The sequence below is a fragment of the Monopterus albus genome, unplaced genomic scaffold, assembly GCF_001952655.1.
Source record: "Monopterus albus unplaced genomic scaffold, M_albus_1.0 scaffold101.1, whole genome shotgun sequence".
NCBI lineage: Eukaryota > Metazoa > Chordata > Actinopteri > Synbranchiformes > Synbranchidae > Monopterus > Monopterus albus.
This window is the reverse complement of record NW_018127981.1, coordinates 176,483-248,571: the sequence shown is the minus strand read 5'-3', so window position 1 is coordinate 248,571 and position 72,089 is coordinate 176,483. Positions and strand designations below refer to the sequence as shown.

The following is a 72,089-nucleotide window of genomic DNA, read 5'->3' as shown; positions in this document are numbered from 1 at the left end:
AGAGCAGTATAAACTCCATTTCTATAGACGTTGGACAATATAACTAGAAAATACTCAGTAGCTAATTCATCTTGAGCCAGTGACGTTACTATTAAGAGCCAAACAGCACAAGAACTACACACTGTTTAGGTTTCCAGCCCAAGTCCCACTTTCTTTCACACTACAAACATGAACACATCCTGTTCTACACTTTAGCTTGTTGAACAGACAAACATTAACGTTATCCCAGTGAAATGCGTTGCTAACATCAGTCTACAGGCTAATTAGCTAACTAATTAGCTCCTCAGCATGTAAACTCGCCTATTATTGTATCTTTGGACTATTTAAATCCCGATTAGGTTCTTACTGTTCAACGCCTGTGTCCATGGAAGCTACAACCAAGTATGTTTATTTTTATCAAACTTTGACTCTGGTTCCTGGCGGGGCTTAGCCAGCTACGGTCAATCTCACTCAGACACGCCCCTCAGAATTAAAAAAGTGGGTAATTTCTCTCCTTTTTTTAAATAAATGGATGACTAAAGGTGATTTCAGTTTGTGGCTTGATTTTTCAGTCATCATGAGAACTATCGATTTGAATGATAGCAGAGTTAAAAACATCAATTCTTAAGTGACACAGTTTAATCTAGTTACATTTCTGCAGTTATGATTTCATAATAGAATAGAATGCCGTTCATTGCACGTAACATACAACGAAACGTGGTGTCTCTCCATAAACGAAAACTATATACCATTCACTCCTCCATTCACACCCACACACACACACCTACATATAAAAACTGCAGGTTAAAGTAAATATATATATAAAAAATTACATTTCAAAAAACGGATTTAAAGTTTCACCTGCATATCTGCTTTTAACGTGTAGCGATGGGCAGTGATTGAAGAAGATCTTTTGTCTAATTAAAAGTAATACCACACTGTAGGTGTACTCTGGTACTGCATTGTAAATTTGAATGGCCTATTATAGAAACTGAATATAATGAATTAATGTGTACATCAGTTTAATGTTACAGCTGCAAAAATGTGGTTAATTTTAATTACTTTATGTATAGCTGGGTCCCATGTGAATTTAGTGGATTTTCTAGGGCGATCAATAAGGTCTTACCTTATCTATTATAATACATAGAAACTTTTTTATTGTATTGTGTATTATTTATTGAAATCTGCAAATATAAAAATAAAATCTACAGTATCTCTGGACTGTAGTGGAAGTATAAACTACTGTAGCAGAAAATGGAAATACTGAAGTACAAGTAACTAAAAGCTGTACACAACTATAGTAGCTTACATGAATATAGACCCGATGGACATGAAGTGGCCATACTGTTTACAGTACTGTTTCATTAGCCAGCTAATTTGATGGATTGACAAATACAGTAGATGAGTGTTTGGCAAGACAGGCAGCATATCATAGGGACAGAGAGCTGGACAAAGACCAGACATATGGAGAAGCAGACAGCATGCCAGATGTGAGCAGTCACTGAATGTTATTCTATTGACCATGTGATTGGTCAATACATTGCTCCGTCTGAAACATTATCTACCGCTATCAGGTTGTTCCAAGTCGTCTACCAAAACAAAAAAGCTCTACAACTTATTTGTTCAATACAGGCATGTAGCAACTGGTTATATAGTCAATACCTGCACAAAGCCTTTCACATATCCAGGACTGGCCTGCCTATCTGTACTACTCTCTTGTGTGTACAGCCCAAAGAAAAAACCTGATTCACGCCTTTTCAGTCCAATCCCTCCTCATGTTCCAAACAGCAACTGCAATATTTCAGTCGAACGTCTACACACAGAGGTGCACAGCTTCACTTGCACTCTCCTTTCTCCTGCATCGCTCTATTTTGTGAGTGTGTGTGTGCTTTCACTCCTGTCAGTCCACTTAAGGGCCTTTGGTTTCAGTGGAGGCCATTGTATTTCCTCCATTGCCTAGCAACCATCACCAAGGCCAGCACTCCATTGTTGCGGAGGCTGAGCACCTGAATTGCCTGCTGCCTGTTTCTACTTTTCAAAATTGTACTGTAATTTCACAAAGTGGTTTTTCAGCATTAGAGGGAGAGGGAGACGGCTGTGCTCCAAATTGGAGGGCTATGAAAATTGGGGGAAGCTTCATTTGATGGTTTCACATCAGGAGCTGCGTGAATTTGCAAATGCCAGACAAACAGCGGAGAAGCAAAGACATTCAGAGTGTATTGTGTGTTCAACTGGTGATGGCAAAATGAAAACAAACACTGAACAATTTACCGTATGTATTGTAGTACATTTGACATATACTGTGTGTGTGTGGGTGTGTTTGCATGTGTGTGTGTGAGAAGGTGATAAAGGTAGGAACTGAAATGAGATAAAGGAGAGAGATAAAGGGATGGAGAGATGCTTTTAAGGATGTCTATCATTTTGCAGTGTATATGTGCTTATGGCTTCATAGTCTGTTGAAATGTACTTTATAGACTGAGTAACTGATATAGAAAGACAAATCCACAGAGACAGGTGGACAAATAGTAAAGAGAGATCAAGAGAGAGGGAGATACAGAAGCAGAAAACAAGGAGAAAATGGGAAAAATTTTGAACAGAGCAACATAGAGAGGGCGGGACTTGAGTGCTGAAAAGGTTGGTGGGCTAGATTTTTCTCAGTGACGTCACTTTTACACAGTTTCCTTGAATAGCACCTGTGTGCATGGGGGCTGTCTGTCTGTCAGTTCTGAGTAAAAACATAACCCATGCCTGCAAAAATATATCTATCAGTGCTCTCCACTGGCCATTGGAGACAGACTGTGTCCTTCTTTCCTCAGAGGTCAACGCCGACTCTGTTGTCTTCAGCGCTAGATGTTAGACATTTGGCCCCCTCAAACAAAAATCATTTTAGCATATCTTCTCTGAGTCTAAGAACATTTTTAAACATCTCTTTTGTGAATTCAAGTGAGTTTAAATTTTTTTGACAAAGGCTCACTTTTCTCTTTGTGTAGTGAAAATTGCTCTTTTTGTGCGGCTGCAATCAACGCCCATGTGGATGACCCCGGGAGCCTAATTCAGAAATGGTGAGTGCCAACAGTTTTACCATCAGGTAAATCTGTGTCTCTAATTATACTGTATATATTTAAATTGTTTTAACTGATAGGTAGCAAGAATATTTGTAACGTCTTTTTCGATATTTAAAAAATTTTTCATGCTTATTACGACACCTTAGCTCTACTAATGCAAAAAGAAAAACACCCATTTTCCTTGTAATACTTGCCACTCTCTGTCAGTGTCACCTGTTTTCTCTTATTGATTCTTACTTGTGTAGCTGCTTCATTCTGCCTCCACATCCCTGGATTTAACATCAAATTGCAGCACAGGCATATGACATCCAGACAAATCTAGTGTCCTTAAGAAAATCGCTTAGTTTCATTGAAAAATACACACAAACAGGCAGTTATGCACCTTAGATCAGAACACACACTATACTGACATACTGTACAGTAGATGAATGCATACACAAATACAAGCAAAAGCTCACACACATATAAGGGGATCAGGTTTCATTGTGTCTGTGCAGCACACACACGCACACAATCACACATGGCTGTGCGTGTAAAGAAGTCCGAAGAGATGATAGCACTGTTGATCCGCGTGCTATCGGGTTTCAGTAAATATTCACATCATTCTCTACATTCAGTAGAAATCAGTTTCACACAATGAAATGTTGCACCAATCCCAAGTGCTGAGCTGAGAATGCAGCATTAATTAGTCCCTTACTAGTCACAGTGGGAAATTCTGGAGAATAGATTCATTTCATTTTCATGTTCTGTTAGAAAAACATGATTAAAAACACTTAAACAGCACGTATAAAGGCAACAAGACACAATTTCTTGCTCTTAATGTGCTGTATAGGAGTTCATGGTATGAGTGTGCAATAATTCAAACACATGATGTGTTTGTATAACACTTACAATTAAAATGCCTTTTCTGATATAATCAAGCATCTGATGTGTCAGTATAATTTGTTCCCTTTGTTCGATGTGTCCATCGCTACAATAAGTGTCTATCACTGTAATTTGTGTCTAGCTAGAGCATTAGCAAAATGGCAAAGTGCCAGGGAAAAATGACTGTACGCCTTCCCTCAAAAGCTGACCTCAGATGTATAGAATGCTATTATTAATGTTAAATTATTGATCATTATTGACATTAAGACCTTAAGCATGGATCCTACAGCCTTCATCACTTGGTGGAATTCAGTAAAGTACATTCCTTCTAGCAGAATTGTTAAATTAATGCAGCTGTTTCCAGCTGGAGGGGTTGGGAGAGCTCAGCGGGAGCTGGCTTATGGACTTCGTGAGGGTAAATACAAAATTATACAATACTTACTACAAAATAATTGATTTTTGCAGCCTCTTATAGCTTCATCCAGTAATTGATTGATAGAAATACATACATTTTATTGTGTTCCTATTATTTAACAGTTTATCTCATAATGTGTATTCCTTGTAGTCTCTAGTGATGTTTCTTTTACTGTAACTAGGGATGCAAATAATTATTTAAAAAAAGATTTAAAAATGAAAAATGGCTACCACAGTTTTCTAAAGCACAAAGCAATTCTTCAGATGTCTTGTTTTGTACAACCCACAGTCCAAAACCCAAAAATATTAAGTTTACTATAAGAAAAGGAGCCTGTTCTCACATTTCAGAGCTTGGAATCATCCATGTTTTGTATTTTTGCTTACAAAATGACTGAAATAATGAATCAGTTATCAAAATAGTTGCAGAATAATTTTCATTTGAACACCTAATTGTTCCAATTCTATTTTTAACAGCAACATTTCACATTATTCTGTTGTGAAACATAAGTAAATGTCTTTTTTTTTTTTACAGAAGTAGGTGTTAAGACACATATGAATATATTAATACTGAGATTTACTGAGATTTGTATAAAGTGTAAAGAATATTCATGTGCTCACAGTACCTTTTCTTCACTATTCACCTAATTAATTTCAGCAGGGATCCTGACTAGTAACCGAATCAAACTGACACAGAACTGATTAACACTGACGTCAGTACATAAAAACACAGTGAATGAACGATAGCTTGTCAGCAGGTGTTTTCAATCTGTTCCAGTGTGCAGGGTTGTCACAGCTTGTAATGAGACTTGGATCACACAGTTTGTCCTGGCAGATAACCCCTTGCTTTAACCACCCCTGCCCCTCGCCTTATTCCATTTCTTGTCTTTCCTCAGAACATCAGGCTCTTACACTGAGCCCTCCACGGGTTTGCACAAAACTACTAGTTGCATGTTTCATTGTAGAGAAACTACAGGTCTTACATGTTTTGGTGGGACAGTACATAAATAGAAGTATAAATACTTATATTTATTAAGACAATGTAGTGGCAACAGGGGGCAAAATATTCAAGTAAATAAAGTTTCCTGTTTTGAAATATGGTGGAGGAAACATAGTGGAGTAATTGCACAGAGACAGTTGCAGTCATTTAAATAACAATCTTCGTAGGGGAACTTGTTCATCTATTCTTTAAGTGTTTTTCATTCAAACACTTTTCCAGATGGTTTCTTGACAAGCTGCCAGCTTATTCATTTAATCTTTTCAAGCACAACAAGAAGGCTGCTCAGGACTAGTCGCTCTACTGTGAAACACAAGCTTCCGCCTTCAACCAAGGGGCTCTGGAGAAAGTTTGGTTTGAAGGAGATCCACAGAGGTTTTGTCAAAAGCTCCTTTAGCCCTCCCTCCTCCTGACATGAGGATTTGGATCATACAGTATATTAGCTCAAGTAGGCCACCTTGAGTATGGCTAGTAGCTTGGCAACAGAAGTGGAGGAGTAGGCAGTGACAGATTAACAATAGAAGGAATAATGGTGTTAATTACTATCCATTTTCTGAGTAGTCTAATATATATTTATTAAATGAGTTAGCTGGTGCATTTGTAGCAGCAGAAAAAATGCTTTATGAGGTTGTACTTAGCAGACATCGGTTATTATCTGCCGGCCTTCACTGTCTGGCCGAGGGCGTCCACAGCAGCTTGGAAGACTAGTGATTTTGTTGTTTTGGGGTTAAACTAACAACAAGTCATTGTCTCCCTCACTGCTTTGAGACACAAGCTTGAACTCTTTACATTTCTTCACTGTGATGTTTTACTGTTGTGCTATTAGGATGAACTGGCTCAAATCAAGAGTTCTCTCCATGGAAAAGCAGTGCAATTTTGGATAGAAATCCTGTGAGATGTTTAAGGCATAGTTTTTTAAAAGAGTGATTATTTTCAAATGTTAATCCTTTCGGCCATGCACCGAAGTGAAAACACTGGCTCTGACAGCCATGTAAAACACTTTTACCAAGCCATGTTACTGCTGAATTTTAAGCGAGTTATTTACCAGATACCATTTTTAACCTGTTTAAAAGTTGTTGCTAATCTTTAGTGACTTTTGCACAGGAAATATATCCAGACTAACATCTGGAGGGTCTGTGGTAAGTGACACATTTTTCTCACCATTCTCTCTGCATATGAGATGACAGCAAGAAACATAATTTTGTCATGAGGAAATCTTAACTTACTTAATTTCGGTTCATTTTGTATGAGGTCATTGGTTGCATTTCATAAGCACCCTGTCTTAATTGTGTAAAATGAAAAATAATAACGTACCAACGTTATTTCACAGCTGTGTCTTGCTCATGCAGATGCTTATTAAAATGTCTATGAAGAGAAAAATGGATGAAACTGTATTTGAGGTGGGTTTGAGATAATTATCATACAAATAAATCTGTTGCTAATCTGCTTTTTTTAAAACACACTTCCAGAGGTAATTTTATTTTCTTTGATCTTGTTTTCCCTTAGGCTGATCAAAATACAGTAGGTGAAGTGAGAGTGGTTTGATCTTTCAGCTGCTGGAAGAACTCCTCCATCGTGTCAAACCCTTGACCTGGGTGTAGAATTTGTCCGCCAGAGACTTGATCCGAGTGTTGACATTCTCGGTCAGGGTCTTTAACTGATCCCCACTGTTGGTGACCTGCTCCTGCAGCTTGGTGAGCTCAGCCCTGACTTTGTCAACCATAGATTGGAACTCGGCCTAGCTGTCCTTTATGTAGGGCCTGGGGAGACAGAGGAGGTGACAGTCTACTGTTCAGCACTGCTGCTGACTGAGTCGTATTTCATTAAAAAGAAAAATTCCTCAGCTTGTTTCCACCTCCACCGACCAGCCAGTGACCTTTTTTTTCTGTTCCGCAGCTCGGCCCATCTTCACTGTAACCTGCTAGAAACTGACTCCGTACTGATTGACACATGGCTTTCATAGACATTACCTTCCATATTCTTGTCCTGTTTTTTTCACTACACTTGTATATATTTGTAGAGCACCAATTAAATCTGCTTGCACCGAAGTCTGCTCACTCACCTCCCTGTGTGTTTGCGTGACATAACAGAATGAACTGGCCCAACATGGACCCTGCTGACTATGCTGCAGGCAGCTCTCTGTCTTATGCACAGTTCAGCGCACAGCTGGACAAAATGAATCAGGTACTGCAGCAACAACAGGACGCCGTGGCCAGCCTTACCCAACAAGTGGCTAGGCTCACGGCTGCTCTGGATACACAGATCAGTCAACGATTACCCCCGGCTTATTCTACACATTCTTCTACACGCCGCCACACATCTTCCCAGCCCTCGTCGGGATCCACCCATACCCGAGCCTGAGCCTTTTGATGGAAACGTAGACAAATGCCGGGTTTTTTTGCTGCAGTGCCGCCAGGTGTTCAATCAGCAGCCTCGGACTTTTCGCATGGACAGGGAAAAAATAAACTACGTCATAAATTGTCTGCGGGGAATAGCACTCACCTGGGCCGAAGCTGCAGATGCCTGAGGGCCGAAGCTGCAGATGCCCGAGGACTGATTGGCGCCACCATCACCGAGTTCCTGGATGATCTGAGATCCGTTTTCCCACCACCTGCTCACCAGAGCCAAGCAGCTAGGGAGCTTATGACCATTCGTCAGGGGGCTTGCCCTGCCATGGACTATGCTGTTGACCTCTGGGTCCTGGCTATGGAGGCTGACTGGGAAGACCAGGCCTTGCGCATCGCTTTCTGGCACCGCTTGAATGACAATATCAACGCCGAGATGAGCACCAGGGACGAGCCCGCTGACCTCCGCTCCCTAGTTGACTTGGCCATCCGCGTAGACAATCAACAGCACTCATTTCATAAGGCAAGATCAGGGCAGCAGTCAGTCACCCGGACCTGTCCCACATCGACGCCACCAGTTGAGGCTCGGAGATCTGTCACCATAGGGGCGGCTCACAACGGCTCCTCCGGAGGATCAGAGGAGCTGATGCAACTTGGGCCTGCCCGTCTGGACCTGGAAGAACAGGCCCGCCGCATCTCCACCGGGTCCTGTTTGTACTGCGGGGCTCCTGATCATTACATCACCTCTTGCCCGGTGCGGCCAAAAGAACGGGCCCGCCAGTGAGAGTGGGGACACTGATGGGCCGCCCCTCCACCTCCACCACACCAGTACCAACTGCATCTTCCCCGTGCTCCTAGAGACGTCCTCCTGGATGACATCCCACCTAGTGCTTGTAGACTCTGGAGCTGGTGGGAACCTCATGGACCCGGTGTTGGTAGAGCGACTGGTTCTTTCACTGGAGCCGCTACCCTGTGCTATAGAGACCCAGGCCATTGACGGCTGGCTGCTTGCCCACATCACACATCAGACCCCACCTCTCCATCTCATCGTTTCCGGCAACCACCAAGAGGACATCCAATTCCACATCATCTCCAGCCCAGACACACCACTGGTTTTGGGTCACTCCTGGCTGGTTCAACACAACCCCACTCTGGACTGGACCACCGGCTCCGTCACTCAGTGGAGTCCCGTCTGTGCATCCACCTGTCTCCTTGCTGGACAACCCACCACTCCTCCTGTTTCTCCATCACCTGAGCCACCTGACCTATCCTCCGTGCCCTCGGACTACCACGATCTTCAACAGGTGTTTAGCAAGCACCTTGCCACTGACTCTCTTCCTCCTCATACACCTTACAACTGCGCCATCAACCTGTATCCGGGAGCCATCTTGCCCAACAGCTGGCTCTTCCACATCTACCACCGATGTGAAGACCGCTTCCTGGGCTTTGCAAATTTCTGCCGTCGCTTTATTAAGAAATACAGCATGCTGGCTGCCCCCCTCACACAGCTCACCTCAACCAAGGTGAAGTTTGCATGATCCAGGACAGCTGAGCAGGCCTTTCAGGAACTCAAATGCTGGTTCACCACTGCTCCCGTATTCCTCCAACCCAATCCCTCGATGCAGTTCGTGGTTGAGGTGGACACGTCGGACATGAGGGTAGGAGCGGTCCTCTCTCAGCGGTCCAAGGAAGACCACGCCCTGTGCATTCTTCTCCCAATGGTTGACCCCGGCCAAGCGCAACTATGATGTGGGTAACAGAGAATTGCTCACCGTTAAGATGGCACTGGAGGAATGGCGGCACCTCCTTGAAGGTGCTGACCAACCTTTTTTATTCTGGACCGATCACAAGAACTTGGCCTACCTCCAGTCTGCCAAAACACTGAACCCCAGACAAGCAAGGTGGGCCTTGTTCTTTGATAGGTTCCGGTTCACCCTCCCCTATTGGCCGGGGTCCCGAAATCAGAAACTGTATGCACTCTCATGATATTTCAGTTCCAAGACCACAGACACCCCTCCTGAAACCATCTTGCCTGCCTCCTGTGTGGTGACCTCTGTGACATGGGAGATTGAGGACACCATACGGGAGGCCCAACAACATAAACCCGATCCTGGGGTGGGGCCACCAGATAGATTGTTTGTCCCTCAGGCTGTTAGGGCCCAGACCCTCGACTGGGCCCATGCCTCCCAGACCATTACTCTCCTGAAACGTTACTTCCGATAGCCCACCCTAGAAATGATGCCTGGGAGTACATGGCAGCCTGTGCTTCCTGCGCACAGTCCATACCACTCCATCAGTTACCTGCGGGCCTCCTTCGACCACTGACCACACCCAGCCGGCCCTGGTCTCACATAGCTCTAGACTTCGTCACCGGGCTGCCTCCCTCCCAAGGCAACACAGTCATTCTTACCATCGTCGACTGTTTTTCAAAAGCCACTCATTTCCTTGCTCTTTCACAACTCCCCACAGCACGGCCCAGCTCGTGGTTCAACACGTTTTTTGTATCCACAGCACTCCCATAAACATCATGTCTGACCGCGGTCCACAGTTCACATCACACATCTGGTCCTCCTTCTGCACAGCCATCAGGGCTCGTCCCTGTCTTTCTTCCAGTTACCACCCACAAACCAATGGTCAAGCTGAATGGTTGAACCAGGTGCTGGAAAACGCACTCCACTGCGTAATCAGTACTTCCCCTGAAGACTGGAGTCTGTTGTTGCCTTGGGTGGAATACGCCCACAACACCCTCTCTAGCTCCGCCATTGGTATCTCTCCCTTCCAAGCATCCCTCGGTTTCTGCCACTGAAACCAACATCGTCATCCCTTCAGTCCAGGCCCACATAACCCGCTGTCAGGAAGTCTGGGCTGAGACCAGGGCCGCACTGTTGCGTACGGCAGAGCAAAACAAACACCTGGCTGATCGCCACTGTCAGGCCGCTCCTACTTACCATTTGGGCAACAGGTATGGCTCTTGGCCGCTCACACCCCCATCAAGGGGGCATGTCCCAAATTGTCTCCCCGGTTCCTGGGGCCTTTCACCATCCAGGAGATCATACACCCCACTGCTGTCAAACTCACACTACCAGACTCCCTTCATATTCATCCTGTTTTTCATGTTTCACAGATCAATCCCATCTCCTCCAGTCCCCTCTGTCCTCCGCCTGCCCTGGAGGTGGACGGTGGTCCGGCCTACATTGTTCGGCAGATCCTGGATGTCCGCCCTAAGGGCCGGGGTTTCCAATACCCGGTGGACTGGGAGGGCTATGGCCTGGAGGAACGATCCTGGATTCCCTGCTCCTTTATCCTCAACCCCGACCTGTTGACAGCCTTCTACAGAGCCCATCCAGGCAATCCTGGGGGCCCCAGTGATGCCCACCTCCCTCTCTGGGATGGTGTTTTCTGTCTGTCTGGTATCCATCCTTGGGAGGGTCCTGTCAGGTTTGCCCGGCTGCACCTGCCTCTTTCAACTCCCTCTCTTTGTTTTTCGGTTCCTGATTACGCCACGTTGTACACCTGCCACACATATCTCAATTACAACTGCTGCATTCACTTAGCCCTTCACCCTACTTAAGCCCAGATCACATACCGGTCCCTTGCCAGTTCGTCATTGCTTCTTTGCCGACAACCCACACCACTTAGTTTAGCTCTTTGTATCTTTCTTGTGTCACTAGTTTTTGTTTGCTTTCTGGAGTGTTACCTGTTTTCCCCAGTTCCTCATTACACCTCTCCTGCTCCTCCTCATCACCGCAACTACAGACTACCTTCCCCGGACCATACGCCTTGTCGCCCTTCCAGTCTCCACCAGTCAGAGTGATGCACAGTCGCTCAAGCTGCCTCAACTCACAAACATCCTCTACTCTGTCTCCTCAGCTTATTTTCACCTCCACCGACCATCCAGTGAGTGACCTTTGTAAGATTTGATTCTTATAGGCTCTAGTTACTTTATAAGCTTTAGTTACTTTTCAGTTCTTCATTTTCTTTTAGTTATTTTTCATACCTTTATTTTCCTTGCTTATACATATTAAAACTGTATTGATGACTGCTGTATTCTGCGGAGTGAAACTTTGGAACTGCATGCTGCAAATTCTGTAGAGACAGGATGTCTGTATCTTCAAGTAACCAGATGGCCTATTTTACATTTTAACAAAGACCTGTTTGCCTGTTTTGCACCTTCACCTAGACCCGTTTAGCATATTCCAAGTTCTGCTTTGTCATGGGGTATCCTGCAGAGACAGGGGGCCTACAACCTGAGATGACCACCTGGCCCGTTTAGCATACACACTAGGTCCTGCAATAGCATCACACGCACAGGGGGTCTGCAGCACAGACAACCCATTGTTCAGTGTGCATTGATCAAGTCGCCGCCTGAGACACACACACACACACACCTGGTTTAGATCATATTTCAGCAAGCAGACGCAGGCAAGGGTTGACCTGCTCACGCCAAATAGCCAATAGGATTACAAAGTGTGAAATGTTGTACCTCTGTCCAGGGTGGAGCAGCCCAAGAAGATAAATGTAATGAGAAAACGTAACTCATGGTTCAGAGAACGGATTTCCTACGTGAGCTCTGTCTCTCTGATCCCAGTCCTGTAAGACTTCACCTGTGCCCAGACTTTGAGTAAACTTACTGTTGATTTTAGACAGTCCTCTCCTGTCTTCACTTCTCACGCTTTCAATAAAAGAACTTGGGGAAAATCTAACCCCTTTTTTTCTGTTCCGCAGCTCAGCCCATCTTCACTGTAACCTGCTAGAAACTGACTCCGTACTGATCGACACCCGGCTTTCATAGACATTATCTCCCGTATTCTTGTCCTGTTTTTTTTCCACTATACTTGTATATATTTGTACAGCACCAATTAATCGGCTTGCACCGAAGTCAGTCCTCTGTGTCTGTTCTTTTCCATTCACTCACCTCCCCGTGTGTGTGCGTGACCTAACTTACTGTTCTTTCAAGAAGGAGATTCATTAAACAAAATACAGTATAATCATAGGATTTACAAGTAACTCAGCAATATGTAAAGTACTTCAAATTATAAGCATATACTGTAAGGTGGTTAAAATTAGCTCTGCCTTCATGATCTGCAACATTAAATGTAATGTACACAATAACACATCAATAATTATATTCCTCTAATATTAATATAAAATGTGCCATTCTGCATAATGAGTATGTTTACTTTTTGTACTTTAAGTATATTTTGATGCTAATACTTAATACTTGCTTACGTAACAGTTTGAATGCATTACTGTCACTTGCAACAGTGTTTTTGCAGTGTTGTACTGTTACTTTTATCACTACTGGCATAAGATAGAATGATATAATGATCATGAAAGACTGGATTCAGAGTCTTTCAGTAGAGTTAAAGAAGTAGATAATAAAAAAAGACTCCAGATGAGCAAGACCAACATAAACAAAGTTAAAAGTCAGATGATGCAGAAATTACGGTCAAATTTTGATAAGCTGTTTTCTCAAGGTGTAAGAAATTTAAATGATTTTCAAGCTGGTCTTCTGTACAACACATTCTTGCATACAGTCTTCAGCCATACAAAACATAAGAAACACCACAGTAGAGCAGCAGAAGATGTACCTTAACTTGTGGGGTCCTTGGATGAACAGTGCCTTCTGTCTGGGAGCCAGCAGCTTTTATAGCTCCAGTAAATCATAGTTAATCATATTTCTAATCAGACTTCTTTATGTCGATCACTCCCAACGTAAAGAAGTGACCTGACAAGAAAAGTACAATCACTGTGTTGGCTGAACCTTGATGCTTTACAGTCATCACAAGAAAAAAAACACCACGTCCACCTTGTTTCTGTGAGTGTGAGCTGGAAACAGAGAGGTTATCTATGAATTACTGAGTGACCTGAATCTTCCCTTTAATTTTAATTCAGTGCACATAAGTTGAGTGGTAGAATATAACTAAGCACATTTGCTCAAGTACTTTTGAGGTACTTCTACTTTACTTGAGTATTTAAACTGCTTTATACTTTTACTGCACCACATTTCAATAATATCAGTCCAGTAATACTGTATGTTATAGCACTGATGGCAGTGAGTATTTGAATAATTTAATTGAGTCCTGATCCTGAATACATCTTCACTGTCTTAAAGTAAATAAATATTTATTGTCTTCAATATGCCTCACTCATAGGTCAAAGTTCATTGTTAACTTCACTATATTTTGGAATTGTAAAGATCACTTCAGTGATGGGGTGCATCCAGACTTCTCTGAATCCAGACTACTAGGTGCCAGCCTACATCACGCCCTTGGGATATCATATCCAAACAAGAACACATGGATAAGGCCAAAGGACAGTGCATACACACCAGTTGCCTGCATCTCTCTCTCTCTCAGTTTGACATCACTGTTTTAATCTAATTTACATTCTAACTTTTTGTCTAGACAGCACAGCAGAACAGTGGTTATTGCTGTCGCTTCACAGCAAGACAGTTCTAGGTTTCAATCCCAGGCTAACCTGGGGCCTTTCTGTGTGGAGTTTGTGTTCTCCCTGTGCCCGCGTGGGTTCTCTCCAGGTACTTGGGTTTCCTCATAAAGACATACAGCTTAGGTTAATTGGTGACTCTAAATTCCCTGTGAGTGTAGTTGTTTATCTTTAAGTGTCAGCCTGGTGACCTGTCCAGGGTGGACCCTACCTCTCGCCCAGTGGCAGCTGGGATTGGCTCCAGCCTCCCCTTGATCCTTGTTAGGATAAGCGGTATAGATAATGGATGGATGTTTTATCTATTTGAATGTTTTATCTGTTTGTGTGCATTGGGTTAAGCACTTTGAATTCTCTTTTTGTATGAAAATGTGCTAAATAAACCAATTTGCTTTGCTTATTATACAGATTATACATTTTATTATACAGATTGCAGATTATACAGACTCGTACAGTTCTCTAGTACTCTGTTTTAAGTACTCTATTTTTATCCCTAATTACTCATTTCAATGAACATTCCTTTGTAGTCTGCATTGTTACTGTCTGTTCATACTGCTTATTCTGCATTGTTTGCACTTTCTGTTGCTTGTAAATACTGCTTATTTTTGTTATATTACACGGCCTTATGCTGGTTTACTGTTTGCACATTGAGAGCCGATGTACCAGAGTCAAATTCCTCATGTGTCCAACACACTTGGCCAATAAAGCAGATTCTGATTCAGATTCAGATTTTTATTTTATTTTTATTGTGTTAGTTTTCTGTAATTACTTAAGCAAAGTCCTTTGTGTGTATATTACCACTTTCATTAAGTAAAAGATTTTAATACTTCCTCCATCTTTTCACAGATATAAAACACTAACTGATTAAAAGATACACCAGACAAAAAAGGTGTCACACTGAGGTGCAAAACAACAATGAAAGTGTAGGATACGTAAACACAGCAACAGCTTAAAGATTTCAAACAGTTTCTGTTTCCATGCTATACTGTGCATTAATTTCCACACTGTAAAAAACCCACATTTTGGATTGCAAGTTCTCCATTGTATGAGCTCCTGGTCTATTGGGTCCTCGTTTTGTGGTTAGTTCCTTCATTGTTTGCCTATAACAAAGGGTCTGTTGATGAGATAGATTTAATCATTTCCTCTGACAAAGCCTTAGGTCGCATTATTTGGCCATGCAACAAACTCTGAAAACTTCAGAGAATTGCAGTAGGAATTATGATGGCTCCCATATGCAATGCGGCCTTATGTCTGTTATTTCATTTTTTAAAGCTATCACATTTGTACAACTTATTAAAACTCTTTAAACTGTTTTTCTTTGTGTTTAAGCATTTTCTTTGTGTTCTCTTCTTCTTTATTGCATTGTTTCCATATCCTTAGTAGACTTTATGTACAACTGTCTTTGGCTTTGTAAAGTTTCTTTCAACAAATGTTGTGGTAACTTTTCAGATTTCCACATGAACATATTTGGAGATATCAAAATAATTCCATCTTTTACTTGGCATTACCAGTGCATCTAATCTATTTGTTTCACTATTAGTCTCCTTTCTCATTTGAGCCAGCTTTATCAGATGATGATAAATGGCAGAGCCTGATAGAGGTCTTAGCAAATGGAACAAGACCGTGGAGTGCCCTCTGGTGGTCCTGTGAATTATTTTAATAAAATGTGTTACAGTTCAGGTGGAACCAGGCGAGTATGTGGGTAGGTCAGGAATATGCTACACAAAGGTACTGGTAACATCATGACCCAAACTTCACTTGTCATCCCATTTCCTGAATTGCACAAAGATATAAACAAATTCACAGTCTGACTTCAAAGCTAAATAATCACCCTAAACAAGGCCAAAATAAAACAAAAATGTGCTTTTGCATGGAGTTTAGCTGATTTGCAGAGGTAGTCAGCTTGATTGTTGACTGTGTTGTTAGGGTATAATAAACTAAAGTACTGACATTTTTGAAATCTGAAACTATTTTCAGTCTGCAATCAATAACAGAAACAATAATACAATTAACTTAAAAAGGGGATAAAAGGCATTTATTCAAATACCATAGTTGAAATCAAACACAACCTAAAGTTTTCTGCAGCCCAGAAAGAAGCTACAGGTCTTCCATAAACACATCCCTTCATTTGATTTGATTTGATAAATGATATATTTAGTGGAGTAGATAGCTCTATTATCATGTCTTTATTTGCAGATGATGGGGCCATGTGGAAAAGAGGTAGGAATTTGGATTTTATTATTAAGAAAGTGCAAGAAGCGATAGGGAAGGTAGAAGAATGGGCACTAGATTGGGGATTTAGACTTTCTGTGTCTAAGATGAAGGTCATTTGTTTTACAAAAAGGAATTCAGAAGTTCCAGTTAATCATAAATTGTATGGGGAAAAACTGGACAGAGGAGATTGTTTTAGATATTTGGAGATGTGGTTTGACAAGAAACTTACTTGGGCAATACATATAGGGAAAATAGTTGAAAGATGCAAGAAAGTGGTAAACATTATTAGATGTTTGAGGGGTAGAGAGTAGGGAGCCAGTGGAACTGTGTTAAAAATTATTTATATTGGCTTAATCAGATCAATTTTTGATTATGGTACCGTAGTTTATGAATCAGTGTGTAAGACCTTGTTGAACAGACTGGACATCATACAGTATCAAGTTTTAAGCCTGTGCTGTGGAGTCATGAAGACAACACCAGTTTCAGCCCTACAGGTGGAAATGGGCGAATTACCTCTGGCCTTACCAAGAACATAATTGGCACTAACTTATTGGGCAAACTTAAAAGGGCACAAAGGGGGTCATCCCACCAAAAGACTACTGGAAAGTTGTCAAGAAAAAGAGAAAGGTCAGCAGAGGAGTTTTGGCTGGATGATAGAAGGTAAGATTAGTGAAGCAGGCTTGGAGGACAAACAGATACAGTAAGTCCTACTGTTCCATTATCTGTGATCCTACCTTGGATGTTTGCGGAAGTAAATATAGATGTGAGCTTTTTAGAAATAGAGAAGAAGGACAATGTGACAATGTGAAATAATTGGATATATAGATAAACATTATGCAGGATTTCTTATTAAAAAATATACAGATGCATCTAAAATAGTAATTGGTAAAATTGGTCTGGCATTCATTATACCGGAATTAAATGTGAAATCAAATAAATGGATCATTGCTAATCTTTCAGTATACACAAGGGGAATTACTAGCAATGGAACTAGTATTAGAATGGGTAGAAGAACATAAACCACTGAAAGTCCTCATTGGATCACGTTCCAGCAGTTCTTTAGTGAGTATTCAAAATATGCAGTCAGACTCAAGACAAGACATAATACTGGAAATAGCTTGTATACTATTCAGATGTCAGAGGGCTGGAATAGATATTACGTTAGTTTGGATACCAGCACATATTAGGGTGGAGGGAAATTAATTAGCAGATGAATCTGCAAAAGCTGTGCTAAAAAAAAAGAAATGTTTGTGTGGAAGTAAGCTATAGTAAGGCTGAGGTTAAGAGTTTGATTAAAAGGAAACTGAAACAGAAATGGCAAGAACTGTGGGATAAAGATGGCAAGGGTCGGTTCTATTATAACATTCAAAGGAAAGTAGGAGAAATGAGAGGAAGTACTGGAAATAGGAAGGATGAAGATATGGTATCAAGATTGCGATTTGAGCATACTGGTTTAAATACTATATTAAAGTTAATCAAGAAACACGCTACAGGGGAATGTGAGATGTGTAGGGTACAAAAAACAGTGGAACAAGTTTTAATGAGCTGTCCTGGGTTCAGGCGGGAGAGGGAATTATTTAAAAATACAGTTTTAAGAGGTGGAATGAACTTTAGTTTACCGGAGGTGTTGGGACAAAGGTCAGGGGATATAGGATACAGAGCACTTATTAGGTTTTTAGAGAGCACAGGGTTACACAAGATAATATAAGGTGAACTGAGTGGGGTTATTTTGGTGTGGTGGTAGGTAGGGGCCGTTCTGATCCACACTCCAGTCTGAAAGGTGGTGGTAATGCACCTAAAGCTGATTGCCAACCGCCATAAAAAAAAAAAAAAAAAAAACAGCTGAAGAAGAAGAAGAGGAAGCAGCAGCAGCTCTGTCGCATACATAGAGAGACATCATGGCGGACGTTTTGGACCTTCATGAAGCGGGAGGCGAGGACTTTCCTATGGATGAGGATGGCGATGGTAATAATAGTATTTAGACCCATGAGTGGCAGATGCTAGTAACCTTTGTGTTCATGCCATGTGTAAATATTGAGGTCTGATCAACATGGTCGTGGCTTAAAACGCAACAAAGTCAGGCTGCGTGATAGCAGGCCAGAGAAATGCTAACAAGCTAATACGAAGCTAACAACGCACTTGTGGTTCATTCAAATGCTCCGTTTTTGCAGGCTAGGTCGTGAGTCTTAGAAACTCTGAAGGTTACTTTTATAAAACATTTCCACTTTCAGCTTTGTGAAAAGTTTCTTAAATGCCCGTTTTAGCTTAACATCTAAGAAAGCTAACTCCAGACTTGGCGTGTTATTAGACGCCGCTAGCATCCTAATTTAGCCCTTAAACAATCACCGAGAGAGCCACAAAGGGCTCAAACATACCTGTTTCAACACACATTCTCGGTTTTATGTGTCAGTAGCGTTACACAGGGCAGGAAATTAATCCGATGATTTTAAATTGGCTACAAACAGGCAAACGTTTGCTGGTTATTTAAACTCGTGGGCTAGGGTGATGGAAGAGAGATATAGTAGCATGCACGAGTTTTGACAGTTTATCTTTCTGTCCCCAGAAAGCATCCACAAGTTGAAAGAGAAAGCCAAGAAGAGGAAAGGCCGAGGCTTTGGCTCAGGTGAGTTGCTACTCACTGTTGTGAAACTGGTTCGTGAATTTAAGCTGAAATTTTTATGCATTTTGTTAGATCAGACAGCTGTGTTAAATATTTCTCTGCTCTTTCCAGAGGAAGGAGCCAGGTCCAGAATCAAAGAGGACTATGACACCGTGGAGCAGGATGGAGACGAACCAGGTCCTCAGAGATGTAAGTGCTGCTTTTCATATACTTCATATGAAAGTCAACAGAATAAGTGTAGACTGCACATTTGTCAACTAAAACACCTTTCCTGTTTATCTAAACGTTACATTTACTACCAAATCTTGACAGTATTCCAAATTTATCTGCTGATAAATAACAATCTAGATTAAGAATAAGTGTTCTATCTGCTGCATGTGTCCCCAGTTGTATTTTTGTTTTCTGTCCGAGTAGCTGCAAACTGTGCGTGTCGTTACACAGTCTGCCCATGAACCAAAATAAGATTGTGTGTCAGCTACATTGGTCTATACTGATGTTACTTTCTTTAACTTTATATTTTCATCTACAATAACAAGCACATACAGTAGCTATAATGAAAGAGCAGCTTGAGCAATGGGTCAAAAATGTTTCAGATCTCTCATGGCAGTTTAGATCTGTGACGTGGGTGTAAAGTTAATATACACAAACTTAGTATGCCATACTTGTTAGACCACTGTTTATTTGTACATTTCTTTTTATAGAGTGAGCTGTCACAATCATAACCATACTTAGTAATTTACTCAAATAGCCATCGGTGTGAGTTGGCACTGCAGATGGCTGCTTCAGTTCTGTACTGGAAACAAATTCCTTGTGTGTAAAATACTTGGCCAAATAAAGTGATTATCCTTAATTAAAACTCCTCTCTAGTTTATTGCTTGAGCCATGATGCTTTATCTTGTCTTTATGTGGTTACAGCTGTGGAAGGCTGGATCTTGTTTGTGACTGGTGTGCAGGAAGAGGCCACAGAGGAAGATGTGTATGACAAGTTTTCAGCGTATGGAGAAATTAAGAACCTGCATCTCAACCTTGACCGCAGAACAGGATACCTCAAGGTGAGATCACAGCTGTGTGCACAAAATTTGGCAGCACAACTGATTTGTTTGAACATTTTACTTCAATGGGTTCAGAGCCAGAACAGAAACAGAATGTCATCTAATGAGGCAAGTGTGTTTGTTTTCTAATCCTTTGGCTGGAACTACACTGGCAGAAGCTCTAGACATTATGTTGACTGAACCAGAAAATTGACCCGCTGGTTTGTGCTAATTGTTGCTTAAATGATAAAAATCTTTCCAAATGGAAAAATTTGTACTATATATCCTGTGACATTGTTTAAATTAAAAATAACAAATATTTGATTCGTTTTCATCCTGTCTTGTGAAAGGACTAACTTGTTACTATATGTGTACAAACCAAGACCCCTTCTCTATTCTCTGTGATAGCAGCCTTTGCTTTATTGACAAAGATATTAAAACCTTGGTACAGGCACTTGCGTATAACTAATAAAAACGTTGTATTCATCATATTTTAACTGGTCTTATTTTTAACCTGTAAGGAAAGACAATTAAAAATTTGCAAATATTGGCAGTGCTCAGAATTTAGTTGTTTATTCCACCCATGCATGTAATGTGTAAGTTCACAATGTTTTTGAAGCACCAAAGTTTAGTGTGTCCACTTTGCTGTGAGCCACTAGGTGGCAGCACTGTTTTGAGTTTGAAGAAAGCACAAAGCACTGTTGGCCTGCAACTTTGTCTGCAGTCATTTCAGCAAAGCTAGAGAGGGTCAGTTTTCATTACCGCATGTTGAAGATTTACAAGATGTAGTAATAGTCATGAGTCAGCTTGTTATCAAATTATTTAGCCAGCAGCCCAGTTCGTGTTGCATTGTAAAACACTACCAAATTCTAAACCAGTGTTGCCATAAATGTCCGGTGACTCAGTCAGATGTCCTAATGACTGTCCCCAGGGGTATGCATTGGTGGAGTATGAGACATACAAAGAGGCCCAGGCAGCCATGGAAGGGCTCAACGGGCAGGACTTGATGGGCCAGCCGATTAGCGTTGACTGGGGATTTGTCAGAGGCCCCCCCAAGAACAAAAGGAGGTGAGGGTGGTATATGTTTATCTGTGCATATTTCGCTGTGGTGGCAGTAACCTGCCAATAAAAGGATTGCTGTCAACATTTTGCCATATTGCACTTCATCAAACTGCGTGTTTGTAGAATTTCATCATGCAAGTGTGATATTTATTTTTTCCTCTATCTCTCACACCCATGTGTAATGTTGACTGTAGCTATTTAAGCTTTCTAGATTCATGTGAAAAGTGTTGTTGATATTTACCTTTTTAATCTGACATGTATTTTGTCACAGGACTGGCGGACGGAGACGCAGCAGAAGCCCTGACAGGAGGCGCCGTTGAGTTTGAAAGTTATCAGCCAGATGAGGTGTCTGTCACCTGACAGGCAGTCTGTTATAATGTTCTTATAGCGTAATCTCAGAATTTTTGTACATTTTTTTTTTTTTTTTAGTAACAGCTGTGTGGTATTTAGTTGTGATTTCAAACATTGTGATAAGAAATTTCTCAAACAGTGATGAACAAGAATTGACACCAGCATATGTGGTCTACTGCTTATGCTGAAGTACAGTACAACAGAAGGATATCCACTCAGCTCGGACTGTAAAATGTGATGCATTTTTACTTTCAATACCAGCTTTATGTGATAAATATTCATGGTTTCCTTATTCCATCAAAATGTTGCTCAGTGTTACGTGCATTTTATTGTCTGGGAGTGTTTTGTTCTGTATTACCTTGGGAAAATTAAACTTTATCAAAGGTAAATGTGTGCCCTGCTGTGTTTTATTTAGCACTGCTAATGACGTAGGGTTTACTTCATCCTAGATGACCTCACCCAGGCAATGGTGACACCCTAGCTAGATTGTGAACTCCTAAGCACCTGCCACTCTGGAGACAATGCTACACTCATAGGCTACTCTGACAAAAACCCCTGCCTTTTATTCTTCCGCAGCCAATTGGTAAACGAACCTTTTGTGCTCTGTTGCTCTCATTTGGTGTTTACTCTATTGGGGAGCACCCGTCAAATTCTCCAAGAATGTCTATTGGTTCTTAGGAATGTCAATAAGACGGACTCTGCTCTCTGAATGGGTGGCTCTACGTGGGGGGGTGGATCAATGCTGGTTGACGTTGTTGTTGCAAGTGGAGAAGAAATTACTTTGTCGCTGGTGGTCCGGTTGTGGATTTTACCCTTAGTTCCACTTCTGAAGATGGTAAAAAGTTAAGAATTGTTGGTCTTGGAAACGTTTCTGTTATTTACAAGTTGAACCTTGCTGGGAAACTAAATAGCACGATGAAAACGTCATCTGGGTGGCCTTTCAAGGTAAGCAGTAAAGGGATACTCTCTTAGCTAGGCGCTAGCATTAATGTTAGCTAACACTAGCTGATGATTAGCAAGGATTGAGGTAGCCACTTGCTAGCCAAGCGTTACGCTTCAGTCTATTTATTGAAAATAACCAACACTTCTTTGTAATGAGTATTCACACACGCATATATGTCACTTCTCCAAAGGCATGATTAAATTGTCAGTTACGTGGGAACAAAGTTGCTGGGCTGTGTGTAAACGGTGCACGAACCCCATGCGCCTCAACGCATTTAATGCGTTTATGTAAGCATGTGTTATTCGTTGATGTTGTGTTTCAAAGAATACTCGTAGCCATAATAGTTGCTGAGAGTCAACATTAGGACAAACCATCTTCAGTATCATTGAGTTGTATCGATTAGCCACGAAGAGCAGGTTTGCGAACAGAATTGGCTGCTGAACACTGAATTAGCTTTACAAGCTGTCGGCTATAGTTGTGCAGTTTAAACACTATTAATTTGAAGTCGTGTTGAATGTGCGATCAAATCTGCGTATTCCTTTTATTTGCTACCTTTTTGCCTTTGGAATTAAATTGTATTTTATCTATTGTCTTTCTAAGAGCTGGCAGTCACGATCCGGATTATCTGAGCCCGGTTTTTAAATTTAAGATGCGTGCATGAGGTAATGTTTACTTAAAGCACCAGTCTTAGAGTTCACTGTCAACACTGTCTTTAACTTCAAACCTAAATGACTCCAGTTTTCATTAAGTTACCGTTTACCGAGTAACCCGATGAAGTGAGTCAGTTCAGCAGCATTTCTTCCCAAACCTTGCTGCCTGATACAGTATGTGTGGCTCCTGCCTGAGCTGGCAAACCCATTGAGTTGAAACTAGGACTTTGGTTATTTGCCTTGTTTCCACCATCACGATGAGAAAGGGTTGCCTTACACTTTGCCTTAAATTATTCAGGTCTTGTAATCATGGGCTCTTTTGTTTGCTGGCACACCAATACAGACAGTCGACATGAAATATAGGACAGAGGTGCAAGCTCTGTGTTGCATTTGGCCCACAGGGGTGTGTTTATGTTGTAAATAGGAACCTCACTGTACAAAACTTAAGGACGTTTAAGAAGCTAGGTATTTGTGTAGTAGGAAAAGAAATGAATCCAGCCCTCCTTCCTGTACTTATTCAATCAAGTAACTGTGCAGGGTGATGCTTGAAATGTGGGACACCCAAGACACTGCCTGACAGTTGCAAAGAAGACTGTTGATCAGTAGCACTGTGTGGAAAGTCAGAACAGACTCCTAGTTTAATGCTACTAAATATGGCCTGTAGATTTGTCTAATCCACTCACTTAAGCAAGTAACCACTCGTATGTTCATGAATTATTGTATCTTTCAGGATGATGAATTTATTCAGTTGCCTGTCAATTTGGGACCCACCATGACAATGATCTGCGTACCCTGATGCACAGTGTCTGAGAGGGTGTGTGAGGTTGCACAGTCAGGCTTCAGTTTGCACATCCTCAGCACTACAAGGAACATACAGTGTGCATACAGCAGCACAGAGAGCACCTTGGGCAAGTATTTTGAGTGTAGCATCCGTCCCTCCTAGACTGGCAGGATGTTTAAGGAAAGTATTTGAAGCTGGTTTGTGAATGCTTGTCTGGCTCTATTAATCAGTGCACTAAACAGGCAGTAGATAAATTCATTCACAACCTACCTCCAACAGCACAGAACAAAGCAGAATAAGAATATTGTAAAATCATTCCTTGACTGTAGGATATAGATAAATTCATTCACAACCTACCTCCGGCAGCACAGAACGAAGCAGAATAAGAATATTGTAAAATCCTTCCTTGACTGTAGGATCCTGTAGGATAATTTTTCAAGATCAAGATCAAAATCAAAGATTTTTATTGTCAATTCACTATATGTGCAAGACATACAGAAAATCAAAATACCGTTTCTCTCTCACCTAGTATTGAATTCCATGCCATTTAGGAAACTAAAATAGAATAAAAGTAGAGTAAAAATAGACTAAAAAGAATAAGAAAACTAAGTCAAAGTGATTGGGATAAAACTAAATGGTACAACCTAATGGGCTATGACTCAAACCATGTACAATCAGTGACAGTAGTGCAAATAAAAACATTGACGAGATTGTCAGATGATTGTGAGATTGAGATGCAGATGACTGTGATCCAGATGAAAATGTGTGGTTTGTTGTTTGCATTATACAAAGATGTCTAACAGTATTCAAATGGGCTGCAGTGAGCATTTCAGAGTAGCCAAATGGAGAATAGTAAGGTATCACCACTGTTATTGTAAATGATCAGTAATATGTAGATACTTTCTGCCTGTGGAAAGGGTTTGTCATAGAACTGCAATCTTAAAGTTGCAAGGCCTGGTGGCAAAGCTGTTATTAGTGCACTGTTTTTCTGTGACACATGACTGCACAAAGGTAGAGCAGCTGTAAACTACTATGAATCTCAGTTTATAGTTTTACAAAGTTGTCAGTTTAACTTGTTTATCTTAGTTGTGGGAAACATGTTTGGTCTGGAGCATTATTTCTTTCAAAGGGTTTGTGTTACTGTCTTAACTCTTTTATCATATCCTTCTTTAAAAGTATCGTATTGATTTTTTGCCGGATGGCTGTGGCAGATTGACTGCCTTGGTGAATATAATGTTTCACAGGGTAAACATGCTGCTTTAGCAATGCAGAGGGCATGAAATTTTAAATTTGTCTGTTGCTGAGTCCAAACAGCTGCTCACAAAGTGTGTGTGTGTGTGTGTGTGTGTGTGTCTCAGGGATCCAGTGTCAGTTTCAGAGCCAAGCCCATTTCACTGTGGAAGTGTTCCCATAGGATCTCTCAAACACAGTCAGATTAATAAGTAAGTAGACGCATGCTTCTTTAGGTTAGTAGGACAAACACATGACTCTACTCTGTCACGTGTACATGTTACCCTCAATTATGCTGGGTATTCCCTCAGTCTAGAATATTCAGTAAAGCCAGAGCAAAGTGTAGCATTTACTTCTTTTAAGACACTTTATCATCATGAGCAAAATTGACATAAAAATGCTCATCAATATAGTGACAGATATATGTTCTTATGTTCAAGCAGCACTGTTCCTCTAGACAAGAACAGATGTGATAAGAAAGACAAAACTACCTTCGTCCCCACACTGCCAGAGTGAGAGGGGGGTCAATAGGTGGCTTGTGTCTGAGAGGCCTCTGTGTCCAGACAGCAATGCATAAAACTCTTTGGAGCTCCACCCTTCCCAGCATGGGTGGTTGCCTGCCACTCTTGTGACACAACTAGCCAGTGCACAGGACTGTTTGTGTCAGGGTGGAGAGACCTCGAACTGAGGCATCTACCTGGGTATCAGTAGCTGCTCTACTGTGAACAGCACTGTGTGGATAGTAGTATGCTTTGGGAGTATATTTAGATAATTCACACAGTTGTTACACAACAGCAGTGACCTTAAAGTTGAGTGGAAGAGTTCTAACTGAGCAGCCATCATCCATCTAGAATGAGACATGACTCCCAACAAGAGAAGCTACGGTTATGAGAATGCCCTGTATCAGTTACTTTATGTTTTCCACCTCTGCATACTGTACAGTACAGGGTGGGGAATTAATAAACATTTTGTTATGTAACTGTTGAGACAGCATCTTTCCTTAATCCATTAATATTTAAATTTTAAAGTAAATAAATTTCCATGTCAAGCTACAAAGGTGGATCCAAAAAGCAGTATTTTGCATTGTGTTTGTGTCGCAGCCTTTTTGCTGCTCTTTGTCTGTTTTGGTGAATGCTGTCACCAGTGTGAAGACAGTTTCTCTTATCCTGAAATTATTTTGTTGTTTTTAATCTATTCACCTGCAATAGGGATGGATTTGCTCAAAAATAACATCAAGATATTGCATAGATTTGAGATGGCATATATGATGATAGTGTTGTACTTTCCTCACATGACGTCTTGCTCTTTTGTACAAAATTTTGTGAAATATAGGAAAATACATTTGTTATATTGCTATTATCCTACATACTACAATGATCTGTTGTAGACTTTCACACTCCTGAGTCACTGTCGTTTTTGCTAGTATTGTTGCTTTTGCTTTCAGCATTTCATGTTGCTGCTGTATCTTCTCCTAAAGTAAATCAACAATTTGCAGTATCAACAGTAAATCAAACCAAACGGTACTGGAGAACTGGAAAATATTTACATTTTAAGGGGTAATGTGTACTTCAAAGTACTATAGCAGGTGAATAATGAGATTTAGATTCAGTTGGTCTGTGCAGACTAGAAGACATCAGTCCCCCTCACCCTGTTGATCCAGGAGTAATCCCACACACTGCCCTAGTGAGGAGCCTGTCACCCAGGATGGCATCACTCAGGGAGTAATGTGAAGTAGCCCTGCTGTGTATAGGGCCTGGCCTGCAGCATGTGGGGATTCACATTAGTGCTGCCCACCTGCAAAGGCTGGTGCTTGTGCAACCACTGACTTTAGCTTTAGCCAAGCATGGTTGGCTTCACATTCAGGAGGAGTTAACATTAGAGGCGATTGTAAAGGTTTGAGTGAGTCCCATCTTGTAATGTAGTAGCTGCAAGTCACACACACATCCATTTTATTTCTATTATTATAACCTTTCTGAAGTTTTGTTCTCATTAGCAGTCTTGCTTTGTTTTGCAGGTGTTAGAAGTTAAAAATGTTTTGTATTCCTCAAGGAGTGAATTTGTAAATTAAAACAGATGACATCTTGCTTCCCCTCTAAATATGAATTATGTAATATTAATAAGCACGTCGGTTGTGCACTAAGTAACAGGTATATTTTGAGTAGTGAGAGATGGTGTTTGGCAGCTTTGGATCTTAAGTGTCATATTTTGTGAGGATGCTTATTCTGGTGTTTTGTTTATTTAAAAAAACTTTGAGGACATATATGCATTGTTCATCAACTGCATGAAACCTAAATCGACATCTTGTGGTTTTGGAACTTGTCGTCTGTTGTCCTCCACCACAAACCACTAAAGTGCCTGGATTTAATGTGTTAGTATACATTTTGATGTGTGGGGCTAGTGGAATCCTGTTAGCACGTTGCTCTTTTTAAAAAAAATCATATTTAGATTTTAATCATCTTAATAATTACTGTAGAGTCCTACATATTTTGTAATTCACTGCTGAGTTCCCTCAGTCTTTGCTAATAGCTAGGTGGGCAGTGTTCAGATGGATGCAGAGGCTTGCGTTTCTTAGCAAAGGCTTAAAATCGATAAAGAGGTCATCAGTGTCGAATGAGGACTTCTCACCCACAGAGTCTGGAGTTTACTGTAGGTTGGCAGTTTTGCAGAATGCTGCAACCAACGCATTATCACCATGTGAAGCAGTTTATCCATCTACTGGTGCTGCTGTCTTTCAACACCTTTCTGTCAACTCTTATGAATTTCATTTTGTGCACATCACAGAAACAGAAATGCACTGATGGCATATTAGCTTCCACCTCCCTTGCTCACATTGAGGATCAAATTTCTACATTATATTACATTTGCTGCTATTTCAGGTGTCCACTGTGCTGACAGTGTGCACAATGTAATGTTGTCTCTATGTGGAATGTGGGAATGCCACTCATACTCCCCTGTAGCCTTCTTCATAGCTGCCTGCTTCAGGTGTGTTAATTAGCACTCTGTGACTGGTGATTACTGGGCCTGACTGCAGTGACATGCCCTGGGTACAGACTGGCAGCCTCTGAGGCCAGCTTTAATAGGCTGTCTAATAAACCCTCTCAGCAGACAGAAAAGGATAAAGTAAGTACAAGACTTATAGCTACGGGTGGATGACATGGACAAACGCCCAGTCAGGTTAATTATCACAGAGCTGTACCTAAACATTACAATGCTATATATATTCAAACATCACATGATAACATTTTTAAGGTTGTAGCTTACAGTTTCATTAGCAAATTATAATTATTTTCTCACTGACAAACGCTGTGACTTCAGCTGATGACAGGACAAAATTAAACTCGCTGTTGTCGGGTTTGTGACCCCGCTGCAGCCAGGGAATAAACAAACAACATGCTGTCTGCTGTTAGCTGAAGATTGTTTATGAGGTAAAGAGGCATCGCTCTGTAACACCACGAAATAATCAGAGTAAACAGAGGGAGACGTCTTCACTGGAAAAACTGCCAGCTGATCTCAATCTGCGTACAATGGGAATGTAGCATATTCTGCAGGATGGCGTACATGTATGGTAATGAAGATCTGTCATCTTTGACATTATATTACATAAGAACAAATCCTTCACCTTCCTTAGCATTTTGTCTCTACTGCCAGATGGGCAAAGGTGTACTTGTAGTCCCCCCCCATGCCTATGCCATCATCCATCACGATGTTTTATTGTGGACATCGTCCATCTGTAGTTACCACTCATTTAGTTTAGCTCGTTACAGCTGGATCAGTAAGACCGTAGACCAGAAATCACCAGCTGCTCTCACACAAGACTCATCCTGTTAAAGAGGATTTTTAAATGTGATGTCTGCTCATGGGATCAAGTTTTGTTCTGCTATTCAATTCTGAGCTTTCTGTCCACCCAAGTGTGAGTTTGTTGCTCCAGCATGCTGTGCTGTGCACTATTTTAGGGAACACTGGACTAAGTGAATTCATAGACCTCTGCTTCATACACTGCTTCACCATGACATCAGCTCCCAGACTCTTTGATAAACACTTGTGCTCAAAACTTAATGCTGCCCAGCTCAGTTGGCCTGCCTTGGCTGTTATTACTTGAATATCAGCAAGAGCCCACTTTAGGCTGGAGGAAGCCACTATGAAACACTTTAATGTCCACCACTGACTAGGAGATGTTTTGTCTGAAGCCACATCCTCTTTCCTTTCACTTTAGTCTGTAAAACAGTGCCTGTCCAAACTCTACGTGCTGCATTGTGTTCGGATCAACCTGGCGACCAGAGGCTTAGCGCAGTGTACAAGAACAGCATGACCTTATTCCTTCATTGTTAATGAAAATTGGGCCTAAATGGGTGGGTTTCAAGATTGATCAGAGGAGATATCACTGATGTGAATGTCTGTACTTGAGTCATTAGGCGTTTGCTAGGGCGTTTAGGAGTTGAAATGTTAGTTATCGACTGTTTTGAACTCTGCATAGTGCACACTTTCTATGTTTAAACTGATTATGAGCAGATTATTTTTAGACTATCTGAAAGAGGAGGTTGCTCTAATTCTGGCAATTTAGAGATTAGGTGGTGAGTCTGTGTATACACTGGTGCTGTAGCTGTGCCTACCTGGATGTTGCTCTGGTTCAGATGCAATGGTGTCTAGTTGACATTCAGGGACAGTGCCCTTATAAATAATGCTAATCCTAGACCTAAACCACTCTATGAATTTCTTATTCCTTGTTTTGCATTGTTTATATAAACAGTTTTTAAGATTGGATTAACTTTATTGGGTTTCTGTGCAGTCTTAAAGTTCAAAGCTAATGCAAGAGGTTAGAACATGTTTTGGCCCTTTACACACTCCAAACAATAAAACTGAGGTCATATTCAGGATGTGCAAGTAGATCTTGTTTTCTTCACCTTATTCTGCCTTGAGCTCTCATGGAGCAAAAAGCTGGTTGCTGAGCTCACATGGATCAGGTTTGGATGTTTCTGAGCCAGCAAGCAGGGCAGGAGAGGCTGTGATAGGGAGGTTAGAGTTGGCACATTTTTGCGTGATGACTGGACAGGTTTTGAGCTGGACTAGATCCAATGACATGGCCTCTGGGGGTACAGGCGTGACTCTTTGACATCAGCTGTGTCTGCATTAAGACTGGTGTTGTCCTTGCACACAAGACGCTCGCATTCAGTGGTCGAGCCGTCGTCAGGTCAGGAATGTGCATGCTACACATTTCACACTGTGAAATGTGTAGCATGTGTAAAGTGTAAAATGTTACCTCTTGTAGTAATAATTATTTCCTGGCTTAAGGAATTTTCTGAAACATGCTTTGGTTTTGTTGTAGGGAAGCTTATCTTTTCCTACTTTTTGAATTCATGTTTGTTTATAAGTGCTCAGTTGTCTTGACACTTCGAACAGTGTAGGCCAAGGCAAGCGATGAAAGATTGGTTAGATTGTCCTTCCCAAATAAGGACATTAACTGTCATTGCTGCAACTACATCGGGATCTTTTTCTCCACTAAAGACAAAAAGCTTTCTTGGATTCACATGAAGTAGCATTTTTTAGCTAATGGACTTGAATGGGTCCACTAGTTCCTATAATTCTCAAGTCAATAACAGCTGTGTGGATGTTCTATTGTACTGCAGTCCAGTGGGCTTTATTGATTTTTCTCCAGTTACTGGCTTTTTACTAGATTTTCTATTGTCTGGGGAAATAGTCATACTCCAATTACCGTATTGATTTCTGTGATGTAAATCAATAGCAACAGAAAACATCAGTCCCCTCCCTCAGTACTAGTTAAACACACCTGCTCAGCTGAATGGGAGAATAAGTGGTGCAGCTGTAATGGCTAGCAGTGACAAGCTATCAGAAGCTTAAATTTTGTGATGTTTGCTCTTATTTAAAAGTGAATTTATGGTCTTTTTCTTTATAGTGAACATATGAGTTAAATGTATTTTATAAATGAATTTATTCTGAGTTTGAGAAAGAAAGAAGTGCAATGACTCATTTAGCTAAGCATAACCTCTCTCTGTAGCACGCTCGCTCAGCCAGAGGGGGTACTTATAATGCAATGCTTATCCTATGCTCTGGCTTTATGACAAGTCCAGTGAAAGTAATGTGCCTGCACTATTCATCTGATGCATCCAGTTGCCCTTGAAGATAAGTGATGTTGCAGAAAATGGCCAAATTGACTGAGATATCTTCTGGTTTTTCTTCACAGGCAGACATTTTTCCCTGCTGGACTGGGCATAATTATATGTGGTGTATTGTCAACACAACTACAGCACTGTCAGTAAAAAAGCTTTTCCAAGTGTAGAGCGATATTACACTGCCAAGCATGGATTTTGCATTTTTGAGTCTAAGACTGTAGAGTCCACTGATAAGAAGTCCTTTCTTTTTTTCCTACCAGTTTGCCGTTTATATGAAGTGGGACTGAAGCAGTTCATGTCAGTGCAGAAGCTGAGTGTAGGGCTTCCTCCATTCCTTAGCCAAGCAGTGCTCAGCCTCCTTCCCAGCTGTAGCTCTCATGTTATATAATAAGTCAGTGTAGGCTGACTGGGTTTAGTCAGTAACCAGATTAGAGCGCTCCACAGATAGACAGCTGAAGGACAGCCATCTCACCACACCTTTATTTTTCTTCCTCCTCTGGTTTCCTTCAGTAGTAAGATGTTTGCTGTGATTAATTGTTCATAGCAAACCCAGCCCTGTTTCTGGACCACTTACAAAAAACTGTCCGTTGACTCACTGAGGAGTAAATTAACAAGTGAACACTTCTTCTGAAATGTTTCTGCCCGTGTCTGTTGTTTAAGGACAATAAACTGCACCCATTGCAGACTTTATAAGCACTTGCTTAAACTGGAACCTCTGCCAACATAAGACTGACTGATGTTCACGTGCATCAATCATGGATATTTGCAGTATATCTCCAAATCGGACTGATGCAGGTTTTTGAGACTGGGAGTTAAAAAAGCAGTAGAATTTGCCTAACGTGTCTAAAGGGATCCTTTACATTTGTTTTTCAGAACTGTGACCAAGTGTAACATTTTGCTGGGGATGCAATTTGGGATTATTTTTATTACCAATTATTTTACTGATTATTTTCTTGATTATTATTGATCATTTCATAGGGCTGGATTAAAAGAAATTTCTTATTGATTGTAAATTTTTTATTTGAAGCATCAATTCTTAAAATCTCAAAATGGATCTTTGCATTTGCACCATTTTCTAGAAGGAATAGTGTATGTGCTAAACACTGTAGATTAAGTCTTTCATTGTAGAGCTGCATGATGTGGAAAAGAGTTATTACAGTGTGTACAAACAGGTTATTTTAAGTAATGCAGATGATAGCTGATCATCACTGCTGTGTCCAGAGGCTAAAGTGTTTTGTTCTCTCTCCCACCATCGCTGTGCACTGAGGCCACACTTATCTCTCCTGCTACAACTCCCACCAACCACATTGCCCTCCCCTGTTTGCTTACGTTGTCCTTTATCTCATTGCTCATATTTTGTTAGGCTAAGAGGGTGTGTTACATTCACTGAGATCACAGGAAACGTTTGTGTGATTGAACTGAAAATAGAACAACACATTTATAGACATGGACTTTCTTCATGTCCTAACTACTAAAGGGAGACCAAACAAGTCAACTGAAGTCTCACTGCAGACGATGTGGATAATAAAGTAATTCTGGGTCGTCGTTTAGTATATGTTCAGGTGTGGTGTACTCCTCTTGTTCTTTGACCTCGGCCCCTTTCTCTCTTTATTGTAAAGCAAAGCTCATGTTTCACTTGGTGAATGTAGCCTTAATGAGTCAAACACGAAATGGTGACTTTCGCTGTAGGCAACCCACTGCTCATGACCCTGTTTCTCTCTCATGGAGACCTTTACAGGCATGTGGAGATGCAGGCACAGCTTGCGATCTAAATGTTAATAAACTATCCAGAGTGAAACTGGATCCGAACCTGCATTCATTGATTTACAGTCACATATTGCAGGAGTGAAAAGGAACTGTAGTTTGTTGTTAGCTCAGTTGTTTCAATAGCTCAGGCACTTTAAAACTCTGTGTTTTTCCTCTAGTTGTGTGGCTAGATAAATCACCTGATGGATTTTTAAATTGGAAAATGTTTAAATTAGGCTTCATTTTATTGTCTTGTGATATTAATGTTTGGTTACTACTGCTCGTCTTCAGCATTGTAACAAGATGTAGTTTGTGGTGTTGTCATAACATAGGTCATGCTATACACTGAGGGACGCAAGGTCACCCAGTGTAGCATGACAAAGCAGACTAGTAGCTTTTACACATAGTAGGCTAAAGGCCGTGTGTTTCTTACCCTTTGTGGGTTATACATTTTATTGCCTGTTTCTCTCCTGATGTTCCTTATCTTGCTGTGAGGAGTTAGGAATGGCCTCACCCCAGGTCATTAACAACCCATTAGAATAACACTGCTAATCATGTCTGGGTTTTATAACAACCAGGACAATAACAACAGAAATGTTTCATACACATTCATACAATGAAAGTAGCTAAGAATGCTTCTTATAAAAAAAGACAGTGTTGAAAAAACCTGCACGTGAAGAGGTATAGCCTAGAATGTTTACAATAAAGAGTCAAAGGGGGAAATTAATCTAGAAATATTAAAGATAGAGTAGGAATGGCAGCAGTATAATTTGGTTTTGTGCTTAGTTCATTGAGCTTTTATGGTAGGTTGATAATCAGCCAGCAGTCAGACATGAGGAGGGTGATTCAGATGTCTGGAAACACGCTAGCTTTTTTGCAGATTATACAGTATCTAAAAATGTCTTGCTGGTGTCATACTGCTTGGTTATGTGGCTGTTTCACCATTTGGCCAGTGGATTTTTGTCTTTTATTCACGGATCAGTGTCATATTCAGAAATCTTTAGAAGTAATGTGCACAGCATCACCAGTGTGAGTGCGAATATTCCATACAAAGAGTGTAAAAATATTTTCTGCACAAATAATCAAACTGCTAACAAAACAGCCCTGCATCCCCAGTCTCAGCAGTGAATTGACCCTCTATGCCCACCGAGGGGCAGTGGCCTACAGTGACCTCCCCGTCTCCCCCAGTGATCCAGGCCATTCTCCTGGTCCTCAGCTCAGCACCCACGTTCTGAGAACCCCATGTTGGCAGCAGTGCTGTTTCTGATGGCCAGTAATCCACACAGGGTCTTTCTAGACTTTTGTGTGTGATCTCCACATTATTGCGGTTAGGCAGCCTTGACATTAGAGGTGAATGGCGACTTTACTGTCATTTGCACATACCTTATTGTCGGTAAAAAGCCATTTATGATCTTCAACTCCTGCAAGCAATGTGACAATAAAATCATAAGGTACAATATAGAAGCTCTATTACATTGTCATAGTAACATTCTGACACATATAACCAAATTTTGTTTGCATACGCGCCGCCATCATGGGCAACTTGGGGGGGTTCAGTGTCTTGCCCAAGGACACTTCGACATGTGGACTGCAGGCACCGAGATTCGAACCCTCAACCTTCCGGTTGGGAGACGACTGTCGCCTGAGCTATGAGAATAAAAATGCATCAGGTCATTCTGGTACTAAAATGTTGTTCCTGGTTCATGTTTTGCAACAGCACAGTTCCCAATAGCTCTTGTAGTGTGTCACCTAACATTGCTGCAGCTGATGCTCATTTTTATCAATTCATCTGTCACTTACTTTACCAATGAATTGTTTAATCCTTTTATCTGGAACATATAATTTACCCAAGTTGACTTTTTTTTTTAATTTTTTTTTTATACCAACAGTCCAAGATCCAAAGATACTCAGATTACTGTCATGTACAAGAAATATGCAAAGAAAAGCATCCTATCTTCACATTCGATCAGCTGGGACCAGCAAATCTTTGTAATTTATTCTTAAAATAGCATTAAATTGATCATTTGATTAGCAAAATTACTGATGATTCATCTAACTAATCATTGCAGCTACAGTCCCATACAGTTTATATATGCACTGTAACAGAGGACAAAGTAGTTACTGCCGTGATAACTTTATGTGAAATCCAGCCTTAGAGGAACGTAAACTGTTGTGCAGCATGTTATGTGTTTTGGGACGATGGAGAGTCAGATAAAAAAACGGCACTTCATGGACTGGTTTCTACTACGTCTTGTACCTATAGCAACATGCTCACTCCTGTCTGTCGCAGCCTGTCTGTTTTTTTTTTTTTGTTTTTTTTTTTTATGCAGCGCTGTTTTCAGCCAGAACACAGTCAGAATGGGGTCTAAGTCTATCTTGATACCCTGTGGTTTTAAATGGTTAACTGCCTCAGTCCCACATCTCCAGGTCCGTGCGTATATCATTCGATCTGAGCCTAACAGAACCGGCAGACTGCAAAAATGCCAGGAGACCCTGCAGGGGAGGGTGCTGAATGCCTGAGTTTGCTCTAGAATGCTCTAGAAATACTCTGCTGGCTGAGAAAGGCCTTTTGTACTGAAGTCTCTTCCTACTCTGCATGCCTGTGTGGCTTTTAATAATGATGGAGAAACTGAGGGAGGTAGGGAGTGAACAATGGCGAGGTGTAAAGAGGAGTATACTTATGACTCATCAGGCGCCGTGGAAAAGGGTTCACTGAGTCAGAGATGAGGCAGGAACACTGGTGGTGGATGAGCCATAGGATGCATGGGAATACATGACTATAGGTAGATAAAAATAAAAAATAAAAAAGTCAAAACTGGCATTAGGTCATTTCTGAACTTCATGGCAACATAATGACTGGACAGTTTTACAATTGTGCACAGCAATATTGAAATTAAAATACAGCATTGCCATTATTCATGTCCTCACTACATGTTGGAGGCTTTATCTAAATCAGTGTTGTCAGACCGCAGCTAATTTTAATTATTGACTGAGCTACTGATTCTCTTCTCAGTTATTTTATTTTCCATTTGTTTATAAAATGTCAAAATAGTGAAAAATAAAAACGCCTGTTAAATATTCCAGAGCCCAAAGTGACATATTCAAATGTCAAAAACCCAAATGTCAAACCATGCTTTTAGTTTTGCGGCCCTGATAAAAGTTGTCATTTGTTTTTAGCTGTCAGTTGTTGATCAGTAGCATCTGTCATTTACCAGAATATTGAAATAATATAAATGATACTATCCCAGCAAGGTGTTGTGGAATGAAAACGGCTAGTATCTGTCTGAGTGTGGTTTGCTCAGAATATCCTTCCTGGTAAAAATAAAAGCTTTTAGCTGTGGCTTGGCCCCTGAAGTACATCTTGTTAGCCAGGGCTATTTTATTCATGCCTTTTGTCTGACTGTACATTGATTGTTGCATCCTTTGTGTCCACAGCCCATTGATGCTGACTCGTTTTGTTTTTCTCAGCCTTGGTAATATTACTACATTGATTTTGGTGCCCAGTCATGTGGCTCTTTAGGATCCGTTATTGAAATTTGAAGAACAAAATTATCAAATTGATTTCAAGAAGGCATCCTCTTTCCTAATATCAAACTGCCAAAACAAATGGGATTTTAAAATGTACAGCGCTGAGCTCTGCTTACTTACCTGCACCATTTGAAATGTGTAATTTTTGTATACTTTTATCTAAATCATGACATGAATAAAAATCCCACTTGTCAAACAGAAAGACAAATATTGGTATTTAGTATCAGTACTGTGATATGATTCGCCAACCGATTCGGATTGAAAGCAGACTTTATCTCGGCTGTTTGCTTCACACAAATGTTTTGCTTTCTCTGACACATGGTTTTAGTAGGTAGGTGGGGCTTTATTGATCCCGCAATGGGGAAATTCCTGTGTTCCAGCAGCAATAGAGAGCAGCAACAAAACACCATAAGAACAAACACCACACACATATCTTGAGATACAAGTTCCAAAATACCTAAAACCAGACAGAATATAGTTTTTGAGAGACAATTAAGAACAAGAATGATCCCCCCACAGTTAATCCCTAAGAGCAAATCAAAATACCTAAGAACCAGACAAGATGTAGTATTTGAGAGAGATCAAGAAATCAAGGACAAGAATATTGCTCCCATAATTAATCCTGCAATAGGGGAAATACCTGTATTTCAACCACAAGGATCTCTGAAAAACTACTCAAAAATACCTAAAACAAGACAATATAAAGTATTCAAGAGAAATCAAGAACAAGACTTTACATATACAGTATGTGCATATTTACAATGCATTTTTACCCCCAGAATTTGAGTATTGCACCTCAGTTGACTATTGCATAGTACAAGGTTGAGGGTTCTAATCTCGGTGCCGGCAGTCCACGTGTCGAAGTGTCCTTGGGCAAGACACTAGAACCCCCAGCCCCCCAGAGCCATGTCTCTTTCTGTCCCTGCCCGTGCTACCTCCTGCCCAACCCACAACAGCGTAAAAAACTGCAGATGCCACCACAGAATCATAAGATGTCTGAACTTGGACTGCAGTCACACAGTGACACCACCCACATGATACATTGTCATTGACTTTTATTAGATTTCATTGCAAATTTGAGTAAACACTTTTGTGAAACCTGCTCCTTTTGTGTGCTGTTGTCACGGATGGGACAAGTGACTGCAAAGGTATCAGGTTCGAAAGCAGCAACAGGTTTGAATTTTAAAAGGGTTAAGCAGGGTTCATCAGTGTGATTCTCATTCACTGTTGTAAACATTCAAGCTTTAACCCTCCATTCATCTCTTAATAGCTGTTGCTTATCTTTCTGGAAACCTGTACATTTAATCTTTTTTCCGTCTGTGTTCTCTGTTCAGGTGTGGCTGGTAGAGTAAAAGGTAGAGGGCTGCTCCTCCTCACCACCGCCACCATTTTCCTTCCTGTCCTGTCGGGCAGAGCAGAGTCCGTGTTTGTGTTTCTTTATTCTGCCTGGACGCAACCCACCAACTTCAAATTCATGATCACATGACTGTGGATATGGACACGGTCCTGTCCGATTTTGTCCGTTCCACTGGAGCTGAACCAGGACTGGCCAGAGATCTACTAGAGGGTGAGTTGTCGTGTGTTTAATTAGACCACTGGTCTGGAAAATATGAAAGTGCATTTACATTTACAAAAAAATTGGAGGAGCTTATCTCATAATTATGACATCTTTTTCTCATAGTTATGACATAATGAAGATATTGGAATGCTTTGGAACTTGGCTGAAAATCATCAGGTTTTAACGAACTATTTAGTATTAAAATAATTCAGTGATAGGTGTGAGTACATCCAATAATGAATAGCAAAAATGAACTTTTAATGCCCAGTTCGGCATACTTGGTGTTCCCAAACATAAACAAATGCAGACTACAAATGGGCCTCAAAGTTGCTGCATACAGTGCAGCTCGCTGTACTGATCAGGAAATGGAAAGCTTTAGAACCTGCTTGAGAAATATTGGGTTTTTAAGTTTTCTACATGATAGTTACCCACGACAGTGCAAACTAAACTGCGCACAATAAATGGAGTAGTGGTGAATGTCAAGTCCAGATTGTTTTCATGTATCATTCCTAATCACATCCAGTTTAAACCTAAAGAACAAATTAGTTATGTTTTTGCCAAACATATTCAATTCAGTTACACTTTGATCTTTTTATCTTTTAATTTAATCTTTGATAATTCCACTCCTTATACACGAATGCTAAAGAGAGAAGGGGCGGGGGGTGATAGGTTATGCGAAGCCGACAGCTGGTGATATTACAAGCTGCAGCCAAACTGACTGCTCTCAGTCAGTGCTTCTGGCTTGTTACTGGTAATTAGGCTGTCCTACACTCACAGAAGGAAGTTATGGCTGAAGTCAACCGAGCTCTTGTTGCCTAGCAGCAACACAGGTTGCAGATAAGAATATGTGTTAAAAATGTAATGCAGCGCATTGAACAGCAGCAAGCCAGCGAGCTGTGACGTGCTCCAAATTCTGATATTTACTAAAGTGAAAGAATGCGCCAGTGGCCTTTACATAAGATAAGACAGCCTATGGGTATACCAGCCTGTAAATATTTAAACTCAGTAAAAAGTGTCATTTGCTTGACATAGAAACATGATTTGGGTTATCATTCTGGACCACTTGGCTCCTATCCCCCTCTCTCTCTAGGGAAGAACTGGGATTTCAGTGCTGCACTCAGTGACTTTGAGCAGCTGAGACAGGTGCATGCTGGGAACCTGGCATACTCATTCAGAGAGGAGAGGACATATCTACCTCCTGAAAAGGAGATGGCCAGGGTAGGGCGACCTGTACTCCACCGCCAAGATGAGGTGGTACAAGGTGAGGCTGCAGCAAGTGAAATGCTTTTATGTTACGTAGCCTAATTTGACTGGTAGATATACAGAAGTTTTAAAGCACTGGGCTCACTTGGTCAAGTAACTTGAGAACACGCTAATGAATGTCTCTTCAGAGTTTGCAAGTACCAAGAATTATCTCAAAAAATTATAAATATCGTCTTTTCTTCTCCTCGTCTGCCACTGTCTTTTAGCAGCCACAGAGAAGCGCTTGTCGCGGGGAATTTCCCACGCTAGTTCAATCATTGTGTCCCTGGCTCGCTCACACGTCTCAAGCACTGGTGGTAGCAGCAGTGAGCCACTTCTGGATACGCCCCTGTGCACTTTCCAACTACCAGACCTCACCTTGTACCGGGATGACTTCCGTGGTTTCATTGAGAGGGATCTTATTGAGCAGTCAATGATGGTGGCCTTGGAGCATGCTGGTGAGATCAACTGAACATCGGTGCACATAAATTCAGGGCTTTGCACATATGGGTTGCTGGTTAATATTAAGCAGTTTTCAGTTAAATGGCATCATACACCTTCTCTGTGTGTCTGGTTAAATAGCTATTAAATTTACAGTGGGATCTAAAAATACAGTCTACAACCAAGCAACATCATTCATTCTGCTCCAACACAGCTTATCACCACAATATTGAATGGTCACAAATCAAATCATGCTGCAGATTGCTTTTAGTACACTCCAGTTCTGCATAAGATATGCACAACAGAGGAAAACATTGACGTTTCCACAAAACAGATAATCATGTTGATGCACATACATGTGATCATTTCAGTCATTTTGATAAACTCATTCAATGCCGATATGAAACAGTGCACGTACACACATACATACATACATACATACATACAAGACTTTCAGAAAATCAGCTGACTTGAATCTTAGCGATGACTTCCACCACATTAACATCAGTATTAACATATTTCTGAGCATTTAAAAATCAATAAATGTCAGCTGCATATGATGCAATAGTTGAATTGTGAACTGTTTACATTGATAATATATAAATGTCGGGCTACCTTATGGAATTATTGGGCTAATGAGACAGGCAGCACATTTGCATTTCTGTTGAAACAATGCTCTTATAGGCATTTTTTTCTTCTGAGACATGGTTATAGCCTAGTTTACCAACAAGTTTAAGCTTCTCCAGTCAGTTAACCACAGTGCATGTTGTTACTGCGCATTTGATGTGTGCCAGCATGCACTGCTAACGATTCCTCTTCAGATGAGTGCATGTTGCAGAAACAGTATTTAAACAGATGAATATTGCACTCTAACAGAGATGGGCAAACTCACATAACATTATGCAAAACCTGTCACATCGTCACAGCAGTCTTTTCTCTTGTAGTAGACCATGATGCTTGGAAACACTTCTAATAAAGTACATATCTCACCTTTATGTATGTGTCTTGTCCTAGTGGGTTTTGTTGTCCTTTTTCCCCTCATTCTGCAATTTACTAAATAGATCCAACCTTAATGTACATCCATGCATCGGAAAGTGTCACCACTGAAGTGGGTATTTCATGGTCCCAGTATTGTGTCTGCTGGCTCACTGTCACACTGCCGTGTCTTACTGAGGTGCTTGAATATAATGCAGCCACCGTTAAGGTTTTTAGTAACACCTGTACTTTTCCTCCTGAAATATGATCAATGTGTACACATTCCCATGGTGTCAAATACTAACAGGACCTTTTGCTTCTCACTCTGATGCTAAAGGGTGCCTTTGGCTTTGGCATCCGTATAAGACACTCAGGGTTTTCATTATAGTTAGACACAAAAACTACATGGTTATGTTTAGGAAAGCATCCTGGCTTGGGTTAAAACACTGTGATTAAAAAAAAAAAACACACCAGACATGAGCTCCTCTCTCCTGTAGGAAAGTTTTGTTTGACCCATCTTTCACCCCAGCCATCTCCTAGCCCAGACTTACTTCCTTTTCATGCTATGAACTCTTGATCTGGATGTCAAATACCAACACAAGTGGATACACTATTGAAAATCCTGTGCATCTCCTATGGACACTATAGACAGCCTTATGAGACACTAAAGGTACTCAACATATTGCCAGTATTTGATGGCCCGGGAATGATGTGGTATGATAACTGTTCTGCTGTGATAAAGACCCATATTCCTCAACCCAAAATAAAGTCAGTGTGTGCAACAGTCAGCTGCAATATATTCAGAAGTGTTCCTACTAATCTGCACCCCTCATGTATGGAAATTAGAAATGCCACCTTTTTATCTGTGATCTTAGTAATAAACATAAAATTTTATTTCCACCAATGTCTGCAAAAACTGAACATTCTAACATTTGGTGAATGATGGCAAAGCTGGAGTATGCTGTTTGTAACTGAAGAGATTAACTTCAAAACAAGACAAAGATCATGTTGATACAGTATGATTATCTGTTTGGGAAGTACTTAAAATATTTTTAATGCAAACAGGTGAGTTTAGTTTTCCTGTGCACCTGCAGGGCGACTGAACTGGTGGACGAAAGTTGTTCCAAACTGTCAGAACCTGCTGCCTCTAGCAACAAGCGGTGATGGAAACTGCCTGCTACACGCAGCCTCACTTGGTGAGTGTCATAGACCCTTCAAACAAGACTCCAGTACTGTGCAGATTCACACTCACCTACACATAAACTTTAAAAGAGCTTTGTGGTTAGCCTAAACGTAACTGTATTTTACAGTGATGCGTTAGACATTCACTTGTGTGGCCCACTTAGGAGCCATAGTAGAGAATATTAATAATGCTTTAATTAATGTGCAGGTGTTGTTTCAGACTCTGGAATGCATATACAGTACTGGTTAGTAGATGTGAAAGTAATATTCATGCCTAAACGTTTTCCTTCGTAAGATATAGGAATGCTGAAATACAAAAAAAATCCCCTGAAATGCCTGCTGCTCATTATTTTATCAATTACAGCACCTTTTTTTTTTTTTTTTTTTTTTTTGGAATACATGTCATATGTCCTGGTTTGGTTCGTTGGCACAGGTATGTGGGGCTTTCATGACCGGGACTTGATGCTGCGGAAGTCCCTGTATGCGCTGATGGATCACGGGTTGGAGAGAGAGGCGCTGAAGCGCAGGTGGAGGTGGCAGCAGACCCAGCAGAACAAAGAGGTTTGTTATCTTTGTAACTCTGTGATGACTGTAAGAGGGCAACAGTAGCCTAAATCACAGAGAAGTTTTGTGAGCTTTTGATCTGAATAAAGGCCTTTGCATGCTTCCTATGGCGGACAGTGCATGTCAGCCTGCAGCAGCTTTCACGTATGGAGCACATTTGAAATGTCAAACACACACTGCTGACTGCTGTTGATTAAGTTTCTGTGTTCCTTGTAGTTCCTTGGCAACAGGAAACGACACCAGAGACAGGCAGGAAAGCAACAGGACACAAAGCTTTGCTCAGTATTGACTGTTCTCCAGTAAATATCTAGAATAATCCTAGCCAAGATGTATGTAGATTTACTTGCTAGTTTTTTGCACCATGCCCATAGTAATTCTGTAGCAGTACCGCAAATATTTCTACTAATAATCTAGATTTAGCTGCAGGTATTTTTGAACATCATGGACCAGATGTATGAATTCATTATTGTAATATGCATTAAAACAGATTTCTTTAAAGCACAGTGCCAATTGCTGTACCATTAAACATAAAAGTGTGTAAACACATATAGGTACTACAGCTGCTATAACAAACATTTTTAAAATTTTGGACTGCAGGTTGAACATAATCTTAATTTTCACTGGGTATTCATTGTCTTTAAAAGCTGCTGGTCACTTTGACAAGATGCTGATAATCAAATGCAAACGGGGTTTAAGATAGTTTTATCACTACCCTACTGTTATTATTGTCAGTTATTCTTTATCAAAACCCAAAAATGAGTTCACTGTACTTTACTATCCAACATTGTAAAAAGACACACAAAAAAAAAGAGTTTCAGAGCCTTTTTACAGAAGCGTGACAGCACACTAAGCATGTTATATAAAATGGACACCCACAGAGAAGCCGCACAAATCGCATGCCAAGTGTTCACCCGTTCTTCAGCAGCTACGTCTGAGGTGTTCTTAAGTCACTTAAACAAAAATTGCTCTCGTGGAGCCGCTTGGTGGTCTGCGGTCGAGGACTGCAGCTGCACTGAGAAGCTTTCTTATATAAATGTACTGTAGCTGAATCAGGAATTGGATTCTGAGGGAAAAAACCATGTCAGCCAGTTCCTTCTGTCCATATATGGAGGTTAAAAACACCATATTGATGAGGGTTCTGTTGTTACTGTGTGAACAACATAGGGCATTGTCAGTTGTCAGTGTGCAGCCTTGTAGTAAGACGCCATAATGTCAGTGCATGGTTTTGTAACATTTGACACTCCCTCTCTAAAAAGTGTGTGTGTGTGTGTGCGTCTGCATGTGCCCTTCCTTTCTCTTCAGTCTGGTCTGGTGTACACGGAGGAGGAGTGGCAGAAAGAGTGGAATGAACTGTTGAAGCTGGCCTCCAGCGAGCCAAGAATACACTACAGCACCAACGGCACCAACGGGTGAGATCTGGCTCAGACAATGCAGGGGCTGTTAACCCACCACACACTTAATCACACTCATGTTTTTATTCATGAACTAACAACTGCGCTCACAATCAGATCTGAGTGGCTGGCCCTCATTTTAGTCCATCTGCTATTTATTGTAGGAAACATAAGTTCAGTGGGTTAGATTTACTGCCAGAGCTTTTAAATGAAAACTTTGAAGGCTTTAATGTATTTTTAAAAATTAGTTTTTTCATTAATTAATTTCACCCTCATATGTAAATTTTTTTGTGGCCCACCAAAAGGTTTGCATTCCACATTTTTGTGTTATCACTCATAAGGAATCCATTAAAAAGACATTGTATGGATTTTTTAAAACTTAAATGATCTCTTGATTTGCAACCTTGGGAACAATTGTGTCTTTGCTAACCAAAAGCTGTGCTGATGCTGTTCCTTTAAGGGCGGAGTCCTCAGACGAACCAGTGTATGAGAGTTTAGAGGAGTTTCATGTCTTCGTCCTGGCTCATGTCCTGAGAAGGCCTATAGTGGTGGTGGCTGACACCATGCTGAGGGACTCTGGAGGAGAGGGTAAATGTTGCTGCATCTTGTTCTGTGTTACCATATTTCATCATAGAATTAATCTTCATTGTAGATGGATTAGATTTGTCAGTTACAGAATTTACAATTGGCAAAACAATGTCTGATGTCTTACCTGGGTTGTCCTGATGAAGTGAACACCACCCATCTGATATCTCAGGCAGGTTAAAAGAAACAACCGCTGCCAGATACTGTGTTGTTCAAAGTAGATATAAACAAATCTCCAACTAGTGAAATATGGCTCTGATGTATTGATAGTAGTAAAAGCCCATTTTTATGTATGCCTCAAAACCTGGGAGCAGTACTGAGACTGTGACAGTGCTGAGATTGCTTTTCAGATGTTTACAGTCCTTGTGACTCTTCCCTAGCCTTTGCTCCCATCCCGTTCGGAGGCATATACCTACCACTGGAAGTGCCAGCTGCCAAGTGCCATCGCTCGCCCCTGGTGCTGGCGTACGACCAGGCACACTTTTCTGCCCTGGTCTCTATGGAGCAGAAGGACGGCTCCAAAGAGCAAGGTAGTGCTCTACATCTTTCGTATTTATTACCGTGTCACTGTATCTTTTTCTTTTTGGCAGCGTCTGGTAAGCCACTGACAGTTTAAGCCCTAAAATATACTACATCGATCATGCATGTAGCACTTCCACATAAAATCTTCCTTAGTAGTTTGGTTGAAAAATAAGCCCCTAAATCATTTACAAGGTTTAGAGCCAGAGTTTTCTAGTAAGTACCATGGCCCACTTTCTCATTTTTTTCTTGCTTGTTGGGTCTTTTTTAAAGACTGATTTTAGTCGTTTATTTAAGAATGATGACTAATTACCATTGGACTTAGGAGGATATCAGTGGTCTCTGAATCTCAGCACTAAATAAGCAGACACACAGTGTTCAAACTGAATGATGCTGGGAATTGAGGTTTTTATCAAGAGCTATATTAAGTGAGAGTGAATTGGATTTAATAAGTACTGCTTCAGTTATGTAATAAACTGAATACTTGTGCTCATGCTGATGTTTGTGCATTAAAATTTTATCCTTGAAGTTTAAAAGTATGTGATTGGACCATCCAAAAACAATATTGATCAGACCCAGAAGGCTAAATGTTCAAATAGAAAGTAAAAGAATTGACTGCACTTAGAAGCCCAAAGTGCCAGACAAAAGGATTCTGTCATTTGTCTAAAAGTGCTTTTGTATTCCCATCTCTACCAGCAGTTGTGATACCTCTCACTGACTCAGAGCACAAAATGCTGCCTCTGCACTTTGCTGTGGATCCGGGAAAAGACTGGGAGTGGGGCAAAGATGACACAGACAATGTGATGCTGGCAAGGTAAAAAAAAGAATCTCACACATTTACATCTAGTTCTTTTTGTTGGGTTAAATGTGTTGAAGTGCTTTTTGCAAACTCATTCATCACAAGTGCTGACACTGGGTCACCAAGGATACAGATTAAAAATGAGAGCGGCACATTTTCACTTGCATGTGATAGCAGTGCCTTTAGGACTGAGTGTCAGTGTGCAGGGATTGACCCCTGACTCCAGATTAGTGACACTCACTGCCAGTAACAATAAGATTATCTCTAAACACTTTCTGTGAATGGAGCAGGGGAAAAAGCACCAAAATAGCAGCTCTGTAAAAACAGCCCTCCACCTTAATAACGTCAGTTGATGACACTGTGGAGGCCTTAATTAGGTGAAATGACAGATGGAGATGATATTACAGGAGTGGTTGTTAACATTGTTTGGGAAAAGTCATTGAGTTAAAAGGCTAATACAGGAACCTTTTAATACATTTACTGTACCATTCAGAGCCACTGTTGTTGTTAAGCAGCAGGGTGGAACTCTGCCATTCATTTTATCTATCAGTTCACATTAAAGAAGACGACCAACAGTATATGGTTTATCTAGTTAGCAGCCTTTCCTGTTATCCCAGAGGACAGCTTGGTTTATTTATTACTTAGGACTGCATATGTCCTGTTGCCAAGATGTCTAATGATAAGAATACTGTTATATTTTAATAAAACAACATCAGCTACCTACTGGTCTGATGGTCTCCTCTCACTGAACTTTGACTTGTCTTTCTCTCTCTCTTTTTATTCCAGTGTGGCTCTTTCTTTGGAGGCCAAGCTTCAGATGATGCACAGCTACATGACAGTCACCTGGCTGCCCCTGCCCTGTGAGGTAAAAATCAAAGTCCAAGCATCCATCCCCAGTGATGTTTGCTCCTCTACAGCAGGGAGGCTTTTAAAACCAGATCAGACATTATTGGACATCCTGTTTTGGCCCATGTTTGTTTTGCAGTGACAAACAACTTAAACCACAGATAAGAGGTGGTGAGTTATTTTTCAATTAAACATGAAGGCTGGGTGAGTATTCCATAGAGTCCTTCGGTGTTTTACCACCTTGTTTGTGGTTGGTGTTAATTTCTCACACTCATTATATACAAGGACAATTTTCTCTTTTCCATCAGAGCAGCAGTCCTCTGACTGCTGTACAAACGGTATGTGAAAACAAACTGCACTGGGCCATTCAGGTCATAAAGTCACACCACTCAAACACTCTGACAAAGGCCCTTTCATGTTCACCATTCTAATACCAGCGAGCTTGGAGGGACAAGTTCACAGCAGTTTTATGGTTAAGCTGCAGGGACCTGTGGCAGTAGGAATCCCTCAATTAAAATGTGATTTAAGGGGATTGTTGTTTTGCAGTGCTACCACAGGAGAGCTTTGTGATCGCTGAATAGCCGCTGCTTATTTGAGTTCTGCATCACTATAGCTGCGTTTCCACTGTCAGAGTCTAACGAGCGATGCATCCTGCGCTCCCCTTAACAGCCACCCAGCATAACCACACAGGTTGATGCAGACTGTCTTGCATGAGGAGCTGTGCTTCTCTCTCACACACATACACGGGAGAGCGGAGGCTGTGAAGGATCACTCCCATTGTTTTCCACACAGAGACTTTACTTGGGCGGGTCACCTGGGTATATTAACAGCCGCCCAAGTACATTTGTCCACCGCTTTTTATTACTTTATATCTGAGAGAACTATGCAGTCCATGATTGATTAACTAGAGAATAATTTCCCCGGCAATGCTGTCAATTGTAGAGATGCAGTTCTTCTAAGAAGTTATTAGCAAGCTGGTAAGGCTAGGTAAGCTAACATTACAGCTGTTACTGAGCTTAATACGCCGTGTATAGCATGGATGTATGGGTAAAGTTGATGCTAATTCTTAAACTCTGACACTGAATGTTTGCTCCCTAAGTCCAGAGGAATACTGAAAAACACACATATGAAAGCTGATCAGTTTGACCAACACGATAAGCTATATAATAAATTTTCTTGAGAATTTTCAGGCTACCTCCACAGATTTACCTCCCAGAACACACCTCCAAAGCAGGCCATGGAAACAAATGCAGAACCCTGATGAATATCACGTAGCTCGACATGTTTCGGTAGCTTCATATAATGGAAAAACCCCATTATTTTTATTTTACAGCTTCCTTGTTGTGTTTGTAGATATAAAAGGCACCTGGAAACTGACTCACTGTTCTGCATGGTCTGCCAAAACACAACTCTGACTCACTTTTTTCAAATTCTCGCTGTCTTAATTTTTTTTCCCTTTACCTGTGGGGGTATGTGCTTGTATTGTACTGAAGTTGTCTTTCTGTATTTTAGGATTTCTAGGCAATAAAACTGAGCCCAGCTAGTTTGGGCTTCATGTTCATTTTTCATACACATCTAAAGTATTTTCACCAGCTTGTTTTCTTCCTTTATCTTGTAGCAAGCCCCTCTGGCCCAGCCCGAGTCTCCCACAGCATCAGCAGGAGAGGATGCACGCACGCCCCCTGATTCAGGAGAGTCAGACAAGGAGTCAGTCAGCAGCAGCTCTAATGGCAACGGTGACACAACCACAGCATCCACTATCAATGGTGGTGGGTTCTTGGCTAAGAACAGCTCCTCTTCCTCATCTAGTTCCTGTAGCACTGGATCTGCAGGGGTAGGTACAGGAACAGCACTGAAGGAAAAAAGCAAGAAGGAAAAGGACAAGGATAAAGACAAGAAGAGGGCAGACACTGTGGCCAATAAGCTTGGCAGTTTTGGCAAGAGCCTGGGCAGCAAGCTGAGGAAGAATGTGGGCGGATTGATGACAGGAAAGAACGCTGGAGCTGGAGGTGCCAAGCACGAGGGTGGGGAGAAGAAGAAGGGCTCATTCAGGGGCAGGATGGGCAGCAAGGATAGCTCGCCTTCAGCCCACGCCTCCGAGGATTCTGGGAAAGGCTCACCCTCCTCAGGTAGTGAGCGTCTCAACGGAACAGGAAGCAGTATGAGCAGCAGTGGTGGGAGCAGTACTGAGAGCGAGACATACAAGTACAGCGCAGATGTCAAGGTCAGCCTTGGCATCCTGCGAGCTGCCATGCAAGGTGAGAGGAAGTTCATCTTTGCCAGCCTTCTCACTACCAGCAACCGGCAGCCCTTCCAGGAGGAGATGATCCAGCACTACCTGGCTGACGCAGAGGAGCGCTTCAGGGCTGAGCAAGAACAACAGCGTCGTGATGCAGAAAGGAAGGCTGCCACTAATGGCATCCAGCCACCTAGGAAGGAGGTGGTTGGCGGAACAGAGCTGAGTTACCAGCCTTACGAGGCCAAAGAGGAGCTGTCAGAGAACTCGCCACCTTCCTTCCCCCACCTAAAGTCTTCTCCTTTGAGCCCCTCCATGTACTCTGGTGTTGTGCCCATCCCTCGGCCGTCCTTCATAGATCAGTCTTCTGCTGCAGTACCCCTCACCCAGCAACTTCATATGCACAGTTACATGGATACTAGGCGCCAGCTAGCTGGTGGCACCCCGGTAGCCACCTATCCCGGCCTTCCCTCATATGCCACTCTTCCCCGATACTGCCCTACAACGCAGGGTCCCTTACCCCCCCAGTACAATAGCTCACAAGGACCCTCCTCCCTGAGTCCTTCTCGACTCATACCCTCATACCCCCCTGAGTTCGACCCCCCAGACTATCCTGGGTCTGAACTCACGTGTGGGAGTTACACCAATGGCTTCCGGGACATGCGCTCCAACCTAGACTCTCGGAGCGGGCAACCACCAGTCAGACACTATTCGCTGGGCAGCGCAGGAGGTTTGACCAGCCTGCAGTCCAGCCGCTGTCGGACACCTAGCTGCACCTACTACGGACACCCCGAGACGGGCAACTACTGCTCCTACTGCTACAGGGAAGAGCTGAAGAAGAGGGAGACAGAGCCAAACATTCACAGGTTCTGAATGGACCGTGCTATGGTTTGAATTTGATGAGTGGCCTTTTCAGATTAAAAAAAAAAACGGCTGGGGCGGATCATCCTCTGACTGGACAAGAGAAAGGCAACCAGCTCTTCTCCTCCTTTTTTTTTTTTATTTTTATTTTTTTAGCTGTGTCACTTCCTGTTGAACAACATCTGAACGTGACAGTCTACAGAATAAACAGGGTGGTTTCTGACTGCTGAGGTCACATGATAGACCATAGAATAATAGACCATAGAATAAACTAACTGCACTTCTGTTACTTTTTGCTGTGGCCCCAATGCAGGTGTTGTGTATCTGTGTGTGTGTGTGCGTGCACACACAGGCTCTCCTCCTTTATTGGAGTTTAATGCCTTGCTACCGTCTCCTTCTAGTGGAGAGAATGTATATGGCAGGCACCACACACGACACTCATGAGTACACATTTAGCACATGCACACAAACACTAAGTCAGACACACTACTACACTTAGTAATACAAGCACAACAAGTGGCTCCACTTCAGCTGTGGTCTGTGGACTGTTTCATTTTTAGGGACGTCACATTCGGTTACAGTGATTTCAGTGTTATACAGATTTTACACTACTGTTACTAGGTTCTTGCATTATATATGCATTGGGAAACAGCAGAGTTAATTCTCGTCACATGGCTCTTTCGTTGGTCGCCGTTTGCGTAATGCAAATTGAAACGGTGCTAATGGTTTAACCGTTCTGTCGTCTGCTGTGGTGCTAATGTTCCAGAATGCAAACACACAAATGTCCATGATTTTAATACATGTGCTCTGCACTGTTGGTATTAAATTTCTGGCAAAACCATTATCACTTAAAAATTCTACATTTTTGTTCAGTTCAGATATCTATACATTTGGTTATGGAGATGTCAACCTGATCAACCAGGCATTGTAGAACAAAGCCGAGATGGCACCATGGGACTATGGTAAGATAATGTTCCAGAGTATTTCACTTGTTTGTTTGAATATTTCTCTCTCTTAGTTGGGTCTTCCTCTTTCTGTAACAATAATTGTTTGGCATTAGATCATTGTGGATGCAATACTGCACACAACAAAAGTCCCATCCAGCACAGCCGGTTTTGCAGATACAGTACCTGCCACATGCATATCATGCCATTAAAACACTAAACATATTTTTGTGTATCTCACACAGGTTAGTTTCTCTGTAGAGTAAATTAACAGATCTGTTGTTAAACAACATAAACTTGCTCTAAAGCAGTAAAGATGTCTGCAGTTGTCAGTTGTCCCATTTTTCTGTTCGCATGATGCAAACTGATGCATGCACTCCTGTTGGATGTTGATACTCAGTAGCATACACATTGTAATGAAATGAAAGTTATGGTTCTGAAAGTCCCTGTTTTGGTGTTTAAGGAGTGTGTTTTACACAAAAGGTTAACTTTGAAGTCAATCCATGGTGTCCTAAGAGACATCTTAACGGTAGGATTGGTGATCCTGGAAAAACCAGCAAGAGAAAGCTTGATTTTTCAAAGGAGCCAGTCGAAGAAGTTTCGGTGATCCTGGATGACCTTTCTCCAAAGCCACTTCTCCAAAACACAACACACATTGCCTGACTATTTTCAGATGTCAGGAAAATAACAAATGGCTCCCGAACAAATCAAAAATGATAATTACCTACCTGTCTAGCAGAAATACAGCCACCATGGCATCAGCCCCTTTTGTTCTCTTAATTGCTGTCATAGTTCAAAAGCCACACCAATGTTAATTTCTTACGGCATCTGACTTTTTTGTTGTAACTTTCTAAAATAACGGTCTCTGCTGGCAACCAAAAACTGCTGTGGGTACCTTCTCTGCCATAGCTCACTTACTGTTCAGGCTTTTTTCACTGCTGCTGCTGCCACAGATGATAGATTTTTTTTTAATGTTGTCAGTGTTTATTGCCATCATGATGAAAAGAGAAATTCAAGAAATAGAACAAAAAATACTTCTGAAAGGAATTGCCAGCCTTGCCTTTAATGCTCAACGATTCATCGCCGACTGCAAGTTTTAGAGTTCTACTGAAAGTGGTTTCCCAGTTCATGGCATTTGTTTCACTAAAAGCAGTCGCATAAGCCGTTTTTGCACAAATTCAAGCACTTTCCTGATGTTCGTCGATGCAATGCGTGGCCTGACAGTTGTGCTTTGTTCATCTCTGCAGACACTGCCACCTCTGTTCGTCAGGGGCACAGGCCTGAAGGGTTTCATTAAAGGGTTCAGTGCCAGCGTCACCATGTAACTGTTTCTTAGTTGACTTTTTCAGCATTTGTCTTTGTGGCGTCGCAGACTTTTGTGCATGGTGAACATCAAGGTTCCACTGCCTGATTTATTGCCTGCAGCTTTGACTATTACTGCCCCCCCAAATTCACCATATTGGTAATATTGTTTTCATTTGTGTTGAAGCTATTGAGAAAAAAATTATAGTATCAGCTAGTAATACTGGCTGACGTTCTGTAAGTTTTTTTTTTCATAATTTCAGTGCTGTTTCAGTTATATGTCAGAATGAATCCTTAAATAATTAAATTGCTTTTTACATCCCCTATAATAAGTGAGGAATTTCATTGAGGTGGTGACATTAGTTGCTCTGCTCTTGTTGACTGTGTCTGTTAAATTTAGTTTGCATTTCACTGGCTTGCCCAGTTGATGGCACCCTTGTTTTGTTTTTCTTTAAACTCAGTATTTGGAGTTGGTCCTCACACCCTTTGCACCTCAACTACAAAGAAAAATAACCACGACTGTGGGTAGTAATTTTCACTAGTGCTACTTTAACACTATGTTACACTATATTATAGAAATATCCAACATTGCAGATGCTGTTTGACCATAGGGAGTCTTTTTGCTGTGCATTTAAAGACAATAGTATTTTAAATGAATAAAATAAAACACATAAACAATGCTATTTCCCAAAAAAGAATATTTGTATTTGATGTGTTTGTGTGCTGACATGTGTCCTTGCACAGACGAGACCCATCCTTAGTTTCATAATTGTGGGATGGTGATGCCTGTTACCATAATGTGTATGTGTGCATACCTTTCCCTCCCTCCAAAGTAATAATTAGCTCAGAAAATCATTATTTTATTTTATTATTTTTTGCAAAAACATCAGACTTTACAGACTACAAACACTTTTTTGTATTTAAGGAATTAAAAACATTGCGAGGTTGTATAGATATGTTCCAAGTTATTTTTGTAAGCCCAAACTTTTACAGTGTTTCTAAAGAATGTATATTGTTGGACACTAAAACAGGTATGGGTGATCAGCATGTAAGAGTCTGGATTGGTGTTTACCAGAAAGTGACATTTTGGCAGTCAAAGGCGACTCCCAGATGGGCCTCTTGTTGCTCGAGGCTCTTTCACTGCAAACTAATTTCCTCATTGCTGACCTAACAAGATACCATTTGAGAATATATATTTATAGTGTGTTTTTTAATAGGTTTCCTTGTGGAATGTTTAGTTGAAATGATTTAGGATGTTCTCTCTCATGTGGCTAGCCACCAAACTGTGCTATGCTAAAACATGACAGTCATGTTCCTGTTAACCCAGCCTGTTTCCTCCACACTGGAAGAGAAATGGCTCGGATTTAGTTTTGCAGCACAACTGACCTGTTATATTTTTATATATTGTACAACGCTCTCATTTCTGTGGGAACAGAATACTCATCATCAGTGACATCAACACGGAATACTTCGAACTGCATGGGACTGGAACTGTTGCATGTAAATGGCAAACCATTTTACCAAATTTGTGCATTATTTTAACTTGAGTTCAGTTGTCCTGGTATTTTGATCTGTTTTTATTTTTATTTTTAATGTTTTCATTTGTTTTTGTTTTGAGAGAAGACCCCGAAGGCTGTGTCACAGTGCAATCTGGATAGAAAGAACATCAGATTTTATGTTAGGTTATTATTATTATAATAATTATTACTTTTTTGCACCATTTGAATAAATTCCCATTGTATTTCAACAATGCTCTTCTTCTCACTTTTGCGTTTCATTTTGGGGGGGGGATGTACATGCCAGTTCCTGAGTCATCAAAGCTGCAACGGCATAATAACTGATAGGGAATTAATTCCATAATACTATGATTGAAGGTTATACAGACAGTGACAAAGATGTTTTTAGACATTTTAAATGTACAGTACTTCTTCAGCAAGACCTTGAATGTGTGAAATATGTTGGAGTTAGAACTGATTTTGATTGTTGACAAATTAATAAATTAGGTAACTTTTCAAGCATAAAAGGCATATTACCTGGTTCCAGCTTATAAAATTATGAGACTTTGCTGCATCTCATTGTTTTAGGTGTAGATAAACTAAATAAAACAGCCAAACAATTTGAAGGTATCACCTTTAATGTTTTTCAGACATTTTATAGACCAAACAAAATTAAAGTAGCTCTGATTATTACTCTCTAATGCTGCTGGAACACTGAATTTCCCCATTGTGGGATCACTAAAGTCTTACCCTACCCTTATTGCGGTCCTGAAGGCTGAAGGCTTTCCTTAAACTCAAAGATCCTTTCCAGAGACATTTTAATATTTATATTTGCATATAAAAAGTACTCTGCTATAAACAATATGTAGTTTAACAGAGTTTTCCCTCAAGAAAGTTCAATGAACCTCTGTAAAGGGTTGCAATACACATCAGGTCTTTGAGCCTCATTGTGAATTCCACGATGGAATGTTATAAAACTTTAAGGTTTTAGGGGGTGGGGGTGGTGCTGTTGTGAGACTTTTCTCTAACTGGGCAAAATCACCAGAAACCACGTGTGGTGCTGCACAGACATAAAAAAAAACAAAACTTGACAACATTTAAGTCAAATAGAGATAGATTCAATAGATAAGAGAAAAATAAGAGGTTAACCACATTTTTTATTCATAGTATTTTGATATCTGTGCCATTCTGTAGTCTCCTAATCTTGTTGCATTATACAATACATAGTTGAATAACTCCAGCTCAGATGATTCAAGGTCCTGTGTCTGGGACTGTTTTATGTATTAAAGAAACTGGAGACCCTTATGTAATATTGAACAGTTTCCCATGTGGTAAAAAAAAAAAAATCCAGACCTCTCTCTATTATGGATCACAAGGACACAGTCTCCCCAACTGTTCAGCAGTACACTGTTGCTCTAGAATATTCAGTCTTTGCTGGAAAGGAATTTTGTCTGAATCTGCCTCCTGTGTTTCTCTGAGAGAGAGTTACTGGTGGTTTCCTTCCACAGGTTTGAATGGGAGAGAAAAGGAGCCAGTCCCCACACAGGCCTGCTAAGGGATCTGAAAAAGGTACTGGTATTTTAACAGGATTATTGTGTTGAATAGTTGTATGGCTGTTAGCTGCTTTGATGTAAACATCCAAAAGCAAAGTTCCTTGAATACAAAGACAAAGCAGTCACTATGAAAAACAAATCTGTTTTTTTTTTCATTTGATTAACTGTGTGCATAACAAAAGCTGTTTCCTTAGATGTTGTTCAAAGCCAAACAGGTCATCAATGAGCACTAGAGACCAATGTCTACTTTTATTTGCACAACCTTAAGCAAACAGATAGGTGGGTAAACAACAAGCACAATTATATGAAAAGATCTGCCAAAAGAAAGGACAGCAACATGACAGTTTCATTTGAAAATAATTCAGTAGTAGAGATATATAAATGTTGTTTTAGAGTACTGTAATTGCACTACAGTTGTCTTGTTTCTATCCCTTTGCACTGTAACAATGTGAGTTTGTCTCTCATGGGACTAATAATGGTTTATCTTATTAACAGGGACCATACAGATACTGAAAACACTGTTACCTACTGTACAGATAAGAATGTCACAGATATAGGGTATCTACAGCTGCTGGATAAAACAGTCGGTTTAAAAACAACAGTACTGATAAAAACAAATTGTGTGTACAGGATGTACTGTGCGTTGTCATTTGATGATTTAGAAAAACAGTAATAAAATGCCTACTGGATGTAAAAGACCCCTCCTCTCCTAAAAAATAGTAGGCCATAATGAGTGTTTTTGCATTTTATATTTACTTTTGCCGACAATAATTTATTTGAACGCAGAACAGAGCATTTTTACACAGTTCTTCTATGTGCCAGCTTCAGCTATGTTGAGTTCGAGGGGTTAAGTGAAAGCGGGGAAAACTGAAATCTTTTCTCCTTCCGTCTCTACTGTAAAGTATAGTGAGTACAATAAAACTTTGTGGAGGACTTTTATTGTCAGTCTGGGACTCTCAAGGTCACATGCTGTTTCAGAGTCCACGTATACTGGCCCTTTAAGGAGCTCCACTGCTGCACTTGGCTTTTTTTCGCCAGTGTGAGTTTCACTATGGCGAAGGAATAAACAAATAGAACGTCATGGCTAGCAAAGCAGCAGTGACGGTGAACGCATCTCTCCGTTAACCGTAACACCACTTAGGGATAGTTCAGTGAGTGGTTTTTGCAAGGTGTGCTCTGGTTGTGTTTGTTTGTATGTGCGGTCGCGACACGGATGCTGTCAGTGCCAACAGTGATGAAAAGAGCGAGAATAGTTTGTTTGTTCACGCTGAACACCTCAGTTTTAGCAGCCGGTGATACAGGCTAGCCGTCGGTGGACGCACCAGACCTTTCAGCGCTTTTCAACGGGTTTCTCGGCTAAAAATGGAGAGAGGTGACCGCTAACCCAGCGACGGTTAGCATATAATAACACTTTTCTTTTTTAATTCGTGGGCTCGCATTTTCTCTGTTGTCGTTAAAAATGTTAACAGGATCTAAAACCACATTCAAAGTGAGACAAATGCTCCCAGATATCAAGGTAAGCTAACTACCTCTGCTGAACGAAGCCCTGGTAACAGTAACTTACTAGGTTAAGATAAATTGGTTGATTCCGTTTTATTTTCTCGCATAAATGTAAAGACTGAGCTCCTAAGTGACAGTGTAACTTAACGTGATGAACGTTAAGTTAAATGCTATTGGTATTTCTACTTATAATACTTTACAGATGTCAGTTTTGGCTATAAAAATGCAGCTAAGATAGTTTTCCTGTTTGTACATCTTTCGATCACTTGACCCCTTGACATTTTTTCATTCTCTCTTTTAAGGGACTTTATTAAAAATATGCAGTATCAGTATGAAGATTGTAGTTACCCTTATATAATTTCCAGAAGAGGAGGTTGAGTTCTTTAAATTGATCTCGCAGCATCAACTAATTTTGCTTTCTCTGAGCTGTCACTGACTCATCAGCACTCCCCATAAAGACCAGAGAGAGCAAGAAGCAGGCAGGAAACACTGGCCACCATTCACGGGGCTGAGCTATAAATGTACAGCCAGGTAGTTTGCAGCCTGGCTGGACTAGAAACCCGTGGCCCCTCCTCAGAAATCCCTCCCAGAGGCTGCTCAGTGTGTGAAGGTGGACTGTGCTTGATTACTGTAAGAGAACATAATGTAATGGCTGTTTGTCTTATGAAGGGCCAGTGAATTGTAATCACTTCTCATGGCAAAGGGTTTGCCTTATATGGGATTCAGTTGTTGTACACTGACTTAAATTGCACACACAGACTACCGTGAACTGAACAGTTGTAGCCAGTTTCAGCTGCCTCTAATTGCCAAAAAATATTTAAAAGTCATACAATGTTGCAAAGGACTGTTTTCAGGGTGAAATCAGTCAGATGCTGTCTCTGGTTAGGAGCACCTGAGAGGCTATGGTGGCAAATTAATTTGATAGGCAGCACAAAGAAATGTGTACACACACAGTAGGAATGTGTTTGGAGTTGCTTGTTCCTTTGGGAACAGTCTGTGGGCACAGTCTTTGTGTCTCTCCTCCTTGGATATTTTTAGCAGCTGCCGGGGGAAATGGTAACAGATGCCTCTTTACTCTGCTCTTGGGCGAGGCTTGCATGTGGGGGTGACGTGCAGAGCACAACATCTGGCTGTCGCTATGGAGACAGCAGTGGCGAGGTACAGGGGTTTTGAATTCGCTTACCTCAGAATGAGATTTGCAGAAATTGTCACTGCCCCCCACCATTTGAATCGCATGTGTCCAAGTATGAGAATGTGGCTGAGACTTAAATATGATAATATGACATAGTAGGCTGGGTAGAATTTATGCACTGGCCACCCACACACTCTTGTGGGTTTCACATACATGAGCATGTGTTAAGACTTCTTTAGAAAACTGAATCCAATCCTAAGGTGGAGTTGGACCAGATGGTTTTGCAGTTTGCTTTTACTGGTTAATCTGCTCTTCTTTAATCACTGTGTTTATGCCACCCAGGCCATTTTGGAAGGCAAAAAATATAAGGTTGGAACATAGGGACAAAACTTCACCACTTGCTGCCAATATGCAAAATATCGTGACTATGGTGGTAGCTGTCTTTTTCTTTTTTTTCTTAACGCATTTTGCAATCAGATTCTGCACAGTACCGACCAGAAGTGGAGCCAAGCAGTCAGGCCGCCAATCAAAGCAGTCATATCATCCGAAATATACCCATTTTAATCAAATAACTTTCACACAAATCTCTGTGATTATAGGTACCTGAAATGACAGAAACCACCTCTGGGGAAAAATCCATTTGATTTGTTCTTTGAATTTTTTGTTTGGCTCATATCCCATTCGCTAACATGGAGGGGGCAGAGTTTATGATCTATACTGAGGCCAGCCACCAGGGGGTGATCGATTTGTGGCCGCTTCACTTCTGGGGAGTTGCCATGTCCTTCATCTAGTCAGTTGGCTGAAACAGATAAATATTTTTATTAACCTGTAATTTCAGTTGCAGATTGCTTTCTTGATTATTCGATTATTTTCTAAAAAGTAACATTTGTGAAAAATATATAAAGAGATGTTAACAATCTCAAGACACAAAGAAAATCAAATCATCATATTCGAGAACCGTCAACTAGGAGATGTTTGGTATTTTTGCATGAGGAATGACAAACCAGAGTGCAACCGTGGGTCATACATTCTGCATAAAGATGCTCAGGCCTGCATCTTGACAGGACAGAAGGCCTATTCAGACTATATCTGTCCTGTTGATTTGACTCCATCTGTATCTCCCAGCCAGCTTTTGATCAGTCAGCATAAAAGGCACACTGCATAAAGCTTCTCAGAAGCAAAAATGCCAGAGGGGGGATTATCTAAGTTCTGTTCAGAGTAGCTGAAGATCCAAGCCTGATAGGAGTGGGCCAAAACAGTGCAGTCACTCACACCCATTCCCATAGGACCCAGACATCACATTCACTGCCATCCATGAAACTACTGAAGCTTCTACTGCTACAGAGCACAGCACAATGGGCTCTTCTTAACACCAGAAGAGATTCATGGTCCCACTGGAGGGTGTATCGATCTGGCATTGGGTGATAATGAGCCACTGGTGCTATTCACTAACCAAAGGGCTGGGTCTTAAGAGGTTAGGCTCTTTGTCTGTTTTAAGTGTATGGAATAGCTCTGATAATTTTACTCCTGAGAGCTTAGATGTCAGAGGTGACTAACATTTCAACTCTAACGATAAGAACGAAGGTCAGTCGGTTGTCTGTTTTGCTTAATATCTCAACAACTAATCAATGGATAGCCATGGGATTTGGTAGACATATCCTTGGTAAACAGAGGATGAATCCTACTGACCACCACAAGGTTGATGTTTGTGGTTTTGAGTGAAATTTCTTAATAACTATTAGATATGGGATCCTCTAATATGTCATCAATTTTTGTTTGAACAAATACGTGAACAATTGACATTCCCTTCAACTTCAGGTATACTTTGTGTTTGGCACCTAGTAGCAACTGTTAGCATGCTAACATGCTTAATGTGATAAGGAACACGGTAAGTAGCAACTGTTAGCATGCTAACATGCTGTGTGATAAGGAACATGGTAGAATTATACCTGCTAAACATGTTAGCATTTAGCCCAGCCAGACAGAGATGCTAGCCTGGTAGTAGGCTACTGAAAGTACTTGATCTTAATATGGTAAGCAGTTGTTTTATGTGGATACAGATGCCCTTTGAGTCTTTCTGTACTGACCTTATATTGTATCATCAGCATCTGTTTTATTCTATGACACAATGAATTGCAAATAATTCAACAGAGACATCATTAATAAAGCCAGTGATTATATCTTTATTGAGCATTTTAGGTCTAGACTGATGGCGTCATAATGAAGAATGGATGAGAATGCAGACAATGCTGTAATGTCTTCCCTTGCTGCCAGGCATTCATGAGGGAAGCTTTCAAAATAAAATGTTGTGCTGTGCTAATTCCTGCTCACTTTTCCAGAGGAAGGGGTTCAAAGCTGAATATTCACTATAGTATGATGCATACATTCACCAGCCACTTTAGGTACACCTGTACAATTGTATGCACTTCCATCTTGACATTTGTTAAGCTCAGAGTGTTTCAGTTTTTGGTGAAATTGTCATAAATGTATAAACTCAATTATATGTTTATTGCTGAGGTCATAGTTAAAGGTAGGGCTATACTTGACTATATTATATTCAGAGGTGTCTATATTTTTGTCCTCCTCAGCTACACACATGAGAGGATCTGAATATTAGGAACATACTACTAGCAGAACTAGTAATATGTAGTAGCAGAACTACTACATATACATATATGTGTACATATAGAACTACATATCCTTATTTTCCTTCCAAGCCAATTCACAATGCCATATGACAGTCCCCACTTGTGAGGAAATGACAAGCACAGAACAAACAAACAGGTCATGATCTCATTCATTTCAGTGGAAAGAGGCTACATCCCCAAAGCACAGCATGTCTCAGCAGTAGCTTTAAAAAGACAATCACAATTGTTTGTCCTGACAACAGATGCTTAGGGTCCATGATGTGTGTTGTAATGTCACGTAAAAAAAAGTGTCCTTGTTTTGTGTTGAGGCTTGTTTTCAATTGAAAATTATTTCCTTTAAACGGTTCTGCTCTTAAGATGTGGCTCAGCTTGCTGGTACAGAGTTTTGTCAGAAGAGGTCAGAGCATCAGAAACTTGTCATTCTAAGACATGATAGATTTAATTGTAGGGTATTAAGAAGCAGTAGGAAATTAATCTTACTCCAGTGTCCTACCAGCAGTTCAGTTTGTCATCTTCCCTTGTGTGTTTTGCCTCTCGTTTGGAGAAGGTATGTTCAAGACACGCTTACTGCACAAGTCTGGCTGCAGGAGCAAGGGGAAGCCATGAGCAATGGAAACTGTAGTTAGCCTTGGCCACTGTCCCTGAGGATGAAGGGTGGGGGCAGAGGGGGGCATATGTGGGGCAAAGACGCAGCATGGGAGAGAAAGAAGAAAATGTAAGTGATTATAGTGGGGATGCTAAAGACGAAAGTGAAATGTCAGCAAAAACACAGCACTGACAGTATGGTGTTAACATCAGACTAGAAGGCATACAGTACATTATGTCATAGCCATTTCCCTTATCTCTGTTGCCTGTTTTAACTCTGGAGTGCAAAACCTGGTGCATTTCACATATATAATCCATTTTCTGTAGATTGTTTTAAACCATCACATTTTCTATATCCATGAGTCTAATTTTTAATAGTTTAACCAAGGGAGCACCACTCGTATCACACATTATATACTTTGCTTAGTCTGCAGCTGAGTATCAGTAGTACTCCAGCTTCTGTGTTACGCTGTTATCTGTTAAGAGTCCCTTGCCTCACAAGACTCTAAGGCACTCATTTGTCAGTCTTGACAACCTCCAGAGGACAGATATAACGCACTAGACTCATGAAATGTAACAAAACAAGGTCAGAATAGACGTGTGTGTGCTTGAAACGGGATAAGGAATTCAGTTTTGGCTTTTCTGTGGGTGTTGATACAGAGACAACGTCGTTTTCTGGCAGAAACTAAGTCTTGTAAAATTTGAGTGTCCTGCTGTATGTGTGTAAGCGTGTATATATATATAATATATGTAAACTTGTTTTTCACCAGCAGAACCTTCTAACATTTAACTAATTTGGTCAATAAAATGGTTGGAACTATAACCATAACTTGAAGGCCATGGAGACCATTTGTCATAGAGAACTCATGCTATTGGCTAATTCCTTAGTTTTATTAAAGACTTTAGTTGGAAGCTTGGAATCATTTTATAGCACTAGAGCAAACTTGGCCACATAACATTACTTGGTGTTCAATTAAATGGTTTTAATTAAAACCATTCTTTGTTTTCATTAATGTGTTTATTAGTTCGGGTTTAATTAATTAGCATATTAGTATTGTTTTCTTCATTTTTTTAACAGCTAACCTAATATTCTACTGTTCATCTTTTAGAAAAGTGGAAAAGTTCTTAGTTAACATGTTAAAATAAACTGTATGCCTTGCTTCATATATATGATACATTACTATATAAAAAACTATGACCTAAAAACTTGACATATCTGAAAAAATGGTAGCGTCGGCAGCAAACAGCAGGCTCTGCAGATGCTCTCACATGCAATGAAAACAACCAGCTATGAAAAAGTGTGATTTTACTGCCTTTTCAACAAGCAAAAGTCCTCTGTGTTTAATGTTCCCTGTATTTTTTTATGGAAGGCCACAAGCTTAGACTCTCAGGTTCATGAGCAGGTTGCTAACTCAGAATTCACTACACTGCTAGAATTGTTAGCACGACATTGAAAGAATACTGGTGTTTCATGATGAAGCAGTTTCCTTAAATGAAATTATGATTAATAGTTTCATTGTGAGCCAACCTCAGTCAGAACTGCTGAGAAAGATGTTTGAAACTCTTCTAAAGCTTTGTCACCACCTGTATAATCATATCGTCCTCTCAAGTTGCTGGGATTGTTATATTATGGGATTTCTAGCCTATAAATGTAAATGGTCTTCACAGGGTGGGGGTTAGTAGCAAAGTTAAGTGGAAGCATATGTGCTAGTAATCTCACGGTCTGGTTATGGAAGCCTCTGTGGCACTGTGAGGTTGGATTGTACTTGTAGAACAGACTCAAGTATGCATGCAAGACGTCATGACTATAGAGAAAGCAGGAACAAGCAGGAACAAACAGAACAGCAGCATGGAAACTAGGACTCAGAGCACTGTCTGGCTAGTTTTATTTTCTTGTTTTTGAAAATGAGTCCCCTGAGACAAGGCAGACTTTGAGGAGAGATGCAGGAAGAACCATCATTTAATTATAACCAAAGTGACACGAGGCTCTGTCCATGCTGTTGAGGCTGTTATTTTTCTTGTGTAATTAATTTGATATGTGTGGCCTAGTTTAAAAATATTCCTTTCAAATGAACATCATTATTCAGGACTTTTAGCTAGGCTCTTGGTTATTAGCCAGTGAGCTTTAGAGGTGCTAATAATCAGATTCTTTCTGTCTGGGAAGAGCCGTCTTAGCTGTCCCCCCCCCACCCTTGTTTCCAGTATTTATGCTAAGATAAGCTAACCACCTGCTTATGCTAGCTTGATATTTAATGACAGACAATTTAGTGGTATTAATCTTCTCATATAATTCACAACAACGACTAAAACTAATAAGCTTGTTCCTATGTCAAACCATTGCTTTATGCATAGGACACACCCCCTGTCTGTTACAGTGATGAGTAAAAAGTTGCTTTGGAAACAAGACGGACGTTAATGTCAGCTGTGTTTCTATTTCAGGAGAGGATGCTGAATCAGAGTGGGCTGAACGCACAGAGTCGAGATGTGTTTGGATTACGCTGCCTACCAGGTAAGATTACGCCTTTAGGAGCTCATTTTTGTAGCGATGTATAAAGCTTTTTAAATTATTATATCAGTGGTATAGTTATTACCATGAACAATATATCAGTTCATACTGTAGCATTGCTACAACATTCTCTATTGTGCTTGTGACAGCTCTGCACATCTTGCATTTGCTATATAAATACAGGGCAGTATTAACAATAAACTGTTTGGTATCACAACCAATAATAACACACTTCAGTTAAGAAAAACTGCCACTGAACATGCAAAAGGAGACTGAGGGCCTCATTGCACAATCTTGCAGCTTTATTACATGATGAAATGTTCTCAAATGTCAGCAAAAAAAAAAAAAAAAAAACCTCCCCAGCCAGTGTTTTTACTTTTTCAGATGTAAATCAGTACCCTTTGAAGCACTGAGGACAATATAAATAAATCCCTGTTGCCTAAAACAGTTGTGACATGAGTGATGAGGTACAACTTGTCACACAGAGTAGTGCAGCCACATTTTTGTTTTTTGTCATGTGAATAAAGGTGAGGTATTGCAGCACTTGCTGTAGTGTGTGTATATACAGCAGTCTGTATAGCGATAGGACTTATTATACTGTAGTTCATATATACAGCTGACTTGAACCCTTTTCATGTTGTAACCATTGCAAAGCAAGGTGACTGTGTTGCGCAGAAGCATTCAGCATTGTGTGTTCACTGTATTCCTGAAGTAGGCTGTCTGTATTCCTTTATTCATTTGGTGTAAAAGAATTGTGCTCCAAAGTGTCTCCAAGATGAGCTATGGGTGATATATTGATTGTCTTGCTCCTTTAGCTGTGACTGGATTACTCCTTTATGCTAAACATTTTGTTTAGAAATCCATCTGTTGTGACAAGATGCCCCTAAGCCCCCCTCCATGTGTCAGATAGAATCATATCCTTCTTGGAAGCCCTGGAATCACTTTTGCTTTTCTCTCAGCTGTTAAAACCCCTGCTGGAGAGAGAGGGAGAGAGAGGGAGAGAGAGAGGGAGAGAGAGAGGGAGGGAGAGAGAGAGAGAGAGAGAGAGAGAGAGAGAGAGAGAGAGAGAGAGAGAGAGAGAGAGAGAGAGAGAGAGTTTAGCCAGGTAGGTTAATCAGAGGTCAGCCCTCTTAACCCAGGTGATAGGCTAATTTGCTGCATAGTCCAGGGCCACAGAAAATCACTGATTGGGGAGGTGTAGGTTCTTTCCCTCATCTAACCTGCTCATATTCTGTTGGTGACACCCTGCAGGAGCTTTTCAAAAGAATGGCCTTAGACGATAGCCCCTAGATCTGAGATAGGCAAGTCTTTAACTTTGGCATATTAGCAGTTAACTCACAGCACTCCATCATAGCAGATTGAGTAAATGTGGATTCTTCTTTCAGTTTAACCTCACAAACACACACTTGTGCCTGTCCTATTCATCTTTGTCTCTCTTTGTCATCTTTCTCTTACCTCATTTTTATCTTGAAAATTTTTTTCTGTTTATGCATTTTGTTTAATAAAGCTGAATTGTTTTATTATTTCTGTGTTTTTGTATTGACATACAATGGAAGCTTGTGGGCTCCCACTGACCTTTCATACAGACAGATGCACATTTTCACCTCCACACATTTTCATGCATGCATACACACTTCCTTCCTTGTTTCATTCACATAGTCATTCTAATTTGTTTTGCAGCAATGTTTTCATCAGAAACCTTCCAGACTCTACTGGTCCTTGACAACACATACAGAGGTCCTATTCTTAGCTCTTAACATTTCTCTGTAAAATGTCGGATTTTCTTTATGATTTTTTTTCCCCCTGCTGGCTTTAAACATCAGCATCTTACTGTTCTTTTACCTCTTTCTTTCTCCACTTTCTTTCCAGGCTGATTAGAAACACAGCTGTCCATGAGAACCTGTCTCATATTAAGAGAGTAGTAGACAGATGTGTGTTTGCTGTACTGTTGTGCTTTTTAAGAACAGATATTTTTCCATTGAGAGCTATATTTGCTGCTTTGTTATATAAAATGGCTTACTATATTAGTCTGCTGGAAATGTAGCCTTGTGATTTTTGTTTTTCTTCAAAAGCAGATTTAGATTTCAGGCTGGGAAATCTACCATGTGAGCTGTGTGCACTCTCTGCAGAGTAAGTGCTGCGACAGTTTGCGAGAACAGGTTTGCTTTCATGCTCAAAGCAGCAACTTTGGTTGTTGTGTTAAAAAAAAAAAGTGCCTTGAATGTGTGGTGTCTCAAACTAGGTGCACTGACAAGTTGAGAGCAACCATGTTGGCTACAGATTCAGAAGTACGTTTGCAGAATCTTTCCCATTCTGTCAGTAGTAAACAGGCCACGCTCAGCAACCACAGCATTCTCATGTGACATCGGGATGCAGGACTGCAGAAACCGAGCTGGCCTGTGGGAGGGCAAACAGGTCAGCATAGCTCCAACAGCCCAGGTAGATCATGTACCTTTTCAATTCTGCAAGTGGGGGAGGGGGTATACTGTCCATTCACACACAATACCAAGAGACCAGGACCCCTTCAGAGTTTCAGTCCCCTTTCTCCACAGTCTTATGTTACTGTGTGATTTAAAGGTTGTCAATAACCTTTTTAGTTTGTTGACTGATGGACAAGAGACCAGAGCTTTGATATTTGCATATTTAGGTTTCCATTTTGACATTGAAAAAGGATTTAAATTCTTTGTTTGTGTGACTTTGAATGGATACTTTGCAGTGTATTACTGGATAAAAATGATTTTCTGATGATCAGTATGTCTGGAGATAAATTGCTTTATATTGTTAATGTTCAGATTTTCATGTCTGTGTTGTTTGAAACTTGTCACTATTTGTGGATGTTGCATCACTTGAAAGTTGGTGGGTTTTGGTTCTCTGTACTGTTGTTTCTTACCAGAGCAAATCTCTGGCATGTCGTGCTTTGTCGGATAGTACCAACACAGAGAAACCTTTTTGTTGTCATTTATACAGAAGTCTCCTTCAGCTCCTACAGAGTCAGTGGTATTGACTCAACGCTGATGGCTCTGAATCCCCAGATTTAACTTAACACAACCTGTTCCTGGTCTTTAGTGTTCCTCCCAGCTGGTTTTGCATACCATGCATCCCAGCTGAAACGTCGGAACAAATGTGGATGAAAACAAACAAACTGGAAGCCAAGAGCATGTGGTTCATCTGTCTCTCAGCTGTATTTGCTCAGGCTGATCCTTTAGTTCGCTCTTTTCACATATCCAAGTCAGTGACCACAAAATCACCAGAAGCAGCTGAAACATTAAAGGGGGAACTTGAATTTAAACCTACATAGCTGAAATGACTGTGTATGTATCTACTGCAAGAACTTTATGTGCTTTAATACCGTGCCAATATGAAACCACACCTAAAATTTGTCTAAGGAGAACACAACAAAACATATGTTTGAACTCCTTCAGTCAAACACCTGAACTGAATTGATTTCCTCTATTCTTATATGAATTGGACCTGGTACTGTCAGTCTAGCCTCCCACTGTGGCTGCATGTGGGACCTCACTGTTTAAAAATAGATAAAAATTCCAGAAATGCTAGATTTCAGTATAATAAAGCCATGTGTTCGACAGCTTTTTGCCTTGAGGCACAGTGTCTCTGGCTGGTTTTACTTTTCTGTTCCTGTCTATAATACGGTCAGGCGCTGATGTAACTGGCATCTGTAAGACTGCCACCGACCCTGGCGACTCGTCAGCAAACAGGAAACCTGAAATCAACCATCATGGCCTTCAGTCACTTTTGTCTGCTGCATAGACATTCAATTGTTCTTCTGTGCCTGTTTGCTTTCTACCACTGCTGTTTGTTTTCTTAGTAGTTATGATCCAGAAAAAGGCATGTACCAAACAGATGTTCCAAAGTGACCCAAACATCAGTGGCATATGTACACAGGGTCACAGGCAACCTTATAATATACTTAACCAGATTTTTTATTTATTCTTATTTTAATATAAAAGATTAAATAGTGGGACCTTAATCAATGTGAACGGCACTGCAAGTGCACAAATACTGTGTCAATAATACATTGTTGCAGTGTGTCTGCAGCTCTCCAGGAACAACATGAAAGGTTTTATTCGATTAAAGGACGTCTGTCTTGTAAACACCTTCATGTGTGCAGCTCACTTTTGCTGAGCTGAACACCTGCTTATATTAACTTCTTAACCCTCACCAGAGTGCAAACAGGGGCCATGGGCCTCTGTTCTCTGCCTTTTTCCCCCTCGCTCCTTTGGGTCTCAAATCTACAGGCCACAGAAATGTTTTTGCCTCACTTGCCCTCTGGTCAGGCATTAAAATGAGGCACACAAAGCCACAGATTGCCCTTTTGAAAGACAAGCTCTCAGTAACGGTTCACTTTGTGTTAAATCTCTGCAGCTAGTTCATGCGTAGCCAAGTCCTGCTGAGTGGAGGTAGAAGCTAAGCAGTGAGCACATGAAAGATATACACCCATCTTGTACAATCCTGATGCAATGGTGTTGGAAGCAAATGCTTTTCTTCTTTTTTTGCTCACAGCATAACCAAGTGTTTCATATGTAAAAATGTTGTTTCCTGTTTTCTTTGGTGTCCCCCCCAAAGCCTATTAAGCTAAGAACATTCTGCAGAGACTGGGCTCAGCCCAAATCTGCTTCCATTTTCAGTTTAAGGGCTGTGCCATTTCCTTCCACATGTGCAGTAAAAGGAATTTGTTTCTTCAGATTGTTTTTTTGTTTTTCAGTCTCAAGGAACCAGCAGTGTTTCCTCATCTTTTTGGCCTTTTGAGTGAAATGAAAACCTTTTTCTTGCCATGTGTCTGGCCAAACACTCCTCTTGTCATAGATAAAAAGGCCATTTTCCTCTACTTCTACCCAGGATCAGACTTTGTTGCCATGGAAACCCACAGTCTAGTTGGCAGAAGCTTTGCCTCATTTCTGTGTGTGTGCATTTTGGAGATTTTTTGTTTGTGTTTATCCACATCTGTGTTTGCGGGCAAGACTTTTCTGGGTGGAAAGGTTTGTTTTGGAATCTTAGTCCTGGAGTTTCAGATGTGTCATCAACTTTCATCATTTACCCAAGGATGAGGACACACCACTTAGTAGCAGTAGATTACTGATAAAGTGTTGTACACGTAAAGTACACATTTCAACATATCAGATAGTGTTTTTCCCCGGAGTGGCATTTTCTTTAGACAATTTCTGCTCGTTTTCTTCACCGTGAAGCTTTCCTACACTTGGCTGAATGAACATACTATGTACTGGGCTCCTGTTGGCTTCTCCTTATAATATATACAATGATGCATTAATAATGTTCTCTTAAATGATCCATCCATCCATCCATTATCTGTACTGCTTATTCCTGAATAGGGTCATGGAGGAGCTGGAGCCAGTCTCAGCTGACATTGGGAAGGGTACACCCTGGACAGGTCACCAGTCTGTCACAGGGCTGTCCTAAAATATCCACTGAATTAAGTGCTATACACATAAAATAATTGTTTTTAAAATCTACAACACAGAGCTGTGGTTTAAGTAGTCATTTAGGTGATTTTAGCTGCTATTTAGACAAATGCTGTGTAAATTGGGCATTTCACTCATATGAACCTATGTAAGTAAAACATACCAAACTAATGTAATTCCAGAGCAAATAGTTACTGTCATCTACAAGTTGGTGTTCTGCCTGCTCATCTCTGCCATCTACCCTGGCAACAACCTGAGGATTTACCTTTTTTGTTTATGGGTGTTTATCACACCCACCCCCAGTAGCTTTGTGAACTTTTGTACTTGTTGTTTCTATATTTATACACTTCCTGTTATGTATCCTCTCCAGAAGCCCCACTATACACACACTCATTTATACATTTTTACAAAGATATGAAGGGTAAACGGTCATAACTAGATAAGCACAACCGCTAATACCCAGTGCCTGACATACATACAGTAATGTTACCCATAAAATCCATCCTGGCACCGCTGTACTAGATCTCCCTTTGTCATCACTAGGTGAGTGTGTACTTCAGAGAGCTGTTATGGTGAGGAAGAAGTTGACTGCCAGGGAAGGAAGAGGTTGGCTGTCAGGAACTCTCTACTGTACTCACTTCAGAGTGGTTTTTGTGCCCCAAGACAGTCCCAATCCTGACGTGAGTCCCTCTAAATAGCTATACTCTGTCATAGGTTATTTGCTGTTATTATCCCTCTAAATAGCTATACTCTGTCATAGTTTATTTGCTGTTATTATTAGTAGTGTTGTTGTTGTTATCATCTGTTTAAAACATGTTATCTGTTTAAAGTATGACACTGTGAAAATGACAAAGTGCACTTCACATAATGTAAAATCTATGGTGACAGGACCTTGGAACTGAAACGTTCTCTGTAAATAATGTTAATTTTGCAGGACAATGCAGACCTGGTGCTTTTAGGAGATCATGACGTGGCTTTGGCATCTATAGAGAAGGTTGTGGTCGGTAAGTAAAACCTCATGCCCACCTCATGCAACCATTAAAAGCATTTGAAGTCATACTACAACTACAGATTCACTGACTAGTATTGCTTTTAGATGGTATTCCGTGTTTTGGCCTGCTGCTGGATTGGTATAATATTCTACTGTTGATGCTACAGTTAAAGAAAAAAAAAAACTGGGGCTGTGTCGTAAATAACACACTATAAGCTATATAGTGTTCACCATTTTGTATGTAGTGGTGTCCGAATGCTGAGTATGTGAATTTATCTGAGGGAAAGTGACCATTGAGCAACTCTACACCTGTTTAGTAAAGGCACAAAATGGTGACGATTATGAAGTGTCCGAAATCTGAGTTTACTGTTCACTACTGAGTAAACTACATAGTGTACACTATATATGGAGTATAGTATCTCTTTTGCTCTTGACCATCTGTGTGTTTAATTCCTACCTTTTCCCCTCTGTGTTGCAGTGGGCCCAAACAGGACCAAGCTAGTGACCCCAAACTCCTCACTGAAGTTCACTCCAGAGGAACTAGTGCTTTACTGCAGGGACATGCGAGTCATCTGCTTCCTGTTTGACCGCCTCACTCCTGACCCACAGGTCATAGAGGTATGTGTCCATCTACTGATGGGACACAGTATGTGGGACATTGTATCATTGTACTGGCATCTGTGACTCTGCTACTCTGACTCTGCAGACACATTCTTGTGAACACCATAATTCAGCTATACACAGTAGAAACATCATATAAAGTAGACGATCAGATTAGATTTTGTTGTGTTTGTATACATTTGCATATTAATGAGGTGAAACTGATTTGCTTTCTTGAGGATAAGATACTGTCGGGACATAAGGCAGTTCAGGTGCCTCTTATTAAACTTAGTTTTATGTTATTATGCACTTATAGTTTTTCTACATTTTAATCTAGTAATATTTTTGGTCTTTTTAATGTTGTTGTACAGTGCATTCTGATTTATACTTTCTTGTTAACATTTGTGCCAGGTTTGGTGAATATTTATTTACAACTACATCTCTCAGGGTGTGTGTATTTTTTAGATTCAAGGCTCTGCTTACCTCACATACAGTACTGTACATCATAAGGTTAACAGCACAGAGAAGCTGATCTGTGTTGTTGACTTCTGATTAGATGCTTTATGGCCCTGGTGCTGAAAGATGATGACACGTGTCATGTTGGTGTGCTCACTATGGTTTCCATCCTCAGATAACCTACACCATCGCCAAGACCTACCAGCCTCTCAAACCAGGCTCAGTTCTGTCTTTCCAGAATGCCGCCCTTGGGAGTGTAGGTGAGTAGATTAATGTACACAGCCATCCATTCAGTGCCTGTCACTGATATAATATCTTATTAGTCTATCTGTCAGTCTGTTATGCTGCAGTTCTACACACCAACTAACAATACAGCATACTATAAAGTAGAGAGATCTTAGAAAGTAATTTTTATTTTAGGCACTGTTGCCTCGTGTGTCTGTTTGGACGTTAGTGACATGAAAATGATTGAGAATTGGAGGGAGAGTTGGTTTTTTTTCTGTTATTTCACTGTGATGAATATTCACAGAAATAACAGCTCTGTGAAAGTGAGAATCAGATACCCTCGTGAATCAGAAACACAGAATGGATGTGTTATGGGCAATGCACACTGGCAGCGTGACTCTCATCAAAATACCCACAGCCATTATTTTTAATGCAAGCCCACACTGCGGCAAACAGGATATGCTATTGTCCTATTTGCCTATAACGACACATGTCAAAAGAATGAAATACTGAAATACTCACCCATTTCGGTAGTTCTGCACTGACTTCTCCCCATGTGTGTTACATGACGCAACTCGACACACCCAGTGTGTGTTGCCATTTACAGTAGTCATGTGCTGTGCTTGCTTTTTGAAGCCTTAAACGTTTTCTCCTGGTGTTCTTACTTTGATTTTCACCCAGTCCGGTACCAGCAACTGAATAAAACTATGATCGCTGTTTGTCATTTGACTTCAACTCGGTTTCATCTGTTTGTTTCTGTTTCTACCATCTACTGTACCATCACAGCATAATGTTTTAACTCAAGACTGGTGGAAGGAACCCTAAATTACAAACCTTCTCTTTTGTGATGACACACTGTAAATACTGTCTTTGAAACCATTGCCAGATGTGAGGAAGTCTTTCCAGTGGTTTCAGAGAGTGGCTCAGTAAAGGTTTCCAGAGCTGACATTCATTTAAAAACTCGGTTTGGGAAAGATTAGGCCACCATAATTAAATGTAACATTGTGCTGTGAGAGCGTAGCATTCAGAGTTTGGAATAAAACTCTACTATTCCACTAAACTTTTCATTTGCAGCAAATAGTGAACTAACAAAAGAAAAACTAGTATGTTCATGCTGCTGGTAGT

General features: G+C 40.8%; 3 protein-coding genes across 7 annotated transcripts in view; all 3 read left to right on the top strand.

Annotated features, from left to right (window-relative positions):
- The first annotated feature begins 18,166 nt into the window (after positions 1 to 18,166).
- rbm8a (RNA binding motif protein 8A) lies at positions 18,167 to 21,772 on the top strand. The gene is made up of 6 exons (XM_020609661.1): positions 18,167 to 18,284; positions 18,883 to 18,942; positions 19,051 to 19,128; positions 19,855 to 19,991; positions 20,902 to 21,038; positions 21,304 to 21,772. Exons 1-6 carry the CDS (start codon positions 18,218 to 18,220, stop codon positions 21,350 to 21,352), a joined length of 528 nt encoding a protein of 175 aa, XP_020465317.1. The 5' UTR covers positions 18,167 to 18,217; the 3' UTR covers positions 21,353 to 21,772.
- A 333-nt stretch (positions 21,773 to 22,105) lies between these two features.
- Positions 22,106 to 50,726, top strand: otud7b (OTU deubiquitinase 7B). 5 transcript variants are annotated; one of them, XM_020609700.1, is made up of 13 exons: positions 22,106 to 22,328; positions 25,116 to 25,199; positions 37,724 to 37,956; positions 39,038 to 39,208; positions 39,417 to 39,647; positions 41,700 to 41,801; positions 42,221 to 42,348; positions 43,654 to 43,760; positions 44,203 to 44,330; positions 44,708 to 44,857; positions 45,543 to 45,660; positions 46,432 to 46,510; positions 48,110 to 50,726. In XM_020609700.1, exons 3-13 carry the CDS (start codon positions 37,872 to 37,874, stop codon positions 49,598 to 49,600), a joined length of 2,790 nt encoding a protein of 929 aa, XP_020465356.1. In that variant the 5' UTR covers positions 22,106 to 22,328; positions 25,116 to 25,199; positions 37,724 to 37,871; the 3' UTR covers positions 49,601 to 50,726. The 5 variants fall into 5 exon arrangements, with proteins under 5 accessions (XP_020465356.1, XP_020465359.1, XP_020465358.1 ...); XM_020609703.1 differs by lacking the exon at positions 25,116 to 25,199 and having other exon boundaries at positions 39,420 to 39,647; positions 45,546 to 45,660; XM_020609702.1 differs by lacking the exon at positions 25,116 to 25,199 and having other exon boundaries at positions 39,420 to 39,647.
- A 5,185-nt stretch (positions 50,727 to 55,911) lies between these two features.
- Positions 55,912 to 72,089, top strand: part of mtmr11 (myotubularin related protein 11) — a 31,831-nt gene continuing 15,653 nt past the window's right edge. The window contains 6 exon segments of the mRNA XM_020609704.1: positions 55,912 to 56,399; positions 63,188 to 63,257; positions 69,236 to 69,372; positions 69,627 to 69,696; positions 70,162 to 70,301; positions 70,915 to 70,999. Of these exon segments, the coding sequence (XP_020465360.1) occupies positions 56,343 to 56,399; positions 63,188 to 63,257; positions 69,236 to 69,372; positions 69,627 to 69,696; positions 70,162 to 70,301; positions 70,915 to 70,999 (559 nt within the window). The 5' untranslated portion in view covers positions 55,912 to 56,342.

Coding starts and splice junctions, on each gene's coding strand:
- rbm8a (XM_020609661.1), top strand. CDS start 18,218: ATGGCGGACGTTTTGGACCTTCATGAAGCGGGAGGCGAGGACTTTCCT. Junction 19,129..19,854: donor CGAACCAGGTCCTCAGAGAT/GTAAGTGCTGCT, acceptor ATGTGGTTACAG/CTGTGGAAGGCTGGATCTTG. Junction 21,039..21,303: donor CCCCCCAAGAACAAAAGGAG/GTGAGGGTGGTA, acceptor ATTTTGTCACAG/GACTGGCGGACGGAGACGCA.
- otud7b (XM_020609699.1), top strand. CDS start 37,872: ATGACTGTGGATATGGACACGGTCCTGTCCGATTTTGTCCGTTCCACT. Junction 39,209..39,416: donor CCAAGATGAGGTGGTACAAG/GTGAGGCTGCAG, acceptor ACTGTCTTTTAG/CAGCCACAGAGAAGCGCTTG. Junction 42,349..43,653: donor AGACCCAGCAGAACAAAGAG/GTTTGTTATCTT, acceptor CTTTCTCTTCAG/TCTGGTCTGGTGTACACGGA.